We start from the raw sequence: 71,600 nt of genomic DNA, 5'->3' as shown, positions 1-71,600 counted from the left end.
AAAAATAAACTGCATAGAAGAAAACATAGGTACTAAACTTATGGACCTTGGGTTCAAAGAGCATGTTATGAATTTGACTCCAAAGGCAAGGGAAGTAAAACTAAAATAAATGAATGGGACTATATCAAACTTAAAAGCTTCTGCACAGCAAAAGAAACCATCGACAAAATAAAGAGGCAACCAACTGAATGGGAGAAGATTTTTGCAAACAGAGCCTCCGATAAGGAACTAAAATCCAAAATATACAAGGAACTCATGCAACTCAACAACAACAACAACAACAACAACACCCAAACAACCCAATTGAAAAATGGGAAGGGATCTGAAGAGACATTTCTACAAAGAGGACTTACAAATGGCAAACAGACATACGAAAAAATGCTCAACATCACTAATCATCAGAGAAATGCAAATAAAAACCACAATGAGTGGCTGTGTTCCAATAAAACTTTATTTATGAAAAAAAAAAAACACACCACAATGAGTTATCACCTCACCCCAGTTAGAATGGCTATCATCAAGACAAATAGTAACAAATGTTGGAGAGGCTGTGGAGAAAAAGGAACCCTTATACACTGTTGGTGGGAATGCAGATTGGTGTAGCCTCTATGGAAGGCAGTGTGGAGGTTCCTCAAAAAATTACAAATAGAATTACCATATGACCCAGCAATCCTTCTCTTGGGTATCTACCCAAAAAATCTGAAAACATTTATCCATAAAGACACGTGTGCTCCAATGTTCACTGCAGTTTTATTTATGGTGGCCAAGACATGGAAACAACCAAAATGTCCTTCGATAGATGAATGGATAAAGAAGTGGTATATATACACAATAGAATACTATTCGGTGGTAAGAAAAGATGATATAGGAACATTTGTGACAACATGGATGGATCTTGAGAGTATAATGCTAAGCGAAATAAGTCAGATAGAAAAAGCAGAGAACCATATGATTTCACTGATATGTGGTATATAAACTAAAAACAACAAAAGAACAAGACAAATGAGAAACAAAAACTCATAGACACAGACAATAGTTTAGTGGTTACCAGAGGGTAAGGGAGGAGGTGAGGGTAAAGGAGGTCAAATATATGGTGATGGAAGGAGAACTGACTCTGGGTGGGGAACACACAATGGGATTTATAGATGATGTAATACAGAATTGTACACCTGAAATCGATGTAACTTTACTAACAAATGTCACCCCAATAAACTTTAATTAAAAAGAAAAAGATATTTCTGCAAAATTCTATCAGTACTCTGTCAACATGAGGTAACTGCTGGGTGAACATTTCCTTCAGGTGTTTACCAGCCACTCCAGAGCATTATCATGAGGACCTCCAGGGAAAGAGAAGTGAGGCGAGACTGGAAGTAGGGAGTTGATCAGTTTTGCCTTTATACACCTGTTTCACTTGTCACAACAAGCGTACATTATTTTATAATTTGAAATGCATCAAATAAAAAAATTAAGAGCTGTGGCAAAGACAATACTCTATGTTTACCAAATACCATTTTATTCTCTTCCTCCTGCATATACAAGATGACATTTCCCAACCTCCCTTGCGCTTAGGCTGGGATCATGTGACTGGGTTCTGACCAAAGAGATGTGGTAGAAGTAATGTACACCCTTTCCAGACCTGGCCATAAAAATCCCTATGTCAGCATCCACACTCTCTCTTCCTCTACTGTGGCAAACTTTTGAGGCCGCATGACTAAGGTGACACCATTGCAAAATGGATGGAGCTTAGAACCCAGAACCAAGGAGAGCAACCTGACCCACATCAGAAAATGACCTGTTGTATTAAGCCACTGAAAACATGGAGTTTCTTTGTTACTGCACCACAACCCTTCCTATCCTGACTAATATGGCATTCATACATGCCAGAGATTTTCAATGTCCCACAGAAGTCCTGAGAGAGCCTCTACTTCACACATGGAAATAGCCATTCAATGTTTTTGTTAACCGGTCTTTTTCAGATTCTAAGTTTATATGAAGACATATTTCTGACTATAGTTCCTTTCCCTTCTACCTCTGAATTACTTTCTCATTCTCACTTTGTTGTGATGTGTTTGTTCCAAAGGGAAATAAATCAAGGACTTCTCAGAAAGGAAATAGTGCACACACATTACATTCTTGTTTAAACAAGACCTAAAAAAGAGAGGAAATTTTATTATAGATTTTATTCCCCCTCAGGGACTATTCTGAATTTTATTATCTTAATATTTACTTATTGTTATAATAAAACCTTGGATAAACCATCAAGGGCTGAGTTGTTCTAAAAAGCCAGTGTTTCACAGACCTGGAGTTTATACATTTAGGCAATAAAATGCTGTTGGCTTTAAAATGTTTTGAAGAAAATATTTATGAAGCATATTAAATGAAGGATGGTGACATGTTTTACCTTTTCTTGGTGATTCAGGATTAGCCCAAATTCCTTGAATGTGCCACGCTCCCTTGGGGGCTTGTGCATGCAGTTACCTCTGCCTGGAATAGTCTTTCTTTGCCTTTGCCTACCTAAATTTTCCTCATCCTTTGGTTGTCAGCTCAAAAACCAGTTCCTGCAGGCACAACGGTATAAATTTCCTAAAACTTATTATCTGTTCACTTAAAACAGGCGATTTTTGTGGTATGTAAATTATACCTCAGTAAAGCTGTTAAAAACAAAACACACTGTCCAGAAGGTAAAACATAACACACACACCCCTCAAATATGGGCCGTAGTATAGTATGGAAAGGGAGAGGGGAAGTATTAATATCTTCACATTGGAGAAACCTGACAACTATGTCAGCCAGGTGATCAAGGTCAACAACAGTGATGTCGCATTAATAGTACCCTGATATGATGGCGCTTCACCTCTGTGGTCTTTCTCTCAGAAACCAGAATCCCAGGCTAATCATGAGAGAAATTCCAACAGAAGTGCATCCTACAATATACCTACCTAACCTGTACTCTTCAAAACTGTCAAGCTCATTAAAAACAAGGCAAGTCCAAGAAACTTTCACGGCTAAGAGAAGCCTAAGCAGACCACTACCATGTGCAATCCTGGATGGGATCCTGGAACAGAAAAAGAACCTGGGGTACAAACCAAGGAGATCTGAATCAAGTATGGACTTTAGTTAATCATAATGTATCAGTATTGGTTCATGACTTGTGGCAAATGTACCAGAGTAATGTGAGATGTTAATGATGGCAGAATATGGGTGTGGGATTTTTGAGAACTCTCCGTACTGTCTTCACCATTTCTCTATAAATCTAAAACTGTTCTAAAGACTAAAGTTCATGTAACTCACATTTGAAAAGATTTCCCCAGTCCCTCAAACCAGATCAAGTCCTCCATGCTGTATGTTCACGTGGCAAACTAGACTATTGACTAAATGATTGAATGAATTTATCACCCTTTGCAATTCTATGTTTGTGCGTTGTGCTCACTGATGTATCCTTGGTACAAGGTCCCTGACAGGTGCTTAGTCAGACATATAGTCAGTGCAGTGTCACGGAATGTAAGTTCCATGACAGCAGGATTTGTTCTGTTTTGTCTTCTACTGCAGCCTCACCACCGAGAGCGCCTGGCCCATGGAAGATACTCAGTAATGACAACTTCCTCCTCAATGGGCCAAGGAATCCTCTCCCCGTGATTGAGGCTTGGGGTACAGCCATTTTAGCTCAATCTGCCTGATTTCTTCAATAAAGCCTACAGAGGTGTTGATGGCAGATGAAGTGAGAGGCAGAGCGGACTGGTCCATAACTAGAGAGGAGAATGACACCAACCCTCAAAATGAAGGAAAAACAACAGAAAGAGCAAGATGGCCTCTGCACTCCCACCGGAGCTGTCCTCTCTGGTTCCAGTCAATCCTGGGACCTTCTGTCCTGGGAGACCCACCTGTTCCGTGTCGTCCAAAAACCCCATCAAATCCTGCTACTCAGGTTCAAGGTCACCAAGATTTTATCTGTACCGTGTTTGTCTAGTCTGTATTTCTGTTATGAAAGATGTTAAATCAAATAAATGTAGGGAAATACTACCCGCGGTATGATGATAAGAGCGGGGGGAGGGGCGGGGGGGGGAAAGGCCATAAGGATCAGACATGGGCCAAAAAAGGGAAAGGGGAGTCTCTAAAAGGGAAAGAAGAAGAAGAAGTAGAAATCAGTGAAAATGGCCTAATAAGGACACAGAAACAAAGTGTTGTGAATTCATTCATTCAGCAAATATGTACTGAGCACCGGCTATGTGCCAGGTTCCACTGTTAGGAATACAGCCCTTCACAAAACTATGGAAATAACTGCCCTCAAGGAGCTTGCATCCCAGTGGGAGGAGAGGGCGGCAGAGAGGAAACAAATAATTAAGCAAAAGAGACATCAGAGCGTGGTGAGTGCTCACACAGAGTTAAAATAGACAGTGTGTGACTAAGTGGTTATTTTATATTGGTTGGTCATGGAAGGCCTCCTGAAGAACATGACATTTAAACTGATATCAGAAGGATAAGAAAGTGCTGGAAGTGGGAAGGTGGTGGAGGGTGAGTGGGGGGACAATCTAGCCAGAGGGCAGAAGCAGTGCCCTAAGGCTCCAAAGAAGTATCCTGAAGAAGAGGGGAGGGGCTCGCCCCCCCAGCGAACATTTGACACTGTCTGCAGACGTTGTGGTGATCACATGTGGTGGTTCTGGGTGGTGCTACTCCTGTGTCTAATGGTTAGAGATCAGGGATGCTGTAACTATCCCACAGCGCACGGAACAAACCCCTACGCAAAGAATTACCCAAGAGCCAGCCCGGTGGCTCAGGCGGTTAGAGCTCCATGCTCCTAACTCCGAAGGCTGCCGGTTCTATTCCCACGTGGGCCAGTGGGCTCTCAACCACAAGGTTGTCGGTTCAAATCCTCGAATCCCACAAGGGATGGTGGGCAGCGCCCCCTGCAACTAAGATTGAACACGGCACCTTGAGCTGAGCTGCCTCCCAGATGGCTCAGCTGGTTGGAGTGTAGGCTCTCAACCACAAGGTTGCCAGTTCGATCCCGCAAGGGATGGTGGGCTGCGCCCCTGCAACTAGCAACGGCAACTGGACCTGGAGCTGAGCTGTGCACCCCCCACCCCACAACTAAGACTGAAAGGACAACTTGAAGCTGAACCGCACCCTCCACAACTAAGACTGAAAGGACAACTTGACTTCGAAAAAAGTCCTGGAAGTACACACTGTTCTCCAATAAAGTCCTGTTCCCCTTCCCCAATAAAATCTTTAAAAAAAAAAAAAAAAAAGAATTACCCAAAATGTCAATGGCGCCAATGTTGAGAAACCCTGCCCTGAGGCCTCCACAGGCTTGTTATCTTCAAGGGGTAGGAAGCAGGAGCCCACGCCTGGAGGAGAGGAGAAAAGGCGGCAGTGCTGTGCAGGAAGGCAGGGAACCAGGTAGGGGCCAGACGGTGCACACCTTGTACACATGGCAGCGAGCTGGCATCTTACTCTCAGTGTGGTGAGGAGACCGCGGATGTTTTAAAACTGGGCAGTACACAGGGATTCATTTATTTTTGGAAAAAATTACTCCGGCTCTTGTGTGGAATGTGGTGGGAGGGGCAAGTGTGAGTGAAAGAGACCTGCTGGGTGGTTTCTGTAGTGGAGAGGTGATGGCGATTGATACAGGTAATGGCAGAAATAAAGATTTGAGATTTAATTTGGAGGTCGAACTCACAGGTCTTGCTGACGACATGAATGTGGAGGGTGAGGGAAAGAGAGGAATGAAGGATTAATTGCAGGCCAGTTTCATAGGTGTGTGACCAACGCAACAGCTGTCCCCAGCCCAGGCCGGCAGTGACCTAGGAGAGCTCTCGGCTACCCTGGATCCAGGAACCCATCCCACTCCAGCCCTGAGGCTGCAGTCCCCTTGGGGTGGCCTGTCCGCTGCGGGTTGGGTCAACAGACCTGTGGGCAGGGGGCACTGCCTGCCGTGCTGCTGGCTGGGGTTCCACATCTTCATCTGCATCGGGTCTGGCAGACTGGATAGCTGGCCCTGCTAGAAGGTTTCCAGCTTGAGCAACTAGGTGCTTGGTGCCATTTACCGAAATGGGGAGGAGTAGGGGTGGGGTACAAGGTGTAGTTTGGGACATGTCTCATCTCGAGATGCCTGTGAGACAGCTAATTGACAAGAACAAGTAGACAGTGTGTACACCTATCTACAGCTCAGGAAAAGTATAAAGTGGTTGGTATAAAGTCATGAGAATGAGGGTGCAGCTGCTGTGAAAAGCCAGTCTGATGGTTCCTCAAAAAACTCAACATAAAATTACCATATGACTGCACTTATGGGTATACACCCCAAAGACGTGAAAGCAGAAACCTGAGCAGGTATGTAGACAATCACTGTAGACAAGCAGCGTTTTTCACAATAGCTGAAATGTGGGAACTCAATGCCCATCGATGAATGAATGGATAAACAAAACATGATACACGAGTATATGTACCATGGAGCATAATTCAGCCTAAAACGGGAAAGAAATTCTGACACAGGCTACAATGTGGATGAACCTGGACATGATGGTCAATGAAATAAGCCAGACACAAAAGGACAAATATTGTGTGATTCCACGTACACGAGGAACCTAGAAGAGGCACATTCACAGAATGGTGGTTACTGCGAGTTGGAGGAGAGGGAGGTGAGGAGTTAGTATTTCGTGGGCACAGAGTTTCCGTTTGGGAAGAAGAGTTCTTGAGACGGACAGTCAATAATGATGGTCGCACCAACAACGTGAATGTACTTAACGCCACTAAAGTGTACACTTAAAAATATTCAAAACTGTGAATTTTATGTTATGTGTATTTTACCACAGTAAATAATACAGCACCTACTTATTATTCTATGTTGAATGTTTCCTGGCTGCCCAGCTCTGTTCTAAGTGCTCTCCTTGTCCCGGTCAATAGAAAGAGTGGGAGTGGTCTTAGATTTATCTTGTGGGTAGGAGGTGGCAGAACCCCCCAATCTGCCAGCGTGACTGCTTTAACCCAGGGAGGCCCATGCAGGGCCCGGCCTCACAGCACATGAGCTGCCTTTCCTAAACCTCTCTTAGATGTGAACCCTGCCCCTCTCTGTCCCCCCCCACCATAAAGCCAGAATTTCATTTTATTGCTCCCTGTTACCTTAGACATATTCCTTACATTTTTGGCCCCAGTTTGCGTTGGGAAGACCTTTGATGTGTTAAAGGAGCCAGGTAGGACGGTCTGTGTGGGCAAGTCCAAGGCTGTCATGGTTAGTGAGCGGTACCCTAGTCACACTCACGTGAAGAGAAAGGGGATAGAAACAGGGTGCCCTTCTCTAGTCCCAACTCTGAGGAGGGCAATTTAAGTTCTAGTTTAAAAACAACCATCAATGTCTCCTTGCTTTTCTATTCTTAAGCACAGCGCTTTAGGCAGAGCTTTCTCCACCCACCTGCCCACCCTGGCATGCGCCCTCTTTCCTAACTCTAACTGCTCCATAATTATTGCCTTCATGAGGTATTTGGGATCCTCAAAACCGACACAAATACATTTTAATGTACATGCATGCATATTAGTTTGCTGGAGCTGCCATAACAATATACCACAGATGAGGGGATTTAAACAACAGGAATATATTTTCTCACCCTTCTGGAGGCTGGAAGTCCAAGATCAAGGTTGGCTTCTTTTGAGAACTCTCTCCTTGATTTACAGACGGCCACCTTCTCCCTGTGTCTTCATAGGGTCTTCCTTCTGTAGGTGCCTGTCTTAGTCCATTTGGGATATTATGGCACCTGCTATATCATAAACGAGGTGGCTTGTAAAGAGCAGAAACGGATGGCTCACGGTTCTGGAGGCTGGAAAGGCCTGCATCACAATGCTGACAGATGGGATGTCTGCTGAGGGCCGGCTTCCTGGTTCATAGACAGCTGTCCCCTCTCGGAGTCCTCGCAGGTAGAGGGATGAGGGAGCTTTCTCAGGTCTCTTTTAGGGCACTAAGTCCACTCACAAAGGCTCTATCTTCATGACCTAATCACGTCTCAAAAGTCCCCACTCCTAACACTATGGTCCTGGGGGTTCGGACTTAACGTATGAATGGTGGGAGGGACACAAACATTCAATCTATAGCAATATCTGTGTCCTGATCTCCTCTTTCCCTAAGGACACAAATCATACTGTGTTAGGTCCCACCCATCTGACCTGGTTTTACCTAAATTACCGTTTCAAAGGCCCTCCCTCCAAATGAAATCCCATGCTGAGGTTCTGGGGGTAAAAGTGTCAATATATGAATTTGGAGACAGGGGGGCACGATCCAGCCCATAATAGCATGTGAATGACTGAAGAGGTTCTGCTGAATATAGCATTAGCACAAGTTCAACCAACTTTGCTTAACTTACTGGAAATAGCTAAATTTTTAGCAAGAGAGGCAGTGAAACTGCATTGTTTTATCATCTTCATTTCTACTCTCACTACTTTTAAACAAAATTTCAAAAACAATATTTACAGTAGTATAAATCTCAACATTGGTTAGCTGTGGTTTTCTACTCATTTTTTATTTTTTAATTCTTCAGCTCTATAATCCATCCTCAGAACAAGGCAGATGTCAAAAAACAACCACAACCTTGTTGTCATCAACTGCAGCAAATAGCAAGAGAATAAGCAAGAGAATCCAGCTCCCAAGGGCATGTTGAACTCACGTCACCCAGAATTCCACCAAGTGGAAATGACAACCGTTAACATTAGGTGTGTTCCCTTGGTTTTTTTCTGTGCACCTGTATCTTATACTGTTGAGAATACCCTTCATATTGAAACCAGAGTCATTTTTCTTTGTTACTTTTTATCATACTTATTTCCTAACATCCTTAAAAATTATTCATTGCCATGTCTAATGGGGGCATAATACTGCAGTGTTTCATGCCGTCATTTCCTTACCCATTTCCAACTGTTGGACATTTAGATTGTTTCCAGTTTCTAACAATTACAAGTAATGCTGACAAACAACATTGGCACATATCCTTGCCTGCATTTCCGATGATTTCTTAGGCTACTTTCCTGTAAGTGAAATCACTATGTCCAATGTACACACGTTTGTTTTTAAGGCCTTTGGAACACAGGAAAATAGCTGTCTTTTCAGGTTCCATGACAGACTCTTCCCCCGATGCTAATCCAGTATTTGGTGTATCCTCAGCCTCTGCACCTTTCCACCCAAGCATAATTTTTACTCCCAGTAATTACAGTGTGCTGTGGTAGGTACGGGGAATAAAAAGACAACACAGCTGCTCGTAGGGAAAAGGGTAAAGAGATGCTTCTTGCATTTACGAAGCACCTCTCCTTTGAAGAGCTCAAAGGTTTTCCGATACACGGTCTCATTAATCTTCACAGATCTGTTGTTTTTCCTTCTAATGCACATCCAAACATAAGCCTTATTTATTGGCCAGTATTTATGCATTCACTGTGCTCCTATCTTCCTAACATTCCCTCAAATGGCTTTTATATTTGGGGCTTCTGGTTCCTGCAGATGACAAAGAGCCCCAAACTGAGTTCATGCATTGAGACGTATAGGAGGAAAAGAGGAAGGACAAGTAGTCCCAGTTTAAGAATGATAAGAGACATTAAGTAACCCGGCACAGGGCATCCCTGGCTGGAAAAAAAGGCAGAAGCCCGAAGTGAAAGGTGTACATGGGTAGGCTGTTTTCTTTCAAAATTGCTTGCTTTCACCTTTTTGCATGAATACATTCAAAATTTCTGACTTTGTAGACATTTTTTGAAATGGATTATGGTAGACAGGCTAATGGCACCTTCAAAAATGTCCCCGTCCTATCGTCAGAACCTGTAAATACGTTACCTTACGTGGCAAAAGTGGCAGCCTTTGGAGATGTGATTATATTAAGGATTTTCAGAGGGGAAGATTATCCTGGATTATTGGGTATAATCACAAGGATCCTTAAAAGAGGAAGGCAAGGGGAGAGTCAGAGAGATGCTCGAAGATGCTACGCTGCTGGCTTTGAAAGTGGAGGGAGGGGACATGAGCCAACAAATGTAGGTGGCCTCTAAACGCTGGAAAAGGCAAGGGAACGTTCTCCCCAAAGCCTCCAAATGCACACGGCCCGATTAACACCTTCATTTTAAACTCAGACCCCTGTCAGACTTCTCACCTCCAGAACTGTAAGAGAATAAATGTGTATTGTTTTAAGCCACTAATTTTGTGGCAGCACGAAGAACCTAGTAGATGGTATATATCCTAATGCTCCAAAGACTTACTCTAGCAATTTCATTAAGATGGCTGAAAATTGATAAATTTAAAGCAAAAGAAATACTACATTTAAAATTCCAGAGTAAAACTACAAGGAAATGAAATGCACATTATTCTTTTGAATTGAAACAAATACAATTGTCTCACCTTTCATGGTCACTATGGGCTGTGAGCACCAATTGATCACAGAGACAGGGTGAGGTACCTAAACTGAGAGAAAGGGGAGAAAAATAAGGACCAGGTATGACTGAACCTGGCTCCAAATTTAAAAGGAAACTCCGAAGGTAGGAAACATATGAGTACCGAAGAGCTCAGCAAGGCGGCTGGCTATGCGGGTGAGACCAGGAACCTGAGCAGACAGGAATCCTGAAGCTCAAGGCAGGGCCAGAAACTAGGAAGAAGAGAATGACGGCAGACACAGGGCACCCCCACAGGGAAATCTGTAAAGGAAGGGGCTGTCCTTGTTAGCCAAGATGCCTCTGACATCTTCTGGGTTCCTTCTGGGTCAGCAGCCATTCTGGAGGCACAGATGTCGGACCGGCTAAGAAGTGTGAGGGACACACCAGTCAGGTTAGCCTTGCTGGCAGGGAGTGTGGGGCCACAGCAAAGGACACATTTTGACATTTGCTCAATTATAGAATAAGTTATTTTATTTATTTGGTCATTTTTAAAAACTTTTTCCTGTGAAAAATTTCAGACATACACCAGAAAGGAGAAATAGCCAATTTTATTTGCACCCTCAATTACTTTCCCCTGGGGAAGTAAGTCCCAGACTATAGGGACCGGGTCCTCAGGCAGAAAAGCTAGCAATCAGGGTCTCCTGGCTCCATGGGGAAGGAGGAGAGAGGGCGGCAAGGCGTCAGAGGACACTATCGAGAGAGTGAAAAAAGAGAACAGGAGACAATATCTGAAAATCACATATCTGATAAAGAGTTAATATTCAGAATATATGAAGAACTCCTACAATTTAACAAAATGATAAACAGCCCAATGTAAAAACGGACAAAGGGCTTCAGGAAACATTTTCCAAAGAAGATACAGGAATATTCAACAAGCAAGGACGGTCAACATTGCTAGTCGTTAAGGAAATCAAAACCACAATGAGGAACTATCTCGCACCCACTAGGATAACGTGAATCAGAAAGACAGACAACAATAATAAATGTTGGTGAGGATGAGGAAAAACTGGAACCCAGGTACATTTGTGGTGGGTATGTAAAATGACGCAGCTACTACGGAAAACAGTTTGGCAGTTCCCCACAAAGCTAAACATAGACACATAGAATTATCATATAACCCCACAACTCCACTCCTAGGTTTATACCCAAAAGAATTGAAAACAGAAACTTAAGTAGATGCTGTACTCCAATGTTCATTGCACCATTCTTCACAATAGCCAAGACATTGAAACATCCCAAGTGTCCAACAACAGATAAATAGATAAACAAGATGTGGCCTATACATACTATGGAATATTATTCAGTCATAAGAGGAATGAAGTTCTGACACGTGCTGTAACATGGATGGACTTTGAAAACGTTATGCTAAGTGAAATAACCAAACAGAAAAGGACAAATGGTGCATGATTCCATTTACATGGACTATGTAAAACAGGAAACTGGTAGAGACAGCAAGTAGATTGGAGGTTACCCTCAGCTGGAGGGAGGAGGAAATGGGGAGTTACTGCAATAGGTACTGAGTTTCTGCTTGGGTGTGGAAGGGTTTTGGAAAGAGTGGTGATGGTTGCATAACTGTGAAGATAGTTAATGTCACTGAAAAAATAACACTTTTTTTTTAAAATGTACACTTTAAAAAATAACTAAATGACAACTTTTATGTTATATATATTTTATGACAATTAACAAAAAGAGGGAGGCAAGAGGTCAAAGTCAGAAAAAAAAGAGATGTAAGGACAGAAGCAGAGATTGGAAGTAACATAATTTGAAGATGGAGGAAGGTGCCAGGAGCCAAGAAATGCAGGCGGCTTCTCAACATTGCAAAAGGTAAGGAAACAGATTCTCCTTTAGAGCTTCCAGAAGGAACACAGCCCTGCCAATACCTTGACTTTAGCTCTAAGACTCCTTTCGGACTTCCCACCCCCAGAACCATAAGATAATACGGGTTGTTTTAAGCTAAGTCTGTGGTGAGTTTTTACATCAGCCATAGGAAACTAATACATGGATGTAAAACCTTAGTTATCACAGTTCACTAAGCATAATACATTAATCCACCTTTTAGTTGATCCACGTGACTTTTAAAGTTCCACTTCCAGGAGTCCTACAGTTTGGGTACAAGTGCTCAAAGCTGGCAGGAGGGGCCCACTCTGTGTATGGCCAGCATGCTATCAGACTGGAATTCGCTGAGTGACTCGGGCTGTCAGACCGCGGTGCCCTTTTATGAAAAGTTGTGGAATGGATTCAATTACTGATATCCAAAGGATAATAATTTTCACTCCAAAGACAACCCTGCAGATTCATGCACATGGGGATTGTATAATTCATGAAAATTATACCTGTGTCACACAGGTGGGACACATTCTTGTGTTTACTGCCTCACATGTCTTGTCCCTTCTCTACACTCCAGAAGCACCAGGCCCAACCTCTTACCACACTGTTCCCTGGAGGGCTGGAACTGGGTCTTACCGTAGTACAGAACTGACATTTTCATCCTTATCTCTACTCATGGAATAAAGGGCTTTCTATTTGATGACATACTAGGTGGGGAGGTAACATTCTGAGAGTATCCTAAAACATTGAAAACAAGCAGGATGTCCCAAGGACATTATATCCTAATAAGTGACACCTAGAGATACAATAGCTTCTAAGAAACTACAGAACTTCAATATCTGGTCCCAATATCTCTCTCCAACAACTCTCCTAACACCAAGATCTTTATTCCTGAGACACCCAGGAGGTGTTTCTCTAAAAACACCAGCCGATAGCTAGTTTCAATCCGTAAGATTCTTTATGCTGAATTCCAAAGCTGCTTCTTATTCATTTATCACCCTTACATGACTTTGCGCCATGAACTTGATAACTGCTAATCAAGTTACAGACAGGTGCAGCGGGCTCAGTTACCTGAGCTCCAAGCCAGGGGCTGCAGATGTCCTTCAGGTGGTAACACAGGTGGGTACAAGGGCTCTGCTGTCAGGGGCTGTCAATCAGTATCCCCAAGGCTGGGCAGTGGGTTTTCTGACAATCCCAGGGGTGCCAGCGTTTACTGTGCTGAGCCACACATAACCAAGGAGTGGAACCAGGCGGGACGGCAGTGGCCCGAGGCATTATTTACCACTCGGTCAAATCACTTCTTCCCAAGAGATACCTGGTCAGCCTTTGGTTTCTTGCACTTTGCTTACAGGCTAAGGTAAATAAAGGAAGAGTGGTAAATCCACCTGCCCTTTCTTTCTTCCTGTTCGCCCCATGAAAATCGCTCCGCATGTACAGGGGATCAGTAAACAACAAACCAAAGAGACTTTTGTCAAAAATAAACTAGGTAGAAAGTAAAAGAAGTCTGACAATCAGTCCTTCCCATTCAATAGAAAACTTCTCCAAATCACTTTTATTTTTTTCTAATTACAAAAGGCATGCATATTTTCTGTAAATAATTTGGAAAATAGAGAAAAACACAAAGAAAAAAACATAAATCATCTGTAATCCTACCATCTTGAGATAACCATGGTTCCTTCTCCAACACCCTCTATACTCTTACCCTGCCTTATTTTTGTGCATAGTTCTATTATATTATTATTATTATTATTATCATTATTATTATTATTATTATTACTTATTGTCTGTCTACCTCAGTCAAACGTAAAGTCCATGAAGGCAGGGAATTTGTGTCCCTGAGCACCAGGAACAATGCTCAATAAGTATTTAGCAAACGAATAAATAGACAATTTGGTGTATAACCTTCTAGTCTTTTTTCCTAAAAAATATGCATAAATTATGTTTCTAAAGCATTATTTGGTTAATTTTCAAAACCATTCTATTATCAAGAGCCCCAAGAAGAGTACCTGAAGCACTCACGATTTGAAACGTAGAGCCCCACTTGATTCAGCTACACTTATTTTTCTCTCGGTGATTTCCAAAGCAGCAGCAGCTTTGGGGAATGGCTCCTGGAGAATGGATGGCAATACTGACATCCCAGCTAGGGCTGGAAGCCTTTAACAGGCTGCCTAACATGACCATGTGGCTCCCCTTCAGTGTCATGCGGCTGCTGGCATGTGCACAGATAAACACAAAAAGTGACTGGCTTTACCCAGAGGTAGAGTTCTGCAGACTGGACACCATGGAAAGTCAAGGGCGTGGGGGCACCAAAAAGCAAGCGCAAAATTAAGGCATCTGAATGGTGGCTCACTGACGCTCCAGCTGACCCCATTCCTCACCCTCAGATTTGCCTTGCCTTCGAAAATTTGAGAGCATCTGAAGGGACCTATTTTAACATGCTCTCACTTTACATTAACGTTCTTGTGACTCTTCATCTACACTGTCATCTTTCTTCTCGTCTCAGAAACAAACATCCTCGTTCCTTCCCATGGTTCCTTCTTCCTGTGTGCTTACTGGTGTCCCCTACAAACCTCCCTACGATTCTCCTCCATCAGTCATCTCCTCTCTCTGTTCATTTCTCCAGTCTTTCCTGACATATCAATTCCTTCCCCCCTTTCTATGACTGTCCTCAAACTACCCAATCCTAAAAAAAATCCTCCTTCCCACTGATGACACCATCCCATCTCGCCCCTCTCTTCCTGTCAATCTGATCGAAAGAGAAGTTTATACCTGTTGTCTCCATCTCCTCCCCACCCCCTTTCCTTAACCTCCACCTCAACCCCAAGACCTCCAATGACCTTCTAGTTACTCTATCTAAAGCCTTCTCTCACCTCATTCTTCTCCACTTCTCTGTAGCATCTCACACTGTCAGCTCTCACTGACAACTACAAAACTGCTGGCAAGCTGTCTCCTTGGAATTCCATGTTCATGTTTCTATCCACCGTCCTAATACATCCTACTCACTGATGACAAATTAATCTTTTCAAGGTGCAATTGTGTTGATGTAAGATTAATTTAATTTCTTTCGATGGCTAAACCAGTAAATTAGAACAAAAGTGTTAAATATACTGGGTCAGGAATTTATCAAGATATTTAATAAGTCTCTCACTCTCGGAGAGAAGGCTGAGAAATATGGACTGGAACATGCATCACACAGGAGCTTTTCAGCAGAAGACTTTTCATAGATGCAAACAAAGTCGGTCCAGGGTGAAAGCTCAATGGCTCTACCCACCATCAACTGGCATGCATGGCCATTGCCATTGTCACTAGTTTTTAGTGAATTTGAACATGTAAATGCTAAGGAGTGTCCTGCAAACGTGATGCAATTTGTTGCCCCACCTATCCTGTTCCTTCTAAAATTGCCTTTCGTGCAGCAAAAGTCGATGAGAGGCATTGTGGAGCCATACTTCTGATTTATCATGTACTCAGACCTGAACCAAGACTGGGATAAACCACCTGTCTGCAATATCCAAGAAGGTCTCTAGCGCCCAGGCCTTCTTCACCAGCTCTTACGGTCAGATCTCCTTTCCTGCCCAAGATCTCATCTTCTCACGGCTGAGAAAGTCCCCTCTCAAACCCCTCCGCTGCTTCCCCAGGTATACTCACTAGACGCTACAGAGCATCTCTATATTTCGCACTGCGGTTAGAAGAAGACTTAAATTGTCTTAAATGTGCCACCAGGACACACATTTTTAAAAGTAAAATTAAACTGCTCCATTAAAAAAAAATTCACATTTGAACACTCTGACGCAATAATGCTCACTCTCCTGTACAAATATTAGCTGTGTCACCTTTACAGAAACTCCTCATCAAAACTATCCTCTGGCTCATGTTGTAAAGTACAGCAACTACGTATATAAAGCGAAGGGTCGAAAACCATCAATTAATTGCTTCAGGGACAGACACATGTGCTGTTATTTGCTAGTTTTCTTTCCTCTTCTTCTATTTCTAGATTTTCTCCCCATTTCTGTTTCTGAAGTTTTTCTTTTAAAAATTGCCAAGATTTTTAACGAATCTACTCACTTTCATTCCCTCTCTCTTAACAGCTTCACCAACGCAGTCTTCCATCTTTGGACTCTGGATGAGCCCGTAGCGAGCCCACAGATGGGAAAACGTGGCTCTGTCCCTTAGGCGACTGTCAATTCCACAGCATCCTCAAATTTTGCTAAACTTACGGATGATGTGTTTATGTCTTCCCTCTCTGTCTCCTGCAGTGGCCTCATATCTAGAACACAAATTCAATTTTAGTTACTCAAAACACTTAGCAGATAATTCAAAACGCGCAAAGGGCTATACTTCCCTGTCCCAATCCCTCGGTTTCCTACGCACAGGTTGCCATTGTCACCAGTTTCTTGCAGCTCATGATGTCATTTGCCAATTCACGCAGGTCCGGTGTGAATACTGTATTTTCCCGTGTGGCTTTAGGCTACTTAAGAGAAAATGCCCCCATTCTACTCAGCGAGCTTGAATAGCCATTCCACTTTCAGGGCCACTGAAATGGCACTTCCTCAAGGAAGCTTTTCCTTTCCCTCCCCAGCCCGTGTCAGGTGACTCTCCTTTGTGCTTTTGACACTAGGTACTTCCTCTGCTTATCAAGCAGAGTGGAAATCGCCTGCCTATTTCTTGCCGTGGGGCAGGGAGCAGTACAGCTCCTGGCACATGGGACGCATTCAGCAAAGAATGTATTATCTGAATACCTGCATATATTCCAAATTATGCTAAGTCCTGGGAATGCAAAGGTATATAAAGTATGGCATCTACCCCAACCGTTATAGCATCTTCACAATTTACCAAAACAAACAAACAAAAAAAAAGCACAAAGAGAAAGGTCCACTTCTATTAATTCTACTCTTAATCTATGCTCACTTGGTAGCACAATCAGTTGTTCTCACAATCATTTGCATGATCTGTGCTTTCTCTTCCTGTTACTAAGTGGTCTACAATCCTCCTTTATTGCCAAAATGTAGCCCAAGACTCCCATCCGTCTGACTGGCCCCATGTCAAAAGATTTTCCCTTGCCTTGACTATTTTCATTCTCCAAAGCGGCACCTGATTAGTGCTGCAGTGCCAACTACTGAAAATACTGCAAGGAGATAGCTGGTGAGAGTTTACCACCTGTTTTTAAAACTTCCCTTGAAAAGTGACAGTTTACAAATATAATGTCTTGAAAAAAAACACTCAGAGGCAGCTTCTGTGTGGGTGCTTTGGGGTGTCAGAGCAGTAAAGAGATAAATAGGCTCAGCAGAGTCCCTTCTGGGTCTTCAGCCAGCCACCAGACTTGGGGCAGGCAGGCTAACAGCTCTGAGCTTCTCCTGTGTGACAGGGACCCTGAGGCTCCACAAGTCGTTCTGGGGTTTGTGAAAGCATTAACTGAACTAACAATTGCAAATGTCTAGTATACTATGTGGATGGAAAGGGAGCCACAGGTTAAACCTGACAAGCTCAGGAGACTGAAAATAACCACATAGGATGGTGTGAACATAAAAATTCCTAACTAAGGTGGGCCATGGCGGGAAGTCACACCTTTAGTATGTAGCTTCCTTGACAAAGGTCAATCTCTCTCCACCTTAAGTGAGCCTGTCTATTGTCTTTTTGCAGCTAGGATAACATGGAATGTAATCCCTTTTTCTGAACCAGAGCAGGAAACTATAGAATCCCACACTATTATGTTTGTCCCCTAATTACCATCTCTATGTGCTGTAAAAAGTGAACTATTAACTATCCTGTAACCACATATGTAAAATAAGTACCTGTCTCTCCAATTTATTTTCATCGAATCCCAGAGATCCCCCCCAACCCCGCCCTTTTGCTTTCTCCCACCCCCTTAATCTACCACCAACAGACTTCATGTAACCCTCCTCCTTTGAGTCTATGTCTAAAATAAGCTGCAAACCACCATTTTGGGGAGCATTTTTTCAATCAGTTGAGATTTTTGCTTCCCGGCAGTTATCGTCAGTTTGGCTCAATTAAACTCTTACACGCTTTCTCTTAGATGAGATGTTTTCTCATCGACAACTATCTGACACATCCTGAGGGTTCAGTATCGCTAAAAGGTTAGGAGTCATTTCTGTGTTATGATGACATCTTTGATACTTAGCTTTTTTTTATTATTAGTTTCAGGTGCACAAAACAGCATTTTTTAATTATTTAAAATTTGAAAGCTGTCTTTAACTATACAATCCTACTTAAGTAAAATGGAGCGTCTGCTCCTCTCAATGGCCTCAGGCAAATCCCCTTATCCCAACAGTATTTTTCTTGCAGTCAAACAGGATGGGGTTGGGCTAAACAGATGATAGACACTCAAGAGACAAAACAATCAAATGCAATGGGTGAGTCTTAATTGGATTCTTGTTTTGTTTTTTTTTTAAAAAAAAACAGCTAAAAATATTCTTGGCATTGCTGATATTTAAATATGTCTGCCTATTAGACACTATGAAATTCTTTTTAGTTTTCTTAGGAGTGATAGGGGTTTTGTGGGTATGCTAAAGAATATTGTTACTCATGGGACATGCATACTGAAGTATGATGGCCACAAATGTTTAAGGAAAAGGAATATATGAGTTTGTGTGTGTGCACACGAACATGTATGTTTGTGTATACAGAGAAAGATTGAAATAGAGCAAATATATTTTTTGAAATGATCTCTCAATTCGCTTTTTGCTGTCATTTCAAATTTCTAAACTGCATCAAAACCCTATGACCAAATATTGGGGAAAAAAATTTAAATCAACAGTAAGTCTATTTGAACAAGAAACACATTCTTTATCTTCTTTCTTACCTTTCAGGTTCTAATTTGGGCCTTTAAAATCTAAATAGTCTGTCCTACCTGTCACATCTTAATAAAGTCTCAAAACTTCTCATATGCTAAAAATTGTATCTTTTAAAAATCTTCTCATTAGTTTTCTTTTTATCTTCATTATTATCAACATTTTTACTCCCTTCCCTTCTCTCAAGGCCCTTCATGCTTCAGGCTTTAATCAGGACCTGCCTTGCCTCTCCTTAGATTTTATTCTTAATGTGTGTTAGTCTTCATTTGTTCTTTCATATTCATCATTTACATATATTTCCCTCCTTCTTCCTGGCTGACAATATTTTCCTGTAGATTTGTCTCCTGTTCCGGGCAGTAATTTAGTTCTCTAATTTGCCCTGCCTTCACTACACTTCTTATTACCTCTTCATCTTTTTCATTATCTCCTATTCCCCTACACTCCCAGGAGAGGGGGGCTGCTTGGCACTCCCTGCTGCCCCCCCCACACACACCTCTGCCTGCCTTTCTCACATCCAGTCCTCAGCTCCTTTGCAAACCTGGATGGTTTTCTTTAAAGAAGTGTGTGTGTGTGTGTGTGTGTGTGTGTGTGTGTTGCACTTAAACATTTTTAACTGAAAAACTGAAATGCCATGGCATTTCACCCTCTCCTGAGGGTGTAACAATGGCGCCTGCCCAGAAGCAGTCCTCCACTGTCATCTCTGGCCTGTTTTTCCGGAGCTGATTTGGTTGATTAGGCGCTTGGAGAGAAGCAAGGCTGGCCCACCTCAATCTGTTTACTTAGGTTCCTGCCTTCGCCCTCCCGGCACCTCCCGGTGGAGTTCACGCTAAACGAGCGCTCCTCGCCCTCGCCATCCGCCCCGCCCCCGCTCCAGCTCCACCCAGGGGTTCCAGGCACTTCACCTTTTCTCTGGTTCACAGAACCCTTGAATGATAATCCTTCTTTATTTTCCTGAACTTCTGAACTCCTCCTGAGTCTTTACCTCCGGTCTTTGGCAATCAGCCTTGGATTCCTTTATCTGTCCTTGGCCTGGCTGGAACTTTTGCCCAGGAAGAATAACAATGACCAGTTTTCCCTGACTCTCAGTTCTTTCCCGCAGTTTCTTGCAGTTGACCACAATGACATACCACGCTGCATTTTTCTTTTCCCCCTCTTCTCTCCTTCCTTTTAGCTAACCAAAGTTCACCTGTGTCTGTACTCATAATCCAGTGTTTTGTGGTGTTTTCTTTCTCTCTGCGCTCTGGTCTCCATTGTGGGGCTACCTCCCCCACCCACCTCTTCTATTCTGATCCTGGGCAAACCGAAATCTTTGCTCAGGTCACAGAGAGATTATTTCACCACCTCGAGGAAGGTTCTCCCCGCAGCCTGCACACCGAGGTGGCCAGTTTCAGGGGGTCCCATGTTTAAATGCTCCCTTCAGTAATCCAGTAATAGGGCTGTCCTCTCAAAAGTGGAAGGATTATTCCATCACCTCCCTGCCACGTGCACTGTACATTCCTCTCTCCACACCCCAACTGGCTCAGGATTTTACTTGGCTGGCTTCGTAGCTGCTTGTTAGCCATACTAAAATAGCATCTTTTGTAACCATGTTATTTCTCATTGAAGACCTGCGGTAAAAGCATGTTTCTTGTCCTGCTTGGTGCAGTGCAATTGAAAAATTAAATCAGAGACTTCCATTTTGAGCCCTAAATATTTTTAAAGATGTGTCATCCACTGTCCTTCTCTAAAGGTTTACCAACACACTTATTCTAGGAAATTAAATTTTATTAACATATCTTTTGGGATTACAATCCAGAGACTCTGTACTTTGAATTCTCTAAACAAAATTCCTGCCTTGGACTATTTTAAAACATCCTTTCTAAATGACTGGGTGATCAGTTCTCGTCAAATCAACCAACAACTTGTGTCACTCCTTTTTCCTTTGGGGGTGAGTTTCCTTTCTTCTTGTGGAAAACGAGGGGAGCTAATAACAGTATCACTTTGTACCTCCGACTGCCCACAGTAAGCACAGCTTTTCCTGTGCTCTCCCCAGGCCCACGTAAGGTCTGACTGCCTCTACTCCCTTTTCTATCCTGCGTCGATGACTAAAACTCATTAGAAGAAAGCTGTTCTCCGCTAATTCCTCTGAGCAATCCTGCCATCAGCCAACCGGTCAACAGGTATTTACCAAGCAATTCTAGTGGACTGTCCTCACGAAAATAGCCCTGGCAAATTCCTACCATGCCAAGGCATTGAAGCAACGTGTGAGGAGGCACCCTCGTCTCCATTGGCAACATATAGCACACCCCCAGGTTGTCCCCCCATGTTGTAGGCGCACAGTGTCAGGGAGGAAAAACTTTACCCTCTTAAGTTCTATACACGGAAGTCTGCAAATTAAACTAACAAAACACAGATTAACAGGAGGAAAGGCATACAAATTTAATGAACATTCTATAAGCACAGGCATTCATAGAAAAGAAGTGAAACTCAAAGAGATGATTAGACTGGGGGCTTATATACCATTTTAACAAAGGCAAGGGGGTTTGGGCTTCAAGGGATGATAAGTTGTGGGGAAGTAAGTAGGATATATACGGGGAACTAATGGAAGATAAGAGTCATCTTAGTAACGTCTGTTTATGCAAACACATCTCAGTGTGACGCTGTGTCTCCTGTGTTATGAGTCTCTCGCCTCTTGGTACAGGGGAGAAGGATCCTGTCACAAAGGGAAATGTATGTCGTGCGTTCAGGTGGATAAGGAGACACCAGAGAACTCTTCCTGCGTCTGTTGATCCTCAGTTGCCTTCAGCTCAAAATAATCTTTATGCCAAACAAAGTAGCATATTTTGGGGCTATCCTAATCCCTTTCAGTACACACAACCAGCACTGACATTTTCCACTGGCACCTTACACTGGACAGTGCCTTTTGCTCATCCTTCCCATTTTTCAGTTGAGTAAACCTCAGCTTTGAGAGGTTAATCCTTTTCTGATCTCCAATTCAATCACCTTGTACAGTTCTATATTCTCACCTTCCTTCCCTCTCCAGCTCATTCAGGTAGATGCCATTGAAGTTGTTTGTAAAACCTATTCTGTTCCTTACCTTCATAGCGGTGGCCCTTGGTTTCTTCTCCCTGATTTCTCCCACTACTCCTGAGCAGAGGAATTAAAGAAACTGAAGCAAGGAGAGACCCAAAGGAAACTCAGCTCTTGCAGCCAGGGACGAGAACCCATACCCTTTGCTCTGCAGACCCTCGTGTCCTGGAATTTAGCCGCAAGCTTGCTTTTGTGACTATCTCTTGCGTTAGTCTCAAGTGTTCCTTGAAATCTAAACCCTGTCCTCATTTCCTCAAGGGGTGTTCCTGAGCTGACTTTCCAGCTGATTCTTCCCATCAATTAAGATTTTTCTCCCCAAACATCCCAATATGAAGAAATATGAGCACTTTTGAGCAGAAGTAAGCGAAGGACCTGCAGAATCACAAATGTTTAGAGTTGGAATAGCCCTCGAGCAGGACGTGTTTCTTCCCCCTGGAACAGTGTGCAGGCTGGATGAGTGTTTTTACTGATTTTATGTTGGTTGACAGTCCACACTGTTGGTACGGACATGCCTCAAAGTGGAATCAAGTCCACTCAGAGGTGTTACATCTGTTTTCTTCTGCCAATAATCCTCCATAGTGCCCACATTTTATGATGTTACTAGTATTTAAGTAGAATTACATTGAACAGCTTACATTATCTGATTGATTAGAATCGGCTTTGACTCTTATGATTAATAGGTCCAATCCTGTTAGTATAATAGTCTGCCCGTCAGGCTGTGGTTACATAGCACTCTGAAGGGCAGGTATAGACTGTCAGCCTATTCTTTTCTAGATAGTAAGTAATTAACCTTGTAGGAGGGCCACAAAATGGAATACTATCCAGCCATGAAAAGCAATGAAGCACTGATACATCCTACAACCTGAATGAACCCTGAATCATTATGCAAGTGAAAAGAAGCCAGATACAAAAGGTCACATATTGTACGGTTCCATTTATAGGAAATGTGTAGGGTAGGGGAACCCACAGAGAAGCCTGGCAGATGGGCGGTGGCCAGCGGCTGTGGGAGGGGGAAATGGGGAGTGCCTCCTTAATGGGTATGCCTTTATTTTTGAGGTGATGGAAATGTTTTGGAATTAGATAGATGTGGGGCTTGCTCAACATTAAGAATGGGCTAAATGCCACTGAACTGCTCACTTGAAAATGATTAGCTTTATGATATAGGAATTTTACTTCAATTGAAATACACAGCGAGACAGACGGACAGAGGGAATAGGAGAGCGTCCCCAGGTCTGATGGATTTTATTTGGCCTGCACTCCACATGGCCAATGTCAGGGGTCTGTGCCAGCACCCACACTCCCTTACTGATGAGGGGTGTGAGGGCTGCACAGCATATACCCCAGCCGGGGTCCTGCAATCAAGGTAGGACCCTGGCTTCCCGTCCTCAGGGCTGGTCCTGTTTCTACTACTTTAACGGAAAGAAGAACTGTCTTAGTCCTTGAAAGAATGTCTGCAGCAACTACTCATAGAGTGTCTACTACAAGCCAGGTGCTGCAAGCCCTTTCACTTGAGGTCGTGGGTATGCTTACCCAGCCCTTTTCTCCCCAGTGTATGGTTATCACGTTTGTCCCTTGATAACACCCTGTTCTAATTTTGATCTTTAATGGGTCCAAGTGGTATAGGATCTGAAACTGTTGCTGTATGACTTATAGGGATTTTGTGTGTGTGTATGTGTGTGTGTGTGTGTGTATGAGAGAGAGAGAGAGAGAGAGAGAGAGAGAGAGAGAGAGAGAGAGAGAGAGAGAGAGAGATTTTAAAACAACCAGAAGACTATTAAGGTTAATAAAGTGGCTCTAAGCTCAGAGCGGGTCAGCAGATGATGCTCAGGTCAAAGCCACAAATGTTAACCGAGACCCCCCAGTGTTCCAGGACCATCACCTAACATAATGGGGAAGTCAAATCACCTGGCTACCCACACTTGACATTCTCAAGGAGAGTGTGGGCCCAGGAGTGCCCAAAGCAAAGTGTAATCAGTGTGCAAATAAAAAGTATAGATGTGATCTGACCGACGGTCTCAGCTTCAGGCCCCCCACTGTCGGGGCTGCACTGGAGAGGGATCTGGGAGGATGGAAGGAGGAGATGGTGGTGTAGGCCAGGCAGAGGACTCACGTGCTAAATGTGGGGGGTGGAGACCCTGTTTAGGGGCCTCTTCTCCAGTATGGACTGGGAAGAATGGGAAATAAGGTGAATTATACAGGTGTTTTCACTTTCCATTTCAATTCTAGTCTGCAGTCTACTTTCTCTTCAGTCACTCCTGTGTCATATTTCTCAGACCCTCAAACGATGCCTATTTGCATATATACATATATACATATATATACAGATACACACTGACCTACCTATCTCAGTATTGACCTTTGACCCAGTGTTTTCTAATATACAGGTAGTTTGAGCGGTTTCTCTGCCCCCATCTCCTTGCCTACCTGTTTCTTATGCTTATGTTATTTTAACCAAAGGCAAAGGTTGTCATCCTACAATTGAAGCTACGGTTTAAAACATAAGTACACTCAAAGAGGTGAGACAGCTTAAAAATATCCTAAACACGAGGCACCAAATAGAAAACAGATAAATTGGTCTTCATCAAAACTAAAAACTTTTGTGCTTCAAAAGATGCTATCGAGAAAATGAAAAGACCCACAGAATGGGAAAAAGTATATGCAAATCAAGTATCTGGTACGGGTCTAATATCCAGAATACATAAAAAACACTTACAACTCAACAAAGAAAAGACAAATAACCCAACTGAAAAATGGGCAGAGAATTTGAAGGGACATTCCTCCAAAGAAGACATACAAGTGGCCAATAAAGACACGAAAAGATGCTCAATATCATTAGTCATTAGGAAAATGCGAACGAAAACCACAATGAGATACAACTTCACATCTACTAGGATGGCCATAACCAAAAAGACAGACAATGACCAGTGCTGGAGAGGATGTGGAAAAATTGGCACCCTCATACATTGTTGGTGGAGATGTAAAATGGTATAGCCACTGTGGGAAAAAGCTTGGCAGTTTCTTAAAAAGTTAAATATAGAGTTACCATGTGGTCCAGAAATTCCTCTCCAAAGTATATAACCAAAAGAAATGAAAACATATGTCCACACAAAGTCCTGTACAGGAATGTCCACAACAGCATTAGTCGCAATAGTCAAATGGTGGAAACAACACAAATGTCCATCAACTAATGAGAAACAAAATATTACTCACTCCTTAAAAAGGAGTGAGTACAGATTCATGCTACAACAGGAATGAACCTTGAGAACATTTTACATGAAAGAAGTCAGACACAAAGGTCATATGTATGATTCCTTTTATCGGAAATTCCCGGAATAGGCAAATCTCTAGAAACAGAAAGTTGATTCGTGCTGGGGGTGAGGAGAATGGAGAGAGAGACAGCTACAGGACACAGAGTTTATTTTGGGGTGATGAAAATGTTCTGCAATTAGTGGTGATGGTTGCACAATTTTAGAATATACTTTAAAACCATTTTAAAGGGGTGAATTTTATGATATGTGTATTATAGCTATAAAAAAAAATCCCAAGGTATAAATTACCTGTGTCAGCTTCTGAGAGCATTCGTGAACTGGGAGGAGAGAGTAAGGTTGCAACAGAAGGAGTCACAGGAGCCCCAAGTTGGCACTGTAGGCAGGCCCTGACAGGAGAAATGGGGCACCGTGCCCTATACTATTCTCCATTCTTTTCTGTTTACAGGCCTTTTTTTTTCCTGCCCACCTTTCTTCTCCCATTGGAAGAGGAAAGGAACCTCAACCACAGGAGAGAAAGTCGCCTTAAAAGTTGTTTCAGCCACCAAAAAACAGATAAGAGACTTGCAAAACTATGTATATATTTTTCTCACAGCTAAGACAAGGAAGGGATAATGAGAAATCCTGGCTTCAGGAAGTGCTTACTTGCCAAAAAATTTATCGAAAGCATGTGGTCCCAACTCAATTGCCTGGATCTACACACAGGTCTCAAGATGACAGAATAAACTGTGCACGTTTACATAAAACAGGTTCCTCCGAGCCCAGCAGATGTTGCTGCCTTCCGAGAGGGGCAATCGGATAGCTGGCTTAGTTCCGTGGCACTGCCCACTTGAGAAGGTAACTTGGGAAGTTAGTGCTTAAGGAACATCCTAGGGAGAGCCGCAGACTTGGATCAGGTGTCTGAACCTGGCCCAACTAATTACACACTTTCTTTTCATAACAAAAGGAGATATCGTTGGGTAACCGGAGAAGAGGCTCTACCTTTTAAATTGTTAACAGACTTTGGACGAAGCGAAATACCTGAGAGGGAAAAGCAAACCTCGTTCAGATGACTTCTGAGGCAGGCTGCACATTCTCTGAAAGACTCCTAGTCTGAGGAAACTTCTGCCATCTTCCCGCCCATGCAACTGTCCAAAGCAACCACTAACTAGAGAAAGGTCGAGTGGAGGTCTTTGGCTTGCGGTGGAGGTTCACAGTACATTTATACAGCACTGATAAAGAACCACATGCATTAAAAGGTGGATCATGAAATGTTTTTACAGAGGCACGCGAGAGGAAGTATTCCCGAACAAGTTAGGAGGAACCAAACATTTCAAGTTTGTCGCTTTTTCTGTCTGCGGGAAGACAGCTGGCCCAACAAGGAGACATGGGACAGGGAGTCTAGATGGCAGTAAAGAGAATGGCAGCATGCAGACATAGTCCAAGTTGGGGTACCAGAGACAGGAGCTAACATGGTCTGTTGCTGAAGAGCTTGAGGAGTAACTGCTGTTAACACACACGATTTGCAGATTTTTAAAAAAATCACCCAACACAGCCTCAACCTATAGTCAATCACCCAGAAGCAGATAAACACGAGACTAAACTAGAATTCAAAGCAGCAAATAAACACTAGGCAATACCACCACCTGGCCTTGGCCACAAGTGCTTCTGCTGATTTCTGCCTGGGGTTTTAGAGACATGCTGAGAGTGGTCATTAATTTACAACAAGTTTTTAATCCTAACTTAAGTTATTGTCATTTAAGCTCCCCCCCCACAGGCTCTCTTCTGAGCTCTTGGCTGTTACATTCACCTAAATGCACTTTCTAGTCTTTTCTTTGTAAGTTCTTGGTGACTTTTCAGGTTCTACTTGGGGTTCCCGCTGGGGTACAGATTCTCGGAGTCCCAGCCATCCAATGAAGGAGCACTAACCACATGCGTGTACTGAGCACCTGAGACGTGGTTGACCTGAACTGAGATGGAAGTGATAATCTCATTATTTGGGGCATATTGGGTGCAATAAAATATATTCACATTCATTTCATCTGTTCCTTTTTTTACTTTGTTAACGTGGCTGCCAGAAATGTTTGAATTGCATCCGTGGCTCACATTCTCTTTCTAGACAGAGCTACTCCAAGTTTTTAATGCACAAACGTGCACTGTGACTCTCTAAGGACACTGCCGTAGCGGGGTGTCCAAATGCATGTGACCACACAGCCATTTTCCACATAACATCTTAGTCTAGTTGTATATTTTATCTCCTTTGTGGGCCGAACACATAATCAAGTCCACGAATTCCCTCGAGCTGCTTGGAGTCCACTCAGTGAGTGGCAGTCATTTCAGTGTCTGCCCAGAAGTATTCAATGTGCGGGTGGTTTTAGCAGAACCAAAATGAAATTACATGTTGTCTTTTCACCATCGCCCATAGAATTGATATTTGGAAGGTATCTAATCCAGTCGCTTAAGTCATATTCCAGATTAGAGACCAAACATCCAGCTGCTAATAATACACCGAATATTTATTGAGTGTCCACTACGTGCCAGGCACTGGTTTCATCCTCACCAGCAAGCATCCCAAGTTGGTGCTATCATGACCAAGTTCATAGGTGCTGGGAAGATCAAAAAGGATGGACCGCCTCTCTGAGGTCGCACAGCTGGAGGGAGGGGCTGGCTACCCTTCACTACGCTTTGCTGCCTCTGGCCAGTGAAGACTTGCGTAATAGTCTAGTTATTGCTGATAATAATACACAATGTTTGCACTAAACAAATGCTACAGTGCATTCAAAAGAGCCATATATTTATTTTAAACAATTTTAGAGCATGAAGACCATACTATGGAAACGGAAACCCTCGCTTTTCCATTTATTCATGCGTACAGGTGGGAGTTTGCCGTGATGTGTCCTTTATTATATGGATGTACTGGGGATCTCCCAGGCATCTTTGCCGAACTTTACATTTTATGTCTCTTGTGAATTTACATACTAGAGTTTCCATTTGCAGAAATGGTAACACCACTCACCGGGAAAAAGCTTCAAGCTTTTCAGATTTCAGGGCCCAGTCACAGCACCGCCCAGAGAGAATGATGACATCTTCTGCTGTGGTTTCTGCCTGGCACCTCACAGCAGTTACTGTTTGAAGATGTTTGCCTATTGGTTAATTCTTACCCTTTTCAGTTCATAGAGAAGGAAAACAGGCATCAAACTGATGAGCGTCTCCTCCTTTGCGGGGCTAGAGCCGACTCCAGCCTGGAGCCTGACTCGGAGCATTAGGTTCTGCTGCCTCCTACTGGCCAGACCGAGACCCTGCACAAAAACCACCAGCAGGAAAATTCAGTACTTCTCAACTTGATTAATAAATACAGACTCTTTAAAGGGGGGGGGGGAAGTCTGTTTTAAATATATCTGCAACCCCCAGATTGAAAACGCCATTCTAAATCATACAAATGGGGAAGTTCAAATAGCGACCAAGCCTTACATTCTAAGAAGTGCTTTAAATTTCCATGGAGGATTCTGCAAGACACAGATGTTATCTTTATTCTCAATCTATACACAAGTTAGGTACCTTGTGTAATTCCCACAATCTTGCAGTAATGATGACCCTTTTTCTGGGCACATCTCTATTTAATTTTGGTGCTCTTTGTAACTCTAGTCTCACAGAAATGTACTCCTCCCTTAGTTTCTATGAAACTGAATATATTTCTTTTCTTTGCTCTATATGTGTTTCTGATATTTGCCTTGTCTCAATATTTTCTTTTGACGTTTTCTTGTTATGAGATCTCCTCACTCTGACAGCTTCCAATATCACCTTCTCCATAAACTCTTCCACCTCCACACAAGCAAAACCAGCTCCGCTCTCCTCCAGGTGACCACGTCTGTCACCTTAGCTTGACAATAGCTGCTGTCACCTTGTTTATAGGTGTCTGACTCACCCACTAGACTTCCAGCAATGTAAGGACAGAAGGTCATGTTTTAGACATTTTTGAAGTATGCTCTTGTTTATATCACTTGAATTTGACAATATGCTCAGCATTATTAAAGGAACCATCTTGACTAAGATGTTTGGAGAAGAGGTTTATGACCTAAAGAGACACAGATATAAACAACCGGAACACAAGACGGAATGTGAGAGATAAATGGCAGGTTACAGAGCTGACAAAGCCACAAACACAAAGGAACACAAAGAAGCAATTGCCTCCACCTAGAGGAAATGGCATTTGAGACTCATCTGAAATAAGCTACATATGTGGGGGGTGGGGGGCGTTGTCATATATGGAAACTATTCCAGAGAGAAGAAATACATATAAGATAAAATACAAGCCTCTGAGACAGGAAAGTGTGAGTATCTTCTATGAGTAAGGAGAAGTGCTATTTTTCCAGAGCCTAAGGTGTTTTCAGTGCAGAGAGAGAGAGGAGAGAGAGAGAGACAGATGAGGTCGGGTCTCTGAGGGCCTTAAAAGCCAAACTAAGGAGGGTAATAGGATATCTTGGCCAGGCAGGAAGTAGGGTGGAGTGTCTGTGGGTCAGTAGAGCACAGACAGTCCTGTATCCAGGCATCCAGCTGTATCCCACTTTTCCATGAGAGTTGTGATACTTCTGGGGAAGACTGTCTGTCCCTGGAGTTGGTACATATGGAGACATATGAGGTCTAACAATTAAGTTCGAGAACTCATCCTAGTAAAAGTGATATATACTTCATTGCTGAATATCACTATGTTCACCTTCAAAGTACTCCCCTTGGGAAGCTATGCACAGAGGCCAGCGCCTAGTCCACCCTTCAAAAAAATTTTGGAACTCTTTTTCTGGAATGGCCATCAGAGCTGTCGTCGTATTACCCTAGATGTCCTGAATGTCATCAAAATGTCTTCCTTTCAATATTTCCTTTCTCTTCAGGTAAAGAAAGAAGTCATTGGGGGCCAGATCAGGTGAGTAGGGAGGGTGTTCCAATACAGTTATTTGTTTACTGGCTAAAAACTCCCTCACAGACAGTGCCGTGTGAGCTGCTGCATTATCATGATGCAAGAGCCATGGATTGTTGGCAAAAAGTTCAGGTCTTTTTCGTCTAACTTTTTCATGCAGCCTTTTCAGTACTTCCAAATGGTAAACTCTTTGTCCACTTGGTACAAATTCATAAGGAATAATCCCTCTGATTTCAAAAAAAGTTAGCAACATTGTTGCAACAAGTTCGCGAACTTAATTGTCAGACCTCGGAGTACCTATGTGGGTATCTTTGAGGAAGGGTCCGCAGAAGCTGAGTCTGACTTGTAAACCAGGCAGAGCCCGGAGGCTGAGCATGAGGGAGAAGGTTCCAAGCAGCCCAGGGCAGCGCGTACCAGAACAGGGCTCATCCTGAGATGGCAGGTGCAACTGTGATGAAAGGGCTGCGCTTAGGATTCTAAAGAACATTCTCTTCCCCTCTGGATCCTTCAGGACACAAGCACCTCTTGGAGGGACACCCCAGCCCCACCCCACCTCAGAAAGGAGGCCGCATTCTCTTCATTATACAAGAGCAGTGGCTCCCACCTCTGCGTGTGCGCCCGAACCCCCTGGAGGGCTTGTAAGGCAGCTCACCAGGCCTCAACTCTATAGTGTCTGAGTTAACGGGACTGGGGTGGGGCCCCAAATTTGCATTTCCAGTAAGTTCCTAGGTGACGCTGATACTGATGCTGCTGTCTGGGGACCACCCTTTGAAAACCGTTGTATAAGAACATCTCTGGGAGGAAAATGCCGAGAGTAGAACCCGTGCCTGTTCTCATTGCAGAGAACCCAGCACCTCACCAAGTGCCTGGGACAGAAGAGGGCCTCCAGAAACATGCAGATTAGATCTGTTCATAAACAACCGTGTCACTTGTAGCACGTGACAAGATCAAGCCCCACGTGACACGCATTCATAGGAGGGAGAGGTTGCTCCCATCTTCAATACAGAGACTAGTGTTAACAAACATCCATTTTGTTCTGACATTTTAACGGATTTTCTTAGACTTTTTTAAAATAAGAAAATGTCACCGGATGGAGTTCAAGCACAGCCCCACTTCAGACTTTCCTCCTCTCCCTCCCAGAAGTCAACATGTCTTGCATTTGATGTGATTCCTTCTCATCCTGTTTTTATACATTTATCACGTATATACATATTCAGTAAGTCGTTGTATTCGTGAATGTTTTTAAACGTCATGAATGCATCCTATAATGCACTGCACGGTGCACTAATTCTGTTCAATATCGGTTTATTGTGGTAAAACATAACATAAAATTTACCATCTAACCATTTTTAAGTGGACAGTTCAGTGGCATTAAGTACATTCACTGTTGTGCAACTATCACCAGCATTCACCTGCAGAATTTTTTCATCTTCCTGAATTAAAACTCCATACCCATTAAACCATAACTCCCTTACCATCATGTTTTAAGATTCCTTCATGTTGACGCATTTAGAGTTGTTATCATTTGTAACTGCTAGATAGTAGCCCATGATCTAAATATGCAGCATTTATTTTTCTACTCCCTTTTTGATGGAAATTGAAGTCATTTCTAATTTTCAGCTGTTACAAATATCCTTGTATATCCCAGACAAGAAAAAGCTAAAGGAGTTCCTCACCACGAAACGAGTATTACAAGGAATGTTAGAGGGACTTCTTTAAGACAAAAAACAAACAAACAAAAAGGTAAAAAATATGAATAATGAAATGGCAATAACTACATATGTATCAACAATTACTTTCAATGTAAATGGATTAAATGCTCCAATCAAAAGACATGGGGTTGCTGAATAGATAAAATAAAACCCTTACATATGCTGTCTACAAGAAACTCACTTCAGATTGAAAGACACACAAAGCCTCAAAGTAAAGGGATGGAAAAGGTATTTCATGAAAATGAAAGGAAAAAAAAAACAACACAAAAAACTGGGTAGCTATACTTATACCAGACAAAATAGACTTTAAAACAAAGGCTATTAACCAAGTATCCGAAGAAACCCAAAACACTAATTCAAAAAGACATACGAGTATCAGCATTATTTACAATAGCCAAGATATGGAAGCAACCTAAGTGTCTATCAACAGATAAATGGATAGAGAAGTGGTACATATATACAATGGAATATTACTTAGCCATAAAAAAGAATGAAATCTTGCCATCTGCAACAACATGGATGGACCTAGAGGGTATTATGCTAAGTGAAATAAGTCAGACAGAAAAAGACAAATACCATATGATTTCACTTAAATGTGGAATGTAAAAAAAATAAATAAATAAGTGAACAAACAAAACAGAAACAGACTCATTGATACAGAGAACAAACTGATGGCTGTCAGATGGGAGGGGTTGGGGATGGGCAAAAATGGGGAAGGGATTAAGAAGTACAAGATGGTAGCTACAAAATAGTCACAGGGACGTAAGGTACAGCACAGAGAATATAGTCACTAATACTGTCATAACTATGTGTGGTGTCAGATGAGTATTAGATTTATTGGGGGGATCACTTCGTAAATTATATAAATGTCTAATCACTATGCTGTACACCAAAACTAATATAGTGTATGTCAACTGTAATTGAAACATAAAAAACTATTTAAAAAACCAGAAATATCTTTGTATATGTCTCATTGTACACACACCCATCTGGAAGAGGAATAGGTCAGGGGACACAGACGTGTTCAACTTTACTAGAGAACGTCCAATTTCTTTTCAAAATACTTACCTGTTTTCTATTCCTGAAACACAAAAGCCTCAGTTTCCCCACATTCCTGACAGTTGGTCTCACCGCACTTTTAGTTTTGGCCAATCTGGTGGATATAAAATGGTATCTCGTTTTAATTTGCATTTTCCTGATTACCAGTAGGTTGAACATCTTTTCATTTATTAGCAACTCAGATGTCTTCTTTTGTGTATTCCCTGTTCAGATCTTTTCCATTTTTTCTATTGTTTTCTTCTTACTGATTTTTCGTTCTTTACATATTCTAGAAAATGTTCATTTGTTGATTGTGAGTTACAAATATGTACTCCCAGTCGGTTGTCTTTTAACTTGGGTTATCTTTATATTACACAGAAGTTTCAGATACATGGATAGTTTCCTTCCTGATTTGTGCTTTTTGCATCTTATTAAAGAAATCCTTCTTGCTCTGAGGACACAAACTCTTATACTTTTATAAATGTAAAGATTTACTTTTCCACTATAAAACCTCTAGTTTCTCTCGTAACTAGCATAATGATACCGCCTTGATATTTGGGTTGAAAAGCATTAAATTACTAACATAGACACTTTAATCATGCCATGTCTATTTGTAATTTTTGGCAGTTCTAATTTTTTAACTTAAAGCCGAAAAACTGGAATACACTGTGGCCCTTCTAGACCTTGACGAGTCTCTGGCAGTCACCTTTCACATCCAAAAGTGAGGACCAAAGTATGTGGCATTGGCTGTGTGATGGGCCACAGCGTGAGCAATAACTCAGCTTCATTTGCAGGACAGGTAAGCATCTTGTACATGTGTGGAAATTTCAGAGAGGGAGGCACTGCAAAGGGCAGGGCTTTCTTTTGCCAGCTCGGTGGGGTCTTGGACTCTATTAACACTGGGTGTTAATAATAATGGGCTAGTTCCAACCATGACTTGGAAATTGCGGTAAGACCTTGATTTCTTTCAGGTCTCACCCTTTGGCGAGATGGCTGCAGTGCCACAGGCTGAGGTGAACGTGGACGAAGGCGAGCCCAAACTGAGCAAAAAGCCATTCTGAACCTTATCAGGTGTAAAACTGCCGTGCGCCTATCCATGTGGGTTAGTCAAAGGGTCTGTGGTGGTAATCATTAGTTCCAGGGTGGTCTGCCATGTTGACGCAAGCTGCTGTAAGGCTTGTTAGGGGGTCCCTGCGCCAAACCTGGGCACAGAGGGGGCAGAGGGAGCTGCGACTGTGTCAACTTGCTCCTTTCACAGCGCTTCACAAGGACAAGGCACTTTCTAATAAAGGAAGTGAGCTGAAGAGACGCCTGAAAGCTGAGAAGAAAGTAGCAGAGAAGGAAGCCAAGCAGAAGGAGCTCAGTGAGAATCTAAGCCAGGCCAATGCTGTCGCCACCGACCACTAACAGTGACGTGGGTGCTGAGGAGGACAGCCTGGGCCCAAACCAATACTACAAGATCTGCTGCCAGGCAATCCACCAACTGAAGGTCAGTGGGGAAGACCCATACCCACACGAGTTCTATGTAGACTTCTCACTCACTCACTTCATCCAAGAACACAGTCACCTGCAGCCTGGGGACCACCTGAGTGACATCACCTTAAAGGTGGCTGGTAGGATCCATGCCAAAAGAGCTTCTGGGGGAAAGCTCATCTTCTATGACCTTTGAGGAGAGGGTGTCAAGTTGCAAGTCATGGCCAATTCCAGGAACTATAAATCAGGAGAAGAATTTGTTCGTATCAATAACAAACTGCGTCGGGAAGACATCATTAGAGTTCAGGGGAATCCTGGGAAAACCAAGAAGGGTGAGCTGAGCATCGTCCCCTATGAGATCACACTGCGGTCTCCGTGCTTGCATATGTTGCCTCATCTTCACTTTGGCCTCAAAGGCAAGGAAACACGATATCGTCAGAGATCCTTGGACTTGATCCTGAATGACTTTGTGAGGCAGAAATTTATCATCCGCTCTAAGATCATCACATATATCAGAAGTTTCTTGGATGAGTTGGGATTCCTAGAGGTTGAAACTGCCATGATGAACATCATCCCAGGGGGAGCTATGGCCAAGCCTTTCATCACCTACCACCCTGAGCTGGACATGAATTTATATATGAGAATTGCTCCGGAACTCTCCCATAAGATGCATTGACCGAGTGCATGAAATTGGACGGCAGTTCCGGAATGAAGGAATTGACTTCACTCACAACCCTGAGTTCACCACCTGTGAGTTCTACATGGCCTACGCAGACTATCACCATCTCATGGAAATCACGGAGAAGATGATTTCAGGGATGGGGAAGCACATTACCGGCAGTTACAAGGTCACCTACCATCCAGATGGCCCAGAGGGCCAAGCTCATGAGACTGATTTCACCCCGCCCTTCCGGAGAATCAGCACGGTAGAAGAGCTTGAGAAAGCCCTGGGGGTGAAGCTTCCAGACACTAACCTCTTCGAAACTGAAGAAACTCGCAAAATTCTTGATGCTATCTGTGTGGCACAAGCTGTTGAATGCCCTCCGCCTCGGACCACAACCCGGCTCCTTGATAAGCTTGTTGGCGAGTTCCTGGAAGTGACATACATCGATCCTACATTCATCTGTGATCACCCGCAGATAATGAGCCCTTTGGCCAAATGGCACCGCTCTAAAGAGGGTCTGACTGAGCGCTTTGAGCTGTTTGTCGTGAAGAAGGAAATATGCAATGCCTACACAGAGCTGAATGACCGCATGCAGCAGCGGCAGCTTTTTGAAGAACAGGCCAAGGCCAAGGCCGCTGGCGATGACGAGGCCATGTTCATAGATGAAAACTTCTGCACTGCCCTGGAATACGGGCTGCCCCCACAGCTGGCGGGGGCGTGGGCATCGACCGAGTCACCATGTTTCTCACACACTCCAACAACATCAAGGAAGTACTTCTCTTTCCTGCCATGAAACCAGGAGACAAGAAGGAACATGTAGCAACTGCTGATTCACTGGACACAACAGCTGGCACTTCTGTCTAAAAAAATACCTGCAAGTCACATAACTCAGGCATCTTGTATTTCTGCGAAAGATCAAGGACTGCAAGGGAATTCTTGTATGTTGCTATCCATTTACTATTGCAATTCAATCAACTTGCAAAAGAGAGAAAAGGAATTAAGAATTCCTTTTTTTTAACTCCCCGTGTTACCAAATAAACCGTTTTTCTCTAATAATAATAATAATAATAATAATAATAATAATAATAATAATGGGCTAATGAATACTTCTCCACTAGCCAATCATGGCCACTTGAGTTAAAAAATGTGGGCTTGACTCCATAGGCAGTGGTGGGGAGGCCTCCAGGTTTACAGGCTGGGGTGTGTTCAGAACGGCACTTGGGGGAGAGGTGTAGACATGTAAGAGGGTTGGGACAAGAGTGTGGAAACAGAGATGTCACATTAGAAATTGTCTTAGTCAGCTTAGGCTGCTATAACAAAATACCATAGACTGGGTGGCTTACACAAATATTTATTTCTCTCAGTTCTGGAGGCTGGAAGTTCAAGATCGAGGCGCTGGCAGATTTGGTGTCTGGTGGAAGCCCTCCTCTTAGTTGCAGATGGCTGCCTTCTTGCTCTATCCTCACATGGCAGAGCGCGAGTGAGCGAGCGAACTCTGCTCTCTTCCCATAATGGGGGCTCCACCTTCTAGGTTTCAGCTAAACCTAATTACCTCCCCAAAGCTCCACCTCCTAATGCCATCATATTGGGGACTCAAGCTTCAATGTATGAATTTTAGGGGGTCACAAACATTTAGTCCATAGCAGAGACCACTGTAAGCCATTCAGGCAATGCCATGTGAATTTAGGAAAAACCAGTGAAGGACAAAAAGTGAGTGGATTTGAGCAACATTCAAAGGAGAACCAACTGGAAACCAGACTGAGCAGAGGAAATCCCCGCCAACTTAGGGTCCAAGTAGCCCTCCCCCTCAAAGGAATCCCGCCATCTCTAGGACGAAAGGATCTAAACGCTCATCCAGTGCAAGCACCCATGTGTTGTTTGCATCTGCCTGCCAAGTGTGGCTATGGAAACATTCCGATGCACTCTTTGAAGAAAACAGAGTCCCACAAAGGACAGGATTGGCTGTACTGAGAAATCCGACCCAATGAGGACCAAAGCTGAACATCCAAGACCAGGCAGGGTCCTGTGTTCCAGATGTGGGTGCTCTGCACAAGTTAGAATACACACCATGACTGCCTCTGCCGTTATTTATCTATTACTCCTCATCTTGTATCCCGTCTGTCTGGTTTCTAGTCAAGAGGCTCTGAGGCCAGGTCCACTCTGAGCGGTTTTCAGCATATGCCCAGCACATGCTAAGGCAGAGTCAGTGCCAGCACCGTTGGGTAGGATGAACTCAATTTATAATTCGAAGTGGCCTCTGACCAGAGGAGGCAATAGGAAGATGGTGTATATGGGGGCAAAGGGATTAAGAACTGGGAGCAAGGGCTGAATAAATATCTGCTCCTTTGCTTGGGGAACAGTGAACTCTAGTAAACTTAGGGCTTAGTTCTGAAGCCAATTTTTATTTAACATTTCTTACAGCAGGAAAGTGACAGTAAGCATGAAACATACAACCACACATATATGTCTTCTCAACCTATCTTTTCTGAATCTCTTCCTTCCTCACTTACCCCTCTCTTTTTTTCTCTCCCCACCAAATACAGAGGAGAATTTGGTGTCTAACAGTCATGATTCATTACAACGTGACCATGTGCAGAGGGTCTGAAACACTGGGAGGCAGAGAGCCAATTCCATGTAATTCAGAAAAATGTGAAGGAATGTATCCGAATCAACGTACTCAAGACTCTCCATTTACTATATTGCAGAATCCCTGAAGGACAGGAAGCTGGAAATACTTGGGATAGGATATCTGGCTAGAAGGCAAGAGCAGCTTTTCTTCAAAGAGGAGGAAATGGAGTGTTCGAGTGAAGAACTGGATAAATTATCAGGAGTGGATGGATATCAAGGTCTCAGGATTTGTGAGAGGGTGATCTATGCATTTTTTAAAAATTACGTGCAAAACTTCACTCATTCTAATCAGGCAGCCAGGAAGAGGAAGGGATGTGAAAACGCAATAAAAGAAAATAAACTGGGTTTTTTCCTAGTGCTATCTTCCATGTACCAAAAAGACAAAAGGGAATGATCATTTTGTAGCCTTTGATACTCTCTGGGTGCAAAACAATGAGGTCCTCATTTTACAGCACTGAATCCATCACCTTTGTGGTCAAGAAAACTGGGATCTCGTGGAATGTGGCTACATTTTGGGAGGTGCAGAGCCAGAATTTTGGAAAGCATCTCATTGTTAAAGGTATTTCAATGAAGAGCACCCTCCTCGACTGACCACGTGGGGGCGTGCTTCTGTCCATCTTCATCAGCATAGAGGACCCCTTGCCTTAGTGCCTGGACTGAGTTGGAACACTTCATCCTGCCACCGTTCTGCCACCATCCTGAGCCCAACCTCAGAGCCATGCTTGGGGGGTGCTGCAGGAAGGTCTCAGAGGGAGCCCAGGCTTGGTGGGGAGAAGGGAGACCCTTGGAGGAGCCTGCAGGGGACTTCACTAAGGTCAACTCCAACGAGTGTCCTTCATTTGGAAAAATCAAGTCACCCCTTCCGAAATCAAACACAGAAGAGCCAATGTATAACTTGAATTTCTTGTGACCTTTTTGCCTTGCCAAAAAAGCTATGGTTTGTACCCAAGATTGTGAAACACCACCAATGAAAATGAATGGTTATTGAAATTACCGAAGCATTAATGAATTAATGGAATAATAATGTACTCCATGTATTTCAAATTTCTCCAAATTTACATTCTGTTCTCACACAGCATTTGCCACCCTACCACTCACTTTTAGGATCACAGACCCCTTCGAGGAGCTGGTGAAAGCTAGGAACTCTTTTCCCAGTAGTGCACAAGTAGACACAATTTTGCACATAACTTCAAAAGGTTCCTAGATTCCCCATCTCCCTTCAAAAAAATAAATAGATAGGTAAATAAAAATAAAAAAATCTCTGAGACCTCGACCTAGCACTTGGCATTCCAGCAATTCCCTTCCATTCATCGGGGTTTTGATCTGTTCACAGGGCCCCAAAACTGACCACAGTGCCTGCAAACCAGTAGCTGCTCAAAGATAATGCTTGTTATCCTGACTCTTTAGACAACAGTGGTGACATAAGAGAAATGATACTTAGAAGGAGGGAGAAAGCATGTTTATGCTGTGCAAGAAAAAAATTTATTAGCCTCTCAACTGTTTCCATTGTTATGGGGATTTCGATCCCTTGGAAATTTCATAGCATGAAAACACAGAGCCAGCTTGTCTTCTAGACAGGGATCTGGAATGTCCGTCCTTGGTAAAGTTAAACTGTTCTGGAAAGATGTGTGGTGACAAGAATAAGCTTAGACGGAGTCTAGGGGAAAAAAGTGTGTGCCCCCAAAAGATCAAATGCAGTCAAAATTGCCGTAGGGGGTCTTGTTCCTTTCCAGAACCTTCCCCCAGGATGATGCTGCTGCAAGGCCCTGGGCAATGGGTGGTTCTAGGGACAGGGCCTATCTTGTGATATAGTCCAGGCCCCGTGGCTTTCCCACCTGACGGCCAAGGCCCCATGTCCCCTTCCCAGGATCTGAACCTATTACCTCTGGCCCCCTGGTTCTGGATCGGAATTTCTGCCTTCCCCATAGAAACCTACTTTCAGTAGCGTTCTGACACATGCCCCCCGGCCCGAAGCCCTGCTAGCAGAGAATTCAAGGGCTGCAAAGCTGAGCATGCACGTGGAAAGCACACTCCTGTAACCTGCTGGGAAGCAAGGGAGGGCTAGTGAATCCCAGTTCTGGCCTGGGATGAGATGGAGGAAGAGGGCAGAGGGAGGTATCTGGGAAGTTGTCATCCTGCTGGAACCCAGTGAGCGTTTTGGGCTGCAGCCTCTAGGTGGAGGTTAAGGGTCAAATCTCAAGCACTTCTGTGGCCTCATGCTGGTCCAGCAGCCAGCTACCCTTTCATTCACACCTCAGATCACGAGAAGTTCATGCTGATAGCCCTGTGTGGGGGGCAGGAGGGAAGAGAGAACAAACACATCCTGCTATTTATGGGGAGCAGGAGAAGCTAGCTGTCACTCATTCACTTGACAACAATTTGCTGAGTGCCTCCATATTTTGAGTGTGGACTTGGGAGACAGATGGGCTGGATTTAAATGCAAGTCCTCCACTTTCTTCTTTTGTGACCTTGGACAAGTTACTTACCCTCTCTGGGCCTTGGTTTCCTCATTTATAAAATGGGCATAGTGGTACCTACTTCCTAGGGTTGTTATGAGGATTAAATGAATTAATACAGGCAGAGCTCTTAGAATAGTGACTGTCCCGTAGCCAGCGATTTTACGTGCTGTTATTACTGAACATGTGGCCACGGTCTCCCCACCCCCACACGCAGAGCTTCCAGTCTTGTGAGGAAAGCAGAAACAAAACCACCACAATATAAGCCCCCAACTGAACACTTAACCACCAAAGCATCCAAACTTACCCCCTCCTCCCCCCCTTTAGGATCTTCTCCAATCAGAGACCGCTCCTCATTCTCACATCTTTAGTTTCTTCTGCTCTGATGGCTTACATACCTGCTCAAAGCTTTGCAGGTTCTAAAAATCCAACCCCTCCTCTTCTCCCTCAAGGAAATGTCCTGTCTTCTCCTCCTATAATACGCTTCTTAAAGGAAGTGTCTACACTCAGATCTCCACAACTTCAATTCCTACTCGCTCCTCAGCCCATTACTCCCTGTCTTCCTCCCCCCCCCTTGGCCCCAGCATGTGAGTGTCCCCACCAAGGCTACCAGGGACCTTTTCAGTCCAATCTGTTTTCAGTACTTGTTTCACCTTGCTTTTCTGTAGCACTTGACAATGTTGACTCTTCCTACCTTCTTGAAATTCTGTGTCCCCCAATTCCAGAATAGCCCTCTCCTGCCATTCCTACCACAGACCAGGGAATGCACTAAGCACTGGGAGGCAAAGCTACCTAAGACAGTCTCTACAAGGAGCTCATGGCTTTGGTGGGGCAGGCGAGAAGAGAAGTGGAGGAGCGACTAGGTGTACGGGATAACTGCAAATCAGCAGGATAGGTTCCACGGTGAGGACCAAAATGGGTTGGCAGGGCTGCGTTCCTTCTGCAGGTTCTAGGGGAGAGAATCCATTTCCTTGCCTTTTCCAGCTTCTAAAAGCTGTCCACGTTCTTTGGCTCATGGCCCCTGATCACTGACTCCTGCTTCCTTTGTCACATCGCTTCAGACTTGCCTCCCTTTTTGAATTCTAAGGATCCTGGTGATTACATCGGTCCACACCCCGTTATCCAGGACAATCTCCCCATTGAAACATCCTTAACTTAATCACGTCAGCAAAGTCCCTTTTGCCACGTAAGGTGACACTTTCACAGGTGGCGAGGATGTGGATGTATGCCTACCACACACGGGTGATTGTTCCTCTCGGAAAAGCCAGAGAACTCTGGAGAGAAGGCTCTTGGAATGGAATCTCACCGGCTTACTTATCATTTACCAGAAGTGGGGACGAGGTGATATAACGCTTCTGAGATGCTAAGTGGAGAAAGACAAGGTGAGCCTGCAGATCTATAAGCGGCTCAGGGTGGCTGTAAAATAGGATGAGGGCACCTTCTGGAGATTAGGGAGGAAAAGCAGAAGCTGGATCATGAAGGTTTTTTTTTTTTTGTTTTTTAAAACCACAATAAGGAGACTGAAATTTATGTACTTGACCAATGCTCTTACTTAGCCTGTGCTACTGTTTCCTTAAAATTTTCTTTGCGACAACACACTTTTTGTCCTAAAGAATAATGTCCACGAAATCACAGGTTTTACATGTTAGGTATTCTTTCCAATGTGTGCTGAAATGAACACACAACTGCAAAACTAAAAAAGTTCTTCCACGTACCCCCTAAAGGCATCTGTGCACACCTGTGAGTGAGTACGAGACTTAGAGAAACGGAGCCAGAGGTAATGGGAGCCCCACAAAGGCTGTATGTGGGAAAACAACATGGCCAGGTTTGCCTTTGATAAATATCATTCTGGCAGCAAGTGAGTATCACAATAAAAAGACCACAAATAGGATGCTTCCACTAGAGTCGAGATGAGTGATGAGAAAAATGAACCAAGACAGGAAGAGTGGCAGTGGAGGGGAGGGTCTGGGTATGAAGACCATGCAGGAGGGTAGATGTGATAATAGTTAAGACTGGAAAAAGAGAGGAGCTGGGGATAAGTGCCAGGTTCCAGCATGTGCCATGCAGCAGAGAACTGTCTGTGGGCCAAGAAATGAGGAATACATGGGGGGCTGGGTGGGGTTGGAAGAAAGATGATTATTTTGGTCTGGAATATGCTGAATTTGAAGTGTTTGTGGAACACTCAGGTAAGGGCTTGAATACCTGAGCCTGGGGCTTGGAGCGTCCTCTGGAGCAGTGTTGTCATGTAGAAATATACTCTGAGCCACCTAAGTCATTTTAAATGTTCCAGTGGCCACGGTAAGAAAAGCAAAAAGACACAGATGAAATTAATGATGTATTTTAAATAACCCAACATATCCAAAATATTATATTTCAAGATGAATCAATAGAAAAATTATTGCGATGTTTTACTTTCTTTTCCTTTTTCCTTTTCTTCTTCATCGTTGCCTTCATCTTCATCTTCTTCGTCTTCTTTGTCTTCATCTTCAAAATCCAGTGCATTTTTCCCACTGAGAGCACATGTCAGTTCAGAGCTTCTGGGCACTCGATAGCCACCTGTGGGGAGTGGCTACCATACTTACTGGACAGCAGGGCTCTAGAAGCCCCGTGTGACGTACAACACAGGATGAACATGAGGAGAAAGGCCAAGACAAACCTGATGAACATCAGTGATGGCGCAGGTGAGCAAAGGATAGTGAAGGAGGACGCATCAAAGGAAGTAGCCAAAGAAGTTAGCGGGAGAACGAGGGAAGAGCTAACATCAAGCCCAAAGAATTTCAAAAAGAAGGACTACTTTCATGGCCTCGTGTGCTGCAGGGAGGGCCCCTGGGGCAGGCAGTTGGGCTCCAGACTTAGCCCCATGTTAGATTCTGGCTTGACTGCCTCCAGCTGGGCACTGTGGCAGAGGCTGTTGACACCATGGAGGCCTGGCCCACCTCTGTGTCCACCTGAAGCTTCTGGGACAGTTTCTAGCCCACCTCAATCACCAGCATGCCCGGTCCTCAGGGCTGCTTCTGTAACCAGGAAGTCTGAGTCTCCCCTGGTCCAGTGAAAGGGACGGGGAGGGGCTCATCCCTTAGCCATGAAGGATGAAAATCAGTAGATAAACACCTTCGTGTCCCTGCCTGCCAATGCTACTATTTTAAGGGGGTATGTTCATTTTCTATTGCCGCTGTGACAAATTACCACAAACTAGTTTGAAACAACACACATTTATGATCTGACAGGTCTTTGGATCAGCTAAGATCAAGGTAGCAACAGAGTGCATTCCTTTCTGAAGGCTCTACAGGAAAATCTGTTGTTTCCTTACTTTTTCCAGCTTCCAGAAAGCTCCTGGACTCCTTGATTTGTGGCCCCTTCCTCCATCTTCATAGCCAACAAGGGCTGAACCTTTCTCATGCTGCCATCTCTCTGGTTCTGTTTGGATTCCACCTTCCACTATTGAGGACCTTTGCGATTCAATTGGGCCCATCCAGATAATCCAGGACAAGCTCCTTAAATTAAATGATTGGCAAACTTAGTTCCATCTGCAACCTGAATTCCTCTTTACCTTGTAACATAACATGTTCACAGGTTCCAGGCACTGGGATATAGACGTCTTGTGGGGAGGTGGGGGGTCGTGGCATTATTCTGCCTACAGAGTGGGTTCTGTACAGCATCTCAGAAAGGCACCAACTGGGGTGCATCCTGCTGCCCATGCTGGAAACCCACTCATTTACATTTTTTTTTTTTTTGCTTTCCCTTCCCTGTGTCATTTTGCCCACTTCCTGACTTGTACTTCCTGAGACCACCTCACAAATAAACTCCTTTCCCCCAAATCCTCATCTCAAGATCTGCCATGCAGGGACCCAAACTAAGACAGTGACCTTGGGTAAGTTAGTCAATTGGTCGGAGCCCTGGTTCCCTCCAGCATGAAAGGAAACATCCATAATCGCACCTACCTCCTGAGGCTGCTGGGAGATTTCTAAGATGATGTTCAGAAAACACTCTGTAAGTGGCGTGTGTAGTAAGTCCTCAAGAATAGTTCGCTGTTGTGGGCAGGGTGGCAACTGGAGTGCAGCAGGTGCTAGCCTTGTCCTCTCTCTGTGACTCTGGACCTGACCGTCAGAGAGGGTGGGGTGGCACAGGGTGGGACAGCTGGAAGGTTTTCTCTGAGGGCACCCGTTTTTTTTCTTGAGGTGTATCTGCTACTGAGGTCAATAAAGTGTGATGTAGACGCTGTAGAGAATAACGAACATTAGGAATACATACTTTAGGATTTTGGAGCTGCCAGAAAAGCCCAGTTGATATGAAGGCCGGTGGATGGGGGGGAGGACAGAGAGAAGCCTGCAGTTAGGTCAAAGGAAGGCAGGAAAGATCTGGTGGATTATCCGACCCCACGGTTGTAGAGACTGGCTCCAGGTGAATTGAGGTGTCCGTGGCTTAGTCTACAGCCTCTGCTCAGGAGAATTTGACTCACGTGTTTCGGAGCTGCTGGCTCCAACCACGTGAGCTGGCTGAGCCGGTTCTGAGATGGCTAGCCTCTAGCAGACTCGGCAGGGATCAGCCTCCTGCTCGTCCAGTCATTCCATTAGGGAGCACCGCGGGGATCTGTCCAAGGTCTCACACTTTTTCCCCCGGAACTTTCCCTCCTGGTTAATCTCACATTTGTCCGAGGCTTCAAACTCCATTTGCATGCTGATGGACCCACATTTGCATCTCAAACACAGAGCCCACCCCCACTCCAAGAACCAAACCTGGTTTTACCAATTGCCTCCAGCCCAGCCTATCTGACAGGCATCTGAAATTTAACATTTCAAAAGCTGAACTCACCCCAAAACGTGTGACTTCCAATAGTTCCTATTTCAATTGGTAGCATCACTACCCACACAGTCCCCCAAAACTTTATATCTGGGGGTCATCTTCTGCTTCTTTCTCCAACCACACACTAAATCCTCTCCCTCGTCTGCATTCCTGTTGCTTCAGTTCAAAAATTCTCGACTCTATGCTTGACTAATACAATTATCTTCTCACTAGACATGTGGCCCAGCCTTTTTACAAACTAAACTTGTAAAAAACAAATCTGATTGACTCTGCTGACCGGCATAAATACCCAAATCCTCAGCACGACACACACGTCTTCACATAGGGCCCTACTCAGCTCTCGTGTCACCTTCCCTCATTCCCAAACTTTTTCCTAGTCGTGACGTTTTTGTGAAAATCCAAACAAAACCAAAACACCACAAAACCAATATAAAAAGGGAGCGGGGTGAGGAGAATAAAGGTATCTGTATCTTCCTGCCCTGATACCGGAGGTCGGAAATGTTGCCTGGAGATTGCATGTATCTGAGCCTTCCCGGGTGATTCAGAGGCAAATCTAGGTTTGTCAACCACAGGGTTATGCCATTCGTACAAATATCCATCAAATCACATCAAAGAATCCAGGCTACTACGTTCATTTTTAACTTACTGTAGGGGTACAGAGAAAGGACACAAAAGAGAGAAGGAGCCTGCATCAGCCAGGTTTTCCAGGTTGCAACAATTCTGCATCTTCGCCTAGATGAAACCGCTGGGCGTTTCAAGCACAAATTTTAAGAATGAAAAGTGCATCTGCGTCGCCTGCAAACCTGACGCTCAACATAAAGCACCTTACGGCTACCCAAAACACCCCTGCCCCAAAATGCATTCGGAGAGTCCTGAACCGCTCTAGAAGTTTGGTCCTCCACACTCCTCGGTTTTAAGGGAAGGCCTAAGGGATGTGGTCTGAAACCACTATGCTTTTTTTTTTTTTTTAAAGCAGTGCATTAGAAAGTTGAAAACCTGAAAAACGTTAACTTTGCAAACTGAAGCTCTGCTATCACTTGCTAATTCAAACACAGACAGTATGAGGCTGCCATGTTTACTTGGACGTGTGAAGAGCGAACAATGTAACTGAGGAACATTAAACCCTGACTTCCTACCAAGCATATTATAAACGCTCAAGAAACATTGCAGGATGCTTGCATGTTCACGAAGGCTCATGTTAACTCCTGAGCCAGACTAAACAATAGAAGGGGAGAGGCGATGAAGTCATTATTCATAAAACGCGCCGTTTGTCATTTTAAATCTTTCATGTTAGTTGTGGTATCTTTTGCCCTGCTCCCACTTTTTCAAGTTGTTTCCATGGTCATTGTCTTCCAATACGACACGACAGGCGCGCGCGGGGAGCCGGTCCAGCATCCCGCAGAGCGTAGCGCGGCTGAGCCCGGCCGGGTTTTGGAAAACATTCCGGGCCCTTCCAGCCGGTCGAGGAAAAGTAGGTGGCCCGGGCGCCAAAGGCTGCTGCCAGTGCAGCTCGCAACTTTTGAAATCAATCCTTTTTGCATCATGCAACGGATGCCACCGCTGCACGGCTTTGCAACCCCCCACCCCTCCCCCGAGACCAATCATTGCCGCGCTCCGGCCTGCACAGCGCCCCCGCCCCCTTCCCGGGCCGCACACAGCCACCGAGCCGCTCCGGCCGCGGCCCGCCGCCTCTTAAAGGGAGGTGGCCGGCCCTTAAAGGCCCCTCGCCGCGGCGCACGGCGAAGCGCGGCGGCCCGCTTCCCCGCAGGGGCCCGCCGAGCCGGGCCGAGCCCCCGCGGCGCCCAGCGCGGCCCGGGCCCTCCCGCCCTCCGCGCCGCCGCCGCCGGGAGCGGCATTTTTATTCAGGCGACGCTTAAGGGAGCCCGGCGCGCCCGGTGCATTGTGGGAGCGGCGGCGGCCCGTTTTCGGGAGGAGGCGGAGGGCGCAAAGCGAACCGGTAAGCGCCCGGCTCGGGGAGGGGGGGCGCGACACCAGGCTTAAAGGGGAATATTCGTCCGCAGGCCCCGAGCGGCCGTGCAGATCCCCCTCCGGGCCGCCCGGGCCGCCGGGAGCTGTGCACGGCCGGCGCGCGCCAGCGCTGCCTGCAGAGGGGCCGAGCCAGGGCTTGGTGGGGCCGCTTTAAAAAAGAAGCACCGCCCGCGCCGCCGCCGCCGCCGCCGCGCGGGGCCGGGGAAGGAGGGAGGGAGAGAGGGCGGGGGAGGAGTGGAGGGGGAGGGCGGCGGCGGCGACGCAGGGGTTAATTTTTTCGCCCGCCGACATTTTTGTGCGGCTGCGGCCCGCGCGCGCGGCGGGAGAACCCAGGCGGGTCTCCCTGGCGCGGCGCCGGCGGGCCCTCCCCGCCCCCCGCGCGCGCCCTCCGGCCCGCGGTCGCCGCCGGAACCTGGGGGCACGGGCCCGGCCGGCCTCCGGGCCGGGTTCTCGTTGCGCTCGCGCTCGCCCCGCCGCGGCCGGTGGGCCGTGCGCGCCTGGCTCCTTCCCCGCCGCGTGGGCCGCGCGCGGTTCCCGCCGTCGCCGCTGCGGGGAGGACCGGCGGGCGGGCATGGCCCAGCCAGCGGCGCCGCGCTGCCTCCCCCGGCCGCGGCCAGCCCGCCGCGCTGCACAAAGAACCCAGGCTCGATTGGCCTGTGAAGGCGGCAGCCTGAGATTTAAGGTGTCCCCGAGTTCCGTGCCCCGCGCTCCGGCGGCCTCGACGTGTGCTTCATGGCAGGCGCCTGGCCGCTGCACCCACATCGCCGTGTCCCCCCCATTGTTGATGTCCTGGGCTTAGGGGCTAGGGGATAGGTAGGTATCGGGCCGCGGCTGCACCCTCTCCCACCCCCACTTACCGTGCTGCACCAGCCGTGCGGCCCGCTTTGCCATCTCGTCTAAAAATTTAAACGTGCCGGAGAAGGAAAGGGTTAACCGTTGTCTTTAAATATTCATGTCATTGTTTTAAAGGTGTAAACAGGCGGCTTTTGGGCTGTAGTTAACTGCCTTTTATTATGCACAAATACACGTTTATTTTCGCCCCCATTAATTGCTCATATTCCCAAGCACCCCCCCACCCCCGTCCTCATCTCCTCCCCAAAATGTAGGGATTTATTTTTCTTAATGGTCGGATATGAGTGTGTGATTCGTGTCCCTCGTTCCATTTGGAAAAAACTCCTGAGTGTTTTCTGGACTCTGCTGTTTTAAACTTTTTTCCCCTTAGAAATCCGGGAAGATATAAAGGATCTTTAAAAGGAAGTTGGTCCCCCCTATTCCAAATTCCTATCCCTGCTTTTTTTTTTTTTTTTTGGATAGGGATTGGAGGTAGGGAAATAACTGGATACCTCCTAAGTTGGATTTTTTTTCCCCCTGGTAGAAGTGAGGCGGTGCTAAATGTGAGGCGTTTTGAGAGGAAAGGACTGTTGTATTTTGTTTCAAACCCTTCCAAGTCAAAGCTGTTGGACTTTTCCTAACTCTAAAATGGCTTCAAAATTCCCGTCTTGGTTACTTGCTGGCTTTGCTCTCCTGCGGCCCTCTTAGGACAGGTTGTTTTCTTGGAATATTGGAAAGTTTACTCCTGCACAGTTGTAGCTTTCAAACCAAAATCATCGCTCACCCCAAACATGTTTTTGTAAGGATGGTTTGGATTACTGCCCAAAGTCCAGCTTTGTGAGATTTTTTTTTTTTTTTTTTAATGAGTGATGTCCTTCCCAGGAGATTGAGAACTCTATAAATGGGAATTATGTTCTTGATCATACATTTTATAAGGGAAACCGACCCTACAACTTGGGGTGTGTATAATTCAGTGCCAACCTGGAGGTTTGTAAACCCTTGGAGCACATACTGAGTTTTTGGTGTAGCCCCAAAAGTTTCAAATTCAGGAGTACTTGTTTCAGAAAGTTCCAGTGGTACCAAGTACCATAAATGCTAGTCATTTAGTACAGCTTAATTTATCATTTTAGTTCTGCAGTGAAATGGTAATGAGCAGTAGCATATTTTGTGAATGATGTGTGTGTACGAGTTTGTTGGGCGGGATGTTTGCTTTCTAGGAACTAGCACTGCATTAAAACAGCGGAGAACTTTTCCATCACTCTCTTGAATAACATGAACCTGGCTGTGTTACACAGCCATTCCAGTTTTCAAGTTCTTTTCTTTAGTAAGACTTCCTATTATGGGTCATGTTGTGTACTTCTGGCTCAGAGTAAAAACATATTTTCCTAAAATTGAATTTAGCATCATGAAGAATTTCATCAAATGCATTTCCATCAACATCCTTTTTCCACAAAGTATCCAGCAGGCATTTTATTTTTCTATGCGAGAGCGCAAAAGATATCAGAAAAGTTTTCTAGAAAAGTCACGTGAGCCAGAACGTTTAATTTCTAAATCATAGTGCTTCTGAGTTGACAGATGAAATGACTGGATGTTTTTTCCATAATGCTGCCCACTAGAATACCCTTTGGGACTTACTGTTCAAGATGGCACTGTATCCGCTGGCCCATAGTTCCGTCTTCAGAGGAGATCTTCCTTGCTGCCCCTCGGAGCCACAATTATAACACAGACATCAGATCTTCTGTAGAAAATGTCTGTGATGGCATAGTCACTTTTTAAAAATAACTTACTCTGGTGTATGCATCACTGGGACGGACTCCTGTGGCCCCAAATCACTGTCTCCCAGTGGTCTTGTTGATTTCAGCCCTTTTCACATTTACTTTCCATTTTCAGGTATTCATTTGATTCTTGGCAGGTACTGGTGAGAATTCTTCTAATGGTGTTTTTGTGTTTTGGTGATACCCAGGTGAATCTGTAAAGAAACCAGCTGACTAAGAGAGGGAGGGAGGAACCCAGCTGTGAGGTGTGTGTGCCCCGAGAACCATGTCTACACGGGAGTCCTTTAACCCGGAAAGTTATGAATTGGACAAGAGCTTCCGGCTAACCAGATTCACTGAACTGAAGGGCACTGGCTGCAAAGTGCCCCAAGATGTCCTGCAGAAATTGCTGGAATCCTTACAAGAGAACCACTTCCAAGAAGATGAGCAATTTCTGGGAGCAGTTATGCCAAGGCTTGGTATGTGAACCATTGTTTCTCTTACACTTCCCTGAGTAAAAGCATCTTGGCTGCAGTGTAGTCAATGAGTCAAAAACCTGATTTCTCTCCTCCCTGTTGCCTTTAAAAAAAAAAATTCTGTAAGAAGGAGTCAAAGAACAAAGCAATGGTAACTGTGACATTATTGTAACTATGTTATAGTATTGTAACTTATTTGGAGGAAGTACTTGAGATCAAGAAATGTGCTCAAACCATTTTTGTACTATTAAGTACAGGATTCAGACAATTATAGTAAAAGCATTTTTTATTAAATTGTATTTTCTGGTTAGCTAAGAATTAAGAAGAAACTCCTTTATGCCTTTATCTTAAAATTTTCCTTAAAATGCTTGCATTCTCTTCGTTGCCTTAGGAAAGGCGGTGCTTAAGCATCATTGTTCAGTGCATTGACAGCAGTGATTGGTTTGTGGGGGGGGGGGTGATTTGGGGTCCCAAGCTCCTGTGGTGAGGAGGGAGAAGAAAACTGCTTCAGACACAGAAGGGGAGAAGACTGAACTGAATCTGTACTTGACCCCAGGACGTCATCTGGAATTGAATTCCTGATGTCATTAGTAGTTTGCCTTTTCCCAAATATAGGATTTAGAAAGACATTCTAAGCTGTTGGGATATTGTGTGATTTCTTAAGTATGTGATGCAAGACTGTGATCACTTTGCTTTTTGAATGTTTGGCATGTGTTCTAGGAATCTGGATGTTTTATAGTCACAGTATGGCTGGATCAGCTTTCTTATGTAAGGTTTCTGTTTCATTTATTTTCACCCGTTATTTTCTTGTAAAGTTCTCTCTTACAACATTGGTTGTGAACCCAGGGTACTCCTTTCTTCACTTATGTATAAAGCAGGTAAAAGCTGAGTTGCTTTGTTTGGGAAAGAGGAAAGTTTGTCATCAGGATTCTAAGTGCAAACGTGTTCAAAGTGGGGAGAAGAGCTGCATCAGCTCTAACTCTTAGCCGTGGCAAAAAGGGACAGAAGTCGACAGCAAGAGTAGAGGCAGGAAACAGCGGATATAAGAACACAGAGGAAAATAAATCTGGTCACATATGGCTTTTGAGAAGTAAATGAAAGCTGTTGCCCTTTCCCAGAAAAATCCACAAAATTTTGCATTCAGGCATTCTCTGGGGGTAGCGATGGACCCCGGGTTACAAGCAAAAGGATGCGGACGGAAGCATAGTATTAAAGCCATGTACAGAAGTGGTGTACACACTAATGTTACTCTGTACATCTTCTGAACCCTCCTGAGCCTGTTTCCTGATCTGTACAATGGGACAATAATACTTCGTAAACTGCTATACCAGAAATTATCTAAGTATGTATATGCACCATGTGTATATGTACCCACATACATAATACATGTGTGTATGTATGTTTGTCTATACAGGTATTACACACAAATGTACTTACGTGTTTTTAAATTTTTTTCTAAGGGTCACATTTCCTGGATTCTAAGATGGTATTAATTGAAGAATGAATCATACGGTTGTTAATATACACATGCTTATTAAATGTATTCTAACTGAAGGAATGTTAACACCTGAAACTGGAAAAAAAAAAAAAGGAATGTTAAAATAAGTGTGCCTTAGAACCTGGTACGCCTATGGCCTGCTACTTCAGGGGTATCAAGTACTGGTCGTTGCTGGCAGTGGTGGTGGTATGAAGATTGGGGTTTTCTGGGTGGATGGTTTCAGTATTTCTGGAAACCTAGAATTCCCCATCGCCCCCTGGTAATTGAGCATGCATTGCTCAGACTGGTACTCGAAGCTTCTGCCACGCTGGCGCTTCCCTTTTTTTCCACTTGCCCTCCACCTGGATTGTCCCTCTTTCAACTTGACACCCAGCTTTTTTCAGGCCCATGGCCCATCTCAGACTCACCCTCTTTCTCTTCCTCCTTTGAAATTTAGAAGTGATTTGTAAACCAATCACTATACACCAGTGCTGTCCAAAACAAATATGTAAGCCACATGTGTGATTTTAAATTTTCTAGTAGTCATATTTTAAAAAAGTAGAATCAGGTAAAATTAATTGTAATATGTTTCATTTAACCATGTATAAAAATATTATTTCAACACATAATTAATATAAAACATCACTAATGAGATTTGGGTTTTGGATACTAAGTGTGGAAAACCTGGTGTGTCTTTTACACTTCCAGTGTAAATCTGTATTTGGCATAGACATATTTCACATGCTCCATAACCACATGTAGCTGATGGCTTATGAAAGGAAATGTGGATGATGTGAGCTTCTTTTCAGCTCAAGAGTCATCAATTAAGATGCTCTGATGCTGGGTATAAATAGAAATTAAACGCTTTACATATCAAATGTATGTAACTCAGATTTAAGATTACCCAAATTAGAAACATTTAAAGCTAAAATTTAGCAGCTATTTTTAGTGTCTCTCTCAGTAGTCCTGAAGTTGACGCGAACACCTGAAAGAACTACATTTACTCCTTTCCAAAGTGAATGGTCATCTTCTGGGACAACCAGTTAGAATGATCAATTTAGGGGGGAGCAATACGAGTTAAACGTGAGTCGTGCCCTATTTCTACTTACTACAGTAAGGACTAAGAACAAGTGTTAGGTGAAATTCCTGAGAGGCTGCACATACACACGTTTAGATGAACCCTCACACACATTCTCGCCTCATACATGTGAAAACCGATCACTGGTAAACATGTCACAGATTTGTGAGACGCGCCATTCTGAAACTAAACTCGCCATTTCCTAACCGGGTCTTCCACCAAGAGCTTGCCATCTGGCATCGTGAAAGGAAACCAGCCTGTCTTCACAGAGTCTGGGACTTTGTATTCGATTTGATTTGATTTTTGCATGAATAATAGTGGACCAAGACCTGGGGAAGTAAGGTTCCCTTGTGCCCAGGCTCTGTTGGGTATGTCGCTGTCATGGTCCTGATAGTTGTGCCACAGCAGTCATGCAAGATATAGGGATGCACGTCCTCCTTTCATGGGATTTGAGATGATTGATTCTTGTTTCCTGTGGAATTCTGGGTAGCATCCCCTTCCTTTTGTACTTCATCCTGACTTTTTCTCTGCCTTTGGCCAATGGGCTGCACGGTTGACATACTTCGTCAGAGTGCAGGAAGTGTCCTTTTGAGAGAGGTGCAGGAAAGCATTGTTCAGCCTACCTAGTGGGAATGCCGGTGTGAATCTGTGAAATGCCTGCATGATAGGTGGTTTTTAAAGAACTGTAGCCTAGAAGAGCGAGTCTTGACTGTTTCTAAACTGATTTCAGGGAAATACAATTACTTCTGATTAGCCAATCAGTTGTCTATATTTTTCTATTGTTTAGCAACAATTTTAATACGTTAAAATATTTCCAACAGACTTGTTTAGCACATTTTCTCCCCGTTCATATTATAAGTTAGTAAAAGTGACATAAGTTTTTACAAGGGGAATAACATGCAATTTTAAGGCTTCCTCTTTAAAAATGCTTGTGGGGAACCTATACAAAAGACAGGTTACGTAGGTGCCACAGTGTTTAAATACATGCTTGGTTGGAAATGATGAATCCCTGTTACGGCTTTGTCTTCCTTTTTCTTTTGTTTTTTTTAAACTGTCATTTTCATTTTTGACTAAAATGTGGAGGTGTAATAATAGCATTTTATGTGTGTAAAACATTTTACAAATTTCCTGTTGGGAAAACATAATAATGCCCGAGATAAACTCAAATGAACTATAGAAAACAATCTAAGTTATATGTATGCAATTCTCATCTTTAAAGAAATTCTCTACGGTGCCAGTCACATGATATAGTAATACAAAGGAAAGTTTCTATTCAAGGCATCGTTAAGGGCTACACATTATACCATATTGAACTTGAGTCTTCATGACAAACAAATTTTACTCCTATTTTCTAGTGTAAGCTAGTTATGTCTCACGTTTCTTTCAGTGATGCTTCTTGATAGGAAACACGCTGCTGCAGTGGCAGCATGTAGTGTTCCGTAAGCATCGCATACAAAAGTCTTGCTGTCGGAACACTGGTGGCATCAGACGCAATGGCATTTCCTGTTGCTGTGTGGATGATGCTGACTTCCCTCTTTGCAGGCATTGGGATGGATACTTGTGTCATTCCTTTGAGGCATGGCGGTCTTTCCTTGGTTCAAACCACCGATTACATTTATCCTATTGTCGATGACCCTTACATGATGGTAAGTTTGACCCAGGTGTTTTAACATCTGGAACTGCTGTTTGTTTGGTTTTGGTTTGTGGCTGGGTGTGTGTGTGTGTGTGTGTGTGTGTGTGTGTGTGTGTGTTGTTTTTGTATCCAGATTGTTCTCATCCCCCCGCTGCCCTGACGCCCATAGTTGCAGCCCATTGGGCCTATTTCCTGCTCACACTTGCTACTGCTCATGAGCAATTAGGCCGCAGGCGCCATGCTGCGTGTACCTGAGTGTGTGTCTGTGCAAGAACACTTGCTGTCTCCTAACAGTGTCTCCTGACTGGCATGTGCCTAGTTCTTTCTTTGACATTTGTAAACTCCTCACTCCGTGTTTCAGGCCAGAGATGTTACCATACCCTATAACAGGTCTGATCCTAGATGTTTCCTTCCAGAAATAAAGAGCTGAGCATCTCATCACCATCAAACTTTTTGACCATTCTGATTGTGGCCGCTCCCCTCACCCCCAGCTATGTTTTACACTCACTGTATAGAAAAATGTATCTGAACTGCTGCATTGAAGTTCCTAGCTACGGGTCATGCCCGGCTTACATATATTTCCTAACTGTTCATCGCATGCTGCGGCCACAACCCTTTGATCTCGCCAGCTTTAACCTTCTCTCCTACCAGCCAAGAGGAGCTGACGAAGAGATTGGGAACATTCTGTTATTAGAAAATACTAGCAGTTCTTCCTGTGTGCCAAGGGCATTGAGATCAAGCCACACACATAGGCACTTGGGCCATGAGGTGGCTGAACTGGGATGGGGGTGGGGTGTTCGCCTCTCAGGTGCTGGTGACAAGCACACAGGTGACTAGAAACCTGTTTTCCCTCTGCACATCCATCTGTTCTCCCTAGAGCAGTGCTCTGGAGTGACTGAGGTATGTCCCACCTGACCAGGTGGCAAAGGTGGCTAGAACCGGAAGTCCCTCTTTTTCCAGCACCTCTTAAAAGCATCTGAGATGCTTCACTGCCCCAGAACAAGGGGCAGCCCTCACCAATCATCGCTGCAGCCCTCACCAGTGATTGGCACCTCTGAGTTGCAAACCACCTATTGCCTCATTAGTGTTGAAAATGAGACGCAGAAGACTATTGAGCTCACTGCCAGTCTGCCAGGAAGTCATTAAAAAACCTAAACAAGCAAAAAACAACTACTGAAAATGATAATACTTGGGAGTTTGATTACCCTGTGTCAGAAGGAAAATTTGTCATATTCTCCTTTACTGTCCAGATAATGGTAACTTACATTAAAAAGACCTCCAATGGCGATAAGAAAAATCTGTATTACCACATTTCTGTTGAATATTCTTTTCAAGTTCTTTGATGAAATCAGGTAGTTTACTGGGAAATAACTTCTGTTTTTCTTAGAAATCAACCTGACTTCAGGCCTAGATGTGTTTTATTTCTTCTATTATTTTCTTTTTTATTCAAGATGTTTTTTTTTGTTTATCTTCTACAGCCTTGAAAAGAAGCTACAAAAATTTCTTCAAGTGTATAAAAACTATCTTCCCTATAACCAATAAGTCCACATTTTGTTAGAATCTGTTTAGGATAAGTGGCTGTTTCCAAGTTTGCTTTAGGACAGTTGTTTCAGATGTCTTCACTCTGTAGCCCTTCCTCCCAGACCACCAGCTCCAACCTTGCTCTCCCTGACAAACCCCCCACCCCGCCACCCCCAGTCCCCATTCCCCATCTAAATAAACTTCAGACTTCTCCCAATATTTAGAATGGGAAAGAATAAGGAAATTGTTTGGTCTGTCTGAGAAAGAAGAGGTGGTGGTAACAGGAATATCTGAGAAAGAGTGAATGGCCTGGTGGTTCTGCAATTAAGGAAAGGCAACTAGTCTGCCAATCACAGAAACTGAGGACCCCATCCCAGCAGCAACCATCTCTGGGAAGTCCCTGAGTTATGGGATGTGTTGCATAGACTCGCTCTTTGTTTCTACACATGGAAAGTCCCCGTTCTTTCTCACGTCTCCCCTTTCTTCCAGGGCAGGATAGCCTGTGCCAATGTCCTCAGTGACCTCTATGCCATGGGGGTCACAGAATGTGACAATATGTTGATGCTCCTTGGGATCAGTAATAAAATGACCGACAGGGTAAGTAGGATGTGGGCCAGCTGCTTACTTGTCTGCTGTCTTGGTCACATCACTTGACTTGTCAACCCTTCTTTTCCCAACTGTAAAGTGAGGAGCCCAGGCTGCATGGCTTCCATATTTTGTCTGGCTCTCCACTTTTTGGCAGTTGTCAGTGAATTAAAATTTTCATTTCCACCGCCTGCTTCCCTTTCTCTCTTCTGTATAGACTGAAGCCAAGACATTTATGTTTGTTTTAGTAAAGTGTAGGCCACAGTAATAGCACCTCCATGCCAGCCCTGTGGCCTGGGCTAGCCTTACAGACCCAGGGCACATGGGCCCCAGGGGCCTGGCACCCTTCCCCTTGGGTGTTGGTTGGGTGACTGAGGTATCACATGTGTTCCCATGCTTACCTGGCAGTGTCTATGGCCTTGCTACTGGCGCCTCATGTAGATTATTTTTGAAAAGTTTTTGTTTTTGTCCTCCCACAAGAAGCTTGCCCTGCATCACAGAAATGAGAATTTTCAGTAGGTGCTTTTCTGCCTGCACAACGTGAGCTTGGGCCATCAGTTGTGCATAGAGGGAGGGCATGTGGGTGTGTAGTAAAGGAGTCTTGGGAGTTCTTAAGGACCATTTCAATTAAGAGCTGGTCAGATTTTGGGCAGCTTCGTGCACCCAGTCAACTACACTCCAGTTTTTATTTCTTTGTTGTCTGGGTTTCATTCACCTTGTAACCTAGAACATCTTTCAGCTTTTGATAAAATGGCTACAATGTAAACTGTTTCCTCCTCCTTTCTTCCTGCCTGGGCCTATCAACTTTCAGGACTTCCTTTAGGGTTTAATGATCCTTTTTATAACTACAAGTGTAGATTATTTTCTCAGTGTTGACCAGAATTATGTGACTTTTGTGTCCTTTTAAACCCTAGGAAAGGGATAAAGTGATGCCCCTAATTATACAGGGTTTTAAAGATGCAGCAGAGGAGGCAGGAACGTCTGTGACGGGCGGCCAAACAGTGTTAAACCCCTGGATTGTTCTGGGAGGAGTGGCTACAACTGTCTGCCAGCCCAATGAATTCATCATGTAAGTTGGTTCTGTTCCATGTCACCTGGCCTGGTTCGCTTTCTTTTCCTAAGATAGATTCATTGAGATAAAATTCGCATGCCATAAAACTCACCCATTGAAAGTGTAGAATTCAGTGGTCTTTGGTATATTCACAGAGTTTTGCAACCATCACCAGAGTCGATTTTAGAACATTTTCATCACCCCAGTAAGAAACCTTGTCCTCCTTAGCTGTCACTCCCCATTCTGGCATCTTTCACTTCACATAATATTAGCAGAATATTTTTAAGATTCTTCCATTTTGCGGCACGTATCAGTACTTTCTTCCTGTTTTTTAAAATTTTTATTTTTATTGCAGTATAATTCATATAACAAAATTTTACGTAACATAAAATCCAACATTTTAAAATATACAACTTGTTGGGTATTTTTGTATTCACAAGGTTGTGCAACCATCACCACTGTCCAATTCCAGAATAGCCCAATCACCCCTCCAAACAAGGCCTGTATCCATAAGCAGTCACTCCCAATCGCCTGGAAACCACTAGTGTACTTTCTGTCTGTGGATTTGCCAATTCTAGGCATTTCATACAGATGGAATCATACAATTTGTGATGTTTTGTGTCTGGCTTTTTCTACTGAGCATAATGCTTTCAAGGGTTCTCCATGTTGTGGCACGTATGGTACTTCATTCCTTTTTATGGCTAGATAATGTTCCATCTTACGGACACATCACAGTTTATCTATTGATAGGTGGTAGACCTTTGGGTTATTTCCACCTATTGTGAATGATGCTGCTATGAACATTTGTGTGCCAGCTTTTGTGGACGTATGTCTTTCTTCTCTTGGGTATATACCTAAGAAACACTGGCTCATGTGGTAACTGTTTAACCAACAGCGATGGAGGAGAGTTCCAATGTCTCCACATTCTCTCCAGTATTTGTGTTACTGGTTTTCTGATAACAGCCATCCTAGTGGGTTGAGGTGATACCTCACTGTGGTTTGCTTGGCATTTCCCTGGTGGCTACTGATATTGAGCAGCTTTTATGTGCTTTTTGGCCATTGCTAGATCTTTGGAGCAGTTTCCCTTGACACAAGTTATCACTTTCCACATTTGATGTCTTGTTAAGGAAAGCCACTCTGATTATTTTCTGAAGGAAGCAGAAACCCCATTTGTTTTTCCTAGTTCGCGAATAGGTAGCGATAGGCACCGTCTTCACAAGGCTCAGAATTCAAAAGGTAGAAAAGGCTGCCCAGTGTGACCCCTCACCCATCATCCTGCGTCACCAGTTTCCCTTCCTGTCTTCATTCGGTACGCTGGGTGCCAAGTGGGAAACTTAGTATTGGTCAGTCTGAGTTTGAATCTTTGCTGAAATCACCAAAACATGAAACCCACAGACTTGAGCCAAATTGCACAGCCTGAGAAACAATCTTTGTTTCGGAAGTCTCGTTGCCTCAGAAGCATGGTGGGTCTGTACTGAAAATGGCATACGAGCATGGTGGAATCAGGGCCTGATGAGAACTCTGCCTGTGGAGGCTGAGTGATTTGCTTCTTTGTAAACTTTTGGGGGTGGGGGTGGACTAGTAGGTAATTGGTGGGCGCTTCAGTCCTCTTTCAGTGATTTTGTTCCAGTAGTAGCAGCCTCAGTAGCAAGTTGCAAAGCTCTAATACATGGTGGCAATTGGCTTAAATTTAAGTGTTCGTAAATGCAAATATGTTTTTAGCAGCCTTTTCTTTCTCCTGTTTAACTGATGAGTTTAACTGATGGTTAATTTGACCAGACCTTGCCCTGATTCTTTGCTTCAGGCCAGATAATGCAGTGCCTGGGGACGTGCTTGTGCTGACGAAGCCCCTGGGGACACAAGTGGCCGTGGCCGTGCACCAGTGGCTGGATATCGTGAGTGACCCTGTCTGCCTTGGGGGAGGGAGAGCTAAACAGGGATTCTCAGGATTGTGATAGTTTTCATTGGAGGGTTCGGAGAGAAGGGCATTGGTTTACACATCAGGCCAAGTGAGTATCTTTTCGTCTGCTAGTGCTGGAGTGTGCTTTCACTAGAAGGTGTACCTCCTCCTGAAGTGAGTGCTGCTTCTGTCCATAAAGGAAGCCTTGCCTCTTGGACATGTTCTGACATGTTTCAGGTCTGGATCCTCTTAATGTCACCAGCTGTCTTCTAAAAATGAGCTCTATTTCCAGTGCCAGGGAGTTTAGTATAAGTCATGTCCTTATAGAAATCCTAGGAATTGTCCACGTTCTTTTATTAAATCAGAGTTTCATGTATTGAATGGTTAAAGTAGGTAAGCTCCAGCTTGGGGCTTCACAGAAGCTCTATGAGAATTTGGGAGACAGTGAATTTGGTTTATTTGGTGTTGAGATAGCTTTATCTTTCATATCTTAAACATCACTAAAAAATAATATGGAGGAGAATGTGTAGAAATGTGTAGTGCTTGGGGATAAAGAAGGCCAGGGTTACTGATAGTTTAAATTATTCTAGTCATGAGGTTTTTGGCTGTTTTTGTTGTTTTGTTTTTCTAAATTAATTAGTAACTCAAAACATTTTGATAAATAATTGCCTTGTGGAGAAAGCATCTAGAATATAAAGATATTTATCCCAAGTCACTCTTCCACTGAGCTATAATCATAATTCATTTAAGATTTTTCTCACTGCCATAACAACTCAAAAGTTAATACGATTGTGGTATATTTCACATATCTTGGTGCTTTTAATTTCTGCAACTGTCATCTAAAGCTACCAGTCTTGATAAACAGTTGAAAAAGAAGAATAATTTTATGTTATTCATCAACCAAGTGTATGTTAGCTTGATATAGCAGAGCAGAGTAAATCTCTACGGCTGCCACAGTCTTCAGTTCTCTTTCCCTTCTCCCCCAGTGATGGTGGGGTGATTTCCCATTAGGCACGATCCTCTGTAAGTCTGACGCGAAGGCCATGACAGGGCAGGAATCCACAGAGTTGCTCTGCAGTACAGATGCCCAGGTCTGAGTCATTTAGCAAGAGAGTGGGAAGCAGGTGAAGCAAAGGTGCATCAAAGATGAGGGATCTAAGATCCTTCTGTCATCCTACCTCCAACTCGACACCTCCTTTGCCTTTTTTTTTTTTTTACCAGTTTTTAAAAAATGCTCAGAATTGAAAAAAGCAAGTTTCAGTGACTATGCAATAGCACAATACCCTTTCTGTAAAAGTCAGAAGCAACCAAAGAACATATTGTTTAGTCATCTATATGTCTGAGAACACTAGTTTTTGAAAGTCAGGGGAATGATGAGTCTAAACTTCAGAATAGTTGTTACTTCTGGGGGTGAGAAGGGGGTCAGTAGGGTAATGGAGGAACACATAGACTTAAGGTACTGCATTGAGTGGTGGATTGCTGGGTATTACTAAAATATCACTGGGTGCATGCATGAGTGACGGCCATCAGTGTACCGTGATGACAGTGTGTCAAGACCCATAATCGTGATGCTCGCTTCTTTGAAAATCAGACTGAGGAAAAAGGGAAACACTTCCTTCTCCTTACTTTTATGACATACCTTTGTGGTCACTCCGGCTGTCCCCAGTGCACACGCAATCCAAGTTCCTTTCACATTCATGTGTCCATCAGGATGACTTGATCCAGAACTCAGGTAAAGTCAGGAACAGCAGAATTATATGAAAAATGAAAGCCATCGGTTTCATAGGGGCGATGGGGAGGAGAGCCAAAGGACATTCCAAACTTCTCAGATGTGATTCACGCCCTACCACGCCGGAGACGAGCACCAGTGGTAGCTCCTCTTACTGCCTGCGCACTGCGGCCAAGGGGCCCGCTGGCTCACACATCCCGTAAATCGCAGTATTTGACCACAGTAGTGTGGGTTGAAAGCACAAAAGATACCATGATAATATGTCTAGTGGACACCTAAAATGATAGTCATGGGGAAGAAAGAAAGAAAACTCAATATTGCTTACAAAATTAGATAAAAATTAGGTTGGTGCAAAAATGATTGCAGTGTTTGTATTTATTTTTGACCTTTTACACCGCAGTTACTTTTGCACCAACCTAATAAAACTCCCCATATGACTAAGGAAACATAGACCTTTTCTTTCAAGGGTTTGAAGTGAAGATTAATCACATCTTTTCGCTCCTTTCCCCCTCACCTGTGTTCCTGTTACTAGCCTGAAAAGTGGAATAAGATTAAACTCGTGGTCACCCAGGAAGATGTGGAGTTGGCGTACCAGGAGGCCATGATGAACATGGCGCGGCTCAACAGGACAGGTACGGGGGCGCCTGCCGCGCGCAGGCCGGGCGGGCCACGGACAGGCTCAGTTGCGGTGGGTTGTTTTTCCTCCACATCTCTTTTTATGTTAAAAAAAGACGATTCTTAGCCGGAGGAGCAGGCCCACCTTGGGTCAGATTTGGCCAGTGACTGCAGACTGTCTTTTAGACAGATTTGGGTTTGAGAATGAAATGTGCTTTTAGATCTTGTATGTATTCCTTTTTGGCCAAAAGGGGAAAAACAGGATCGTAGTCACAGGATTATTAAAAAGAAAAGGTCCATGAAGCACCAAAAAGAATGACTAGCACGCAGTTTACAAAGTTCACGCATTCAGTCCACGTTTAATGAGCCCCTATAGTGTCTTCCATTCTAAGTGCTAGGGACACCGCAGTGAAAAAAACAGAACCCCTGCCCTCTTGGAGTTACATGGTAAATGCTCGTTTGCTTCCAAGTCATCTGCACAGAGCAGCACCCACATGCAGAACGTGGCGTTGGGAGCCCAGCTGCCCCTCCCACACCCAGCTCCTGGGTTCCCACGTGGGGGTAGCCACTGTTCTGAGTCTAATGTTTATTCTCATGCATTTAAAAATTTTTATCAACGTAGACTTGTATCCTTAAGCAATAAATTCATTTTGCGTTTTTTTGCTTTATTGAAGCATACATGTATCTGTCTTTCTTGTTTTGTCCACTGATGTTCCTGAGCAGAATGCCCAGTGTGTGTGACTTTCTTTTTCACCACTGTATGGTTTTCCACTCCGTGACGTACTTCTCTGGCCTATTGCTGTTGGGCATTTGGGTTCCTGCTGAGAACCTGCTCGGCCCAGACTTCTGGTGCACATGTCTGCGAGGTCTGTCCTGCCTCAGCTTTGTAGATGGTGCTAATTGTTTTCCAAACTGGTTGTTACAACAGTTTACAATGGTACAGCTACATTTAAATTTTTTCTTTAATATATTTTCTCTTCCCATGTATTGTATATATTTTTCTACGGTAAAAAAGTCATATAACCATTACAGAAAAGTTTTTAGAAAATGAAAAAAGGAGAGAAAAAACATTGTCTGTAGTCCCACCATCCAAAACAGCTTCTGTGAATATTTTTAAGTATTCTTCTGGGATTTTTTTTCTGTTCAGTTGGTGGTTTACTGTTGTTTGATTATCGATGCTTTAAACTCGTGGTTATCATACATTTTATGTGTTTGGAACCTTTTTTCATTTAACATTACTAAATTCTTTTTTCCATATTATATAACTCGAGAACACATACTTTTTAATGGCTAGATGTTCTACCAGAGAGATATGCCATAATTAATTTACCTTTTGCCACTTCTGAACTATTTATTTTGAGATCAAATTTTTCATAAGTCTTTTCTGCATTCTAGGACTATTTCTTTGGATATATTCCAAAGTTGAATAGTAATTATTTAATTCTTTGTCTTCAGATGTCTTATCACTTACAACCATGGCTTTTGTGTTTCTGTTCCTGTGCCACTTGAACTGTTTAAGGAGTCTTTCTCCCTTTTTTGGTCCTTCAAATTAAGTAGGTTAACAATGAAAACGTGATTTGTAATGGATTTACTTTTATCCATGAGTTACTATTTTGCTTATATTTGAGCATTTAAGATTCCCCCATCCGTATTTTTTTATACATTGTTGGTAGCGGTACAATATGGCAGAATGCTTCTGGAGGAGTATTTGGTCATATCTAGCAAAAATTATGGGTATATTTATTTGACCGAGCAGTCCCATTTCTGTGAATCTGTCTCAAAGCTACAGTGGCCAAAATATGAAATGACATGTACAGGGCCACTCATTGGAGCACTGGTTATTATTGCAAAAGAAGAAAACAATCCAAATGTCCATCAACAGGTGACTGAATTCTTTAATCCACTTGTACACAGTAGAATACTATACAGCTATAAAAGGGACGAGAGATCTTTATTACTAAGGAGCTGTCTCTAGAATATGATCAAATGAAAAAAGCAAGGGACAGAAACATATATACAGTATGCTACATTTTGTGTATTCATATGAATATGAAGTAATGCGTATTTTATACTTTCAAAAAGAAGCAATGGAAAAATAAATCATTAATAAAAATTGTTACATGTAAGAGGGAATAAGGAAGCAGGCCCTCTGAACATGCATTGTTTTATAAGTTTGACTTTGAAATGTTTTATATAATTTTCTGTAATTAAAAAAATAAAGAGCATACCTTACAAATCCAAACCAAATAAAAAAAAAGTTGCCTAACATATATCCACTTAGTGGCAAAAGCACCTGGGGAAGAATTATTTGAAATCACCTTGAGCCTGTTTTCTTCAGTGTATACCCTCAGGACAAAAACCCAGAAAAATACCTCATTGTATTCAGTGGGTTTTTGTTTGTGAGAATGTCGGTATAGTAAGGTAAAGCAAATATGTGAATGTAATTAGGAACAAAGATTTTAAGAATAAGAGAAAAGATAAGATTAAAGAAGCTAAGTAAAAACTGTAATCTTTGGAATTATTGTTATGAACTTGGGATTTTTTTCTTTAAAAATGCTTATTTCTGAGCTCATTGAAAAGGCCTTGAAGCAGTGATAACCCATTAGTAATCAATTCTAGTGTTTAGAATCGATTCTATTGTCTAGAATTGATCAATTCTAGTGTCTAGAAGTGAAAATTACCATTTTCCACTAAAAAATGCCAGGACTCTTTGGGAAAATGGCTGATTCCAACTCTGGGATAGGAAATAGAAAAGATAAGCCAGGGACATCCTGTGCCTGACAGTAATGGAAGAGCTGTCAACGACTAATGGGATCCTGTCACCTCACATAACTTGTCACACTGGAGGGGGCAGACAATTTGAGTATTAAAAGGAGGAGTAACCAGTCATTTGTAGTATATCAAGTATCTAAAAGTCAGTGAGTTCATAGTGATAATTAAAACATTTCTGGTCACCTTTGTAAGTTGCTAGGGCACCAGCTTATTCTGAAAATAAGTAAAAGCAACCAACCACATATTTTACTGTTCTTGTATGGATTGTATTTTGGGAGAACCACATACATTTTAAAAAAATTCTCTATAAAAAAGTCACATCAAATAAGTGCAGAAGAATGACTGAATTACCAATTTGCTATTTTTGCTGCTCCTTTGATTAAACCTCAACAACAAACAGCAGTGGCTGCTAAAACTAGTTATCAAGACAATGTGACATTGGTGAGAAAACAGAACAGTGTATCAGTGGAACAGAATAGCATCCAGAAATAGAGCCACCTAAATACAGTCAACTGATCTTTGACAAAAGAGCGAAGACAGTTCAATGGAGAAAGATAATCTTTTAAACAAATGGTGCCTAAACTACTGTTGGTCCACGGGCAAAAAATGATTATAGACACTGGCCTTACACCTTTCATGAACATTAACTCAAAATGGATTGTAGACCTAAATGTGAAATGCAAAACTGTCAAACTCCTAAAGATATCATAGAAGAAAATTTAGGTGACCTTGGGTTTCGTGATGTCTTTAGATACAACACCAAAAACACTACCCATGAAAGAAAAGAAATTGACAAGTTGGATTTCATTAATATAGAAAAACTGCTCTGTGAAAGACACTAAGAGGATAAAAAGACAAGCCACAGTGTGCGAGAAAATCTGCAAAACAATTCTGACAAAGGACTAGTTTTCAGAACATAAAAAGAACTCTTAAAACTCAACATTAAGAAAACAACTCAATTTAAAAAATGGGCAAAAGATCTGAACAGACACCTCATTAAAGAAGATATACAGATGACAATCATATGAAAAGATGTTCCACATTATGTGTCATTGGGGAATTACAATTTAAGACAACGGGATACTAATAGTACATACCTACTGTGTTTCCCCGAAAATAAGACCTAACCAGACAATCAGCTCTAATGCGTCTTTTGGAGCAAAAATTAATATAGGTCTTATACTCAGACCGAGTCCTATATTAATATATTATATCATACTGGGTCTTATATTAATTTTTGCTCCAAAAGACGCATTAGAGCTGATGGTCTGGCTAGGTCTTATTTTTGGGGAAACAGGGTACTAGTAGAATGGTTTAAATCCAAAACACTGACAACACCAAATGCTGCCGGGGATGTGAAGCAACACAACTCTCATCCATTGCTGGTAGGAATGCAACATGGTACAGCCACTTTGGAAGACAGTTTGGCAGTCTGTTACAAAACTAAATATACTAATATGACTCAGCAATTGTGCTCCTTGGTATTTACCCATATGAATTGAAAACTTCTGTCCACTCAAAGATCTGCACACAGATGTTTGTCTGCACACAGCTTTACTCAATAATTGCCAAAATTTGGAAGCAGTCAGGAGACCCTTCAGTAGGTGAATGGATCAACAAACGGGTCCATCCAGACACGGGAATATTATTAATTGCTAAAAAGAAGAGCTATCAAGCCATGAAAAGACATGGAGGGACCTTAAACACATTATTACTAAGCGAAAGAAGCCAATCTGAAAAGACCAAATACTGTGATTCTAACTCTGACATTCTGGAAAAGGCAAAAAAGTGTGGAGACAGTAACAAGATCAGTGGTTGCCAGGGGTAGGGGAGGAGGGATGAATAGGAGAGCACAGGAATTTTAGGGCAGTGAAACTACTGTGTATGATAATGTAATGATAGACACATCATGCATACATTTGTCAACACCCACAGACTACATCAAGAGTGAGGCCTTTTATGAACTGTGAACTTCAGTTACTGACGTGTCAGTATTGACTCAGTACTTAAATGTACCACCCTGATGGCAGAGGGGACATATGGGACCTTCCTGGACTGTCCACTCAATTTTCTGTAAATGTAAAACTCCCAAAATAAAGTATTAATTTATTTTAATTAAAATATAAGAAGTTAATCTTTTAGACAGTTCACTTCTAGCGAGATTGCCTTGAATTTAGGTTCAGTTTTTAAAAGTCCTGTTCTTTGATTTTAGGGTGGTTTAGACAAGTTTAATTTTCATTGTGATTGTAATTGTTCTTTACAGATGTTTTAGTTTATTTGGAAATTACAATTAATTGAAGTGGCTGATAGTTCATCTAAGCGGTTCAAATTACAATAGATCAGCTTCCAGAATTTCAGCATTTGAAATAGTAACTGTCATACACATAGGTTACAATAAACAGGCTGGTTTTCTTTCCTTGAAAAAAGGTCTAAAATTGCTGTTTCACGAATGAAATTGTATAGTATAGTATGTCTCCAAAGTGCCATTTTTTTTTGACCCCTTTTTTTCTCTCCTCTTCACTCTTGTATTTATTTTACCCTTTAAGTCTGGGTTTTGTTGATTTTTTTAAAAAGTCTATTTTCCATGATTTCAGTATGCCATCTCCCTGACAATTAGGAACTTTGAGAGCAAAGCATTTTTAAGACCTTGAGGAAAGGTGGGTTTTTGTTTTTGTCTCAGAAAGTCTCCATTTATTCCACCAGATAACATATTCCTTTTCTGGTCTCTGCCAGCTGCGGGACTCATGCACACGTTCAACGCCCACGCCGCCACCGACATCACGGGCTTTGGGATTCTCGGCCACGCGCAGAACCTGGCCAAGCAGCAGAGGAACGAGGTGTCCTTTGTGATTCACAACCTTCCTGTCCTGGCCAAGATGGCTGCCGTGAGCAAGGCCTGTGGGAACATGTTTGGCCTCATGCACGGGACCTGCCCGGAGACATCAGGTACAAGGATCCCAGGCCCAAACCTGAGGATTAACTAGTGAGGCTAATGGAAAGTTCTGTGAGAAGGAGGAAGCCAAGTACGAGAACGTGACCCCATTTTGTGTGAGGTCAGTGCTGACAACCTTGGCCGCCTTAGCAACGGACGTTCTCCGCCCTTCTGTGCTGTAGGTGACCTGTCTCCCGCCGTCCTGTGTGCGCTTGAGCAGCGTCAAGTCCAGCACTTCTGTGTTTGGTGACAGGATGGGAGGGAGGAAGGTTATGGGAAAAATACGTCCTGACTCGGTTTTTCAATGGAAACCTAGTGTTTGAAATAACTGTCATACCCACAGCTTACCTTAAACAGGCTGCTTTTTCTTTCTTCCTTGGAAAAAGGTCTAAAATTGCTGTTTTAAGGATCAAATAGTATAGTGTCTCCAAAGTGCCTTTTTTTTTGACCCATTTTTCTCTCCTCTTCACTCCTGTATTTAATCCTTTAAGCCCTCCCCCTTTTCAGTCTCTCATTTCTATTTCCTCTATACCTCAGTAATTTCCCTACCCTGGCAAAAGAGTCGAAATCATCTGGACATTTGAAAAATATATATGCCTACACTTGACCCCTAGGAAACCCAATTGAGTCAGACAGGGATAGGCCTGGGCCATCAATAATTATAACAGCTCCCCAAAAAGTTCTGGGGTGCAGCCAGAGTTGATGACCACAAAGGCCTGCCCACACGTCAGAAGGGCTGTGGTTCTCTGGCAGGCCTCTCAGCTTTAATAGAAGACCCTGTCTTTAAAAAAGAAGCAAAACCCATTTTTTAGAAATTAGCTCAAAGAGGGTAACTAAACTTTTGGTTCTGTATCTGGCTGGCTAGCATGGTGCCTGCCACCTGATGGGCTACTAGCGCCACCTGGTGGGCACTGGGTGAATGTTGAATAAGTTAACCAATATTGCTAACAAATTCAGTTTCCTTTATTCAAAAAGGAGAAGTTTTTACTTTTTGGTAAAAGTACAGTATACCTTTTTTCCTGATTGTGTTATTTCTACTTACAAATGTAAAATTTTCTGTCCTTGCTACTGAAATAGCAATGGTTTATTTTAACGTACTCTATACTTTTTTGAAGATAATGACAGAGCCCATTAGAGAAGCTAGATACTTTGCGCTCTTTCATGATATTAATTTCCAAATTAAAAAAAATACTGAAGAGCCTTTTTTGTAAAACGAGGAATCCATGTATGGAATTAAATTGAAAAGGAAAACTTTCCTTGTGTGTTTAAATATTTCAGTGTAGCATGGAAAAAATAGCTGCCACAAATATATGTTCTTGAGGCCTCAAACACCTTAATCCTACACAGCGTTCAGTGACTCACAAGTAGGTCATTTTCACAGTTTAAAGTTTGTTATTGTGTGTGTGCTTTTTTTTTTTTACTACAGGAGGAGTTTTCCAAGCAATTGCTTGATGAATTTACTCTGTGGAAGAGGGGAAGGCGGCTCTTCGTGGCTGAAGGGAAGGGGCAGCTTGCACGCAGGCAGGAATGAGTGCTTGGTTGAGCACAGATCCGGGCAGGAGTGTTTTAGAAAGACAGTGGCAGAGAAGCTGCTCACACAGCATCACACCTAACGATCATCCTTTTTTTTTTTCCCCCCCTTTGCCAGGAGGCCTTCTGATCTGTTTACCACGTGAGCAAGCCGCTCGGTTCTGTGCAGAGATAAAGTCCCCCAAATATGGTGAAGGTCACCAAGCATGGATTATTGGGATCGTAGAGAAGGGCAACCGTACGGCCAGAATCATAGACAAGCCCCGGATCATTGAAGTGGCACCGCAGGTGGCCACTCAAAATGTGAATCCCACACCTGGTGCCACCTCTTAATCTAGACCGAAATAGCTGTTTGGTTTTGTTTTTAAATAGATCTATTTCCTTTACCATCATTTCAATTAAAGACTATAAACAACAACAAAAATCTCATTGTGTCTACACATCTGGTGACCTGAGGTCGATTTGTGAATGGATGCAATTAATCAAATCAAATCCATTGCCTTTTTTTCCTGTTACATTAACTGAAGATGCACCTAATCTTGAGGCAGCTTCTGAGTTGAGAATTATATTGTTATCCAATACTGTTGATTCATTTTGAATCTTTAGACACTTATCTCTTGCCGCATAGGCTCTTTTTAAAGGTGCTTTCACATAGCACAGACGTTACCAATCGTAGTGTCAAGTCACTGTGTGTCTTTCATTTCATGTGTATTTATCATCAGTCTGATCTTTTTTAAGTGTCTTGAATGGTATTCTGGAAAGACGGGATTGGTAAGTGACACAGTGGTATTCCAGTACGAAGAGGGTTGCATGGTCCCTTCGAGTCTTTGACTTGTTAAGCGCTCGGTCCTCTTAATTCAAGAGCATCTCTTTGACCCAGGACATTTCCCAATAGTGCACTCAGTTAAACAAGGCAAGTGCTTAACTCTGCATGGAAAAGCACTTGGAAGACAAAAAAGATACTTTATTTTATTTTTTGTAGCCTTCCTACTATTTACAGTAATATCATTAACTGTTTTCTTTATCGATAGCAAAAAAAGATACTTTTTGCAATGTAATTAGATGTTCTATAGTGCAGCAAGGAATTGCCTCCTGAAAGGGCGTTCATGTATGATACTCATTTACAATTCAATATATAATTAACAACACAAATAATTTTTAAATAGAATCAATAATAAAGACTGTTCTGTGGATAGTAGTGCTTAATACATTTTATATTTTGTATAGTGATTTCAGGCCTTTTGTTTTCATCAAATCAGCTATTTAGCCTAATTCTGAGCATTATTTTGTCCTTTGCGCCAGTACTTTTTTGTGCACGCTTTTTGTGATGTGTTAAAAACCTGCATTGCCAACATTGCAGCTCGAACTTAAACTTGTTATTCAAATAAATATTTAATTTTTTTTATTGCTCTTGTATAATCAGATGCCCCTTTTAGTATTATTTTAGAAGCATCGGGAGGGTTTTGGCTAAAGTACAATTTATTGGGGAAAACTAGATTTTAGTTTTATAAAACTTTTAAGTCTTTCATGGGACCTATATTTTCTTGAATTAAATTTTGTAGTTCTAGGACAAACAGGTGATCTAAAAAGGTGTTTGTCTGTGTTACTTAGAAACAGAGGCTTCCTTATGTTGTAACCTACTAAGCAGTTTGGAGGGATCCCTGTTATTAAGCACAAGTGCACCAACCCCCCAAGTGTCTGCATAAGAGAAAAAGCACCATGTCCCTGCAAGTTTCCGAACGCTTCCCGCTTACAGGCACCAAAGCCCTGTCAACTGATCAACTTGCCAAAGGAAACTGCCACTCGGGAGAGGGAGCCCCTGGAAGAGGCTTTCCCGTGGACACACACCCCCCTCAGGAGCCCCAGGGCAGCCTGTCTGGCATGTGTCACTGGAACTCAAGCCATAAGGACGATCGGTGTGCAGTACCTGAGAGGCTGCGACAGAACTGACATTAATTGGACTTTTTAAAGGGATTTATACAGATGTTGGTCCTCAAAAGTTACAAACCAGTGGTCTGCAAAATAAAATGTGTTGGAAACCTCTGAGTAAGATGAATATACTGTTGAAGTTTTGTTGTTTTTTTTAATACACTAGTGATAACTATACCTGAACAACTTTCAATGTAGATCACGTCTTGAAGGCTGACGATTTCCTTGGTGGCAGGCCAACTGAAAGCAAGTGAGCAAAACGGGTTATGCACTTGCGGAAATCTTCCTTGTGAAGAGCCATGTTGTTAAAGAGAAAGTGTTGGGTTCTTCTGAGGTCTGTGTCATTCATGGGCTCCCAGGAGGGAGAGCAGAGCTTTAGGGGGTTTCTCAGAGAGCTGTCCAGCTCACCTGCGTTAGACTCACCGGAAATGCTTGTCAAAGGCAAATTCTTAGCCCCACCCCAGACCTACAGAATCAGAATTTGGGGGGTGTGGGACTAGGGAATCTTACATGAGTGCCCTAGGTGTCTTTGTGCACTAACTTTGGAACCACAGGTATAAAGGAATGGTGCAGACGGCAGGGAGAGGCAAGGAGGAAAGGGACCGGAAATGTCTCTGACAATATACTTTTCCAGGAATTTTTCTTTTACATCTTGACCATTCTGTGTACTGACATCTGGGTCCAGCAAAACAAACAAAAGCCCAAGAGTCTTGCAATTTCCTTGAATCGGGTGGTTGTCACTGAGTATTTGTGTTCTGGGTAAAACATATGTAGGCAACTTT

The 71,600-nt window shown here is 43.3% G+C and overlaps 2 protein-coding genes and 2 long non-coding RNA genes across 6 annotated transcripts; 2 read left to right on the top strand and 2 right to left on the bottom strand.

Moving 5' to 3' along the window:
- Positions 1-10,994: 10,994 nt before the first annotated feature.
- On the bottom strand, positions 10,995-28,623 carry LOC117019135 (uncharacterized). Its single transcript, XR_004422428.1, has 3 exons — positions 28,492-28,623; positions 16,273-16,474; positions 10,995-11,073 (listed from the first exon to the last, which is right to left on the bottom strand). It is a non-coding gene; the product is annotated as an uncharacterized LOC117019135 (long non-coding RNA).
- A 5,425-nt stretch (positions 28,624-34,048) lies between these two features.
- On the top strand, positions 34,049-35,993 carry LOC117019128 (lysine--tRNA ligase-like). The gene is given in 4 exon segments (XM_033100563.1): positions 34,049-34,395; positions 34,397-35,134; positions 35,136-35,830; positions 35,833-35,993. Coding segments are annotated over 4 exon segments (1,845 nt in total). The 5' UTR covers positions 34,049-34,144.
- A 6,643-nt stretch (positions 35,994-42,636) lies between these two features.
- On the bottom strand, positions 42,637-49,793 carry LOC117019134 (uncharacterized). The gene is made up of 3 exons (XR_004422427.1): positions 47,863-49,793; positions 44,155-44,431; positions 42,637-43,707 (listed from the first exon to the last, which is right to left on the bottom strand). It is a non-coding gene; the product is annotated as an uncharacterized LOC117019134 (long non-coding RNA).
- Positions 46,667-70,935, top strand: SEPHS1 (selenophosphate synthetase 1). 3 transcript variants are annotated; one of them, XM_033100565.1, is made up of 9 exons: positions 46,667-46,973; positions 49,800-50,069; positions 54,164-54,267; positions 56,265-56,372; positions 57,275-57,429; positions 59,216-59,306; positions 61,573-61,672; positions 67,161-67,373; positions 69,008-70,935. In XM_033100565.1, exons 2-9 carry the CDS (start codon positions 49,877-49,879, stop codon positions 69,220-69,222), a joined length of 1,179 nt encoding a protein of 392 aa, XP_032956456.1. In that variant the 5' UTR covers positions 46,667-46,973; positions 49,800-49,876; the 3' UTR covers positions 69,223-70,935. The 3 variants fall into 3 exon arrangements, with proteins under 3 accessions (XP_032956456.1, XP_032956457.1, XP_032956455.1); XM_033100566.1 differs by lacking the exons at positions 46,667-46,973; positions 69,008-70,935 and adding exons at positions 47,547-47,818; positions 68,786-68,993; XM_033100564.1 differs by lacking the exon at positions 46,667-46,973 and adding an exon at positions 47,548-47,818.
- Positions 70,936-71,600: the final 665 nt, after the last annotated feature.

The sequence above is a fragment of the Rhinolophus ferrumequinum genome, assembly GCF_004115265.2.
Source record: "Rhinolophus ferrumequinum isolate MPI-CBG mRhiFer1 chromosome 5 unlocalized genomic scaffold, mRhiFer1_v1.p scaffold_110_arrow_ctg1, whole genome shotgun sequence".
Classification (NCBI taxonomy): Eukaryota; Metazoa; Chordata; class Mammalia; order Chiroptera; family Rhinolophidae; genus Rhinolophus; species Rhinolophus ferrumequinum.
The sequence above is the reverse complement of the archived record's forward strand: the minus strand, read 5'-3'. Positions and strand labels throughout refer to the sequence as shown.

What these genes read in the sequence shown, in the direction of transcription:
- SEPHS1 (XM_033100565.1), top strand. Translation starts at nt 49,877, where the DNA reads ATGTCTACACGGGAGTCCTTTAACCCGGAAAGTTATGAATTGGACAAG. An exon ending in CAGCCCAATGAATTCATCAT is followed by an intron (nt 57,430 to 59,215) that starts GTAAGTTGGTTC and finishes TCTTTGCTTCAG; the next exon opens with GCCAGATAATGCAGTGCCTG. An exon ending in TGCACCAGTGGCTGGATATC is followed by an intron (nt 59,307 to 61,572) that starts GTGAGTGACCCT and finishes TCCTGTTACTAG; the next exon opens with CCTGAAAAGTGGAATAAGAT.